This window comes from Mobula birostris, chromosome 4 (assembly GCF_030028105.1).
Source record: "Mobula birostris isolate sMobBir1 chromosome 4, sMobBir1.hap1, whole genome shotgun sequence".
Lineage (NCBI taxonomy): Eukaryota > Metazoa > Chordata > Chondrichthyes > Myliobatiformes > Myliobatidae > Mobula > Mobula birostris.
In genome coordinates, this window is record NC_092373.1 from 86911767 (window position 1) to 86983855 (window position 72089).

General features: G+C 43.6%; 1 pseudogene; it reads left to right on the plus strand.

The window, feature by feature from the left end:
- The first annotated feature begins 19655 nt into the window (after nt 1–19655).
- Nucleotides 19656–55371, plus strand: LOC140197053 (alpha-1,4-N-acetylglucosaminyltransferase-like; annotated as a pseudogene).
- The last annotated feature ends 16718 nt before the right edge of the window (nt 55372–72089 follow it).

Here is a 72089-nt window from a genome sequence, read left to right on the forward strand (position 1 = left end):
TCATCTATGTTTATATCATTTCCAAACTTTGCAACAAAGCCGTCCATTATATCATCCAAATTATTGATATGTAATGTAAAAAGAATTGGTCCCGACACAGACCCCTGTGGAACACCACTAGTCACTGGCAGCCAACCTGAAAAGACTCCCTTTATCCCCACTCTTTGCCTCCTGCCAATCAGCTACTGCTTTATCCATGCTGGAATCTTTCCTGTAATACCATGGGCTCGCAGCTTTTTAAGAAGCCTCATGTGTGGTACCATGTCAATGGCCTTCTGAAAATTCAGGTATGCGACATCAACTGATTCTCTTTTGTCTATCCTACTTGTAATTTCTTCAAAGAATTATAACAGATGAGAAAACCACGCTGACTTCAGCCTATTTTATTGTGTACCTCTAAATACCTTGAGATCTCATCCTTAATAATCAACTCCAACATCTTCCCAACCACTGAGGCCAGACTAACTGGCCTATAGTTTCTTTCTTCTGTCTCCCTCCCTTCTTGAAGAGTGGACATTTGCAATTTTCCTGTCTTATGGAACCATTTCAGAATGGAGATGTGTACTTACCCCCTGCTCTACTCACTTTACACCTATGATATTATGACTAAGTACAGTTCTAACACCATATACAAGTTTGCTGTCAACACCACTGTTGTGGGCTGTATCAAGGGGGGTGATGAATCAATATACAGGAGGGAGATTGAAAACTTGTCTGAGTGATGTAATAACAACAACTTCCCACTCAATGTCAATAACTGTCGTAGACCTCAGAAGAAAACCAGAGGTCCATGAGCCAGGAATTATCAGAGGATCAGAGGTGGAGAGGGTCAGTAACTTTAAATTCCTGGGTGTCTCTATTTCAGAGGACTTGTCCTGGACCCATCATATAAATAAATTTGCAAAGAAAGTACGACAGCTCCTCTACTTCCTTGGAAGGTTTGGCATGTCATAAAAAACCTGAGTGATGTGTGCTGGAAAGTGTGCTGACTGGCTGCATTACGGTCTGGTATGGGAACGCCAATGGCCTTTGAGTGGAAAATCCTACAAAAGGTAATGGATTCAGCCCAGTACATCACAGGTAAAACCCTCCCAGCTGCCGAGCACATCGACATGAAACATTGCCGTAGGAAAGCAGCATCCATCATCAAAGATCCTCACCACACAGGCCATGCACTTTTCTCCTTGCTGCAATCAGGTAGAAGGTACAAAAACTGCCGGACTTGCACCACCAGGTTCAAGAGTAGTTACTACCCCTCAACCACCAGTCCCTTGAACTACACTCATTTAGACACTCCGTTATATTGTTATTTCTTGCTCATTATTAATTGCCATTTATTTATATCAGCATTTGCACAGTTTGTCTACAGTTCACAGTTCCTCATGTTTACAGTTACTGTGCTAAGTATACCTGCAGAAAAAGAATCTCAGGGTTTTATGTGGTGATGTGTATGTACTGTGATAATAAATTTTACTTTGAACTTACTTCAGATTTTGAATTCAAGATATTATTAAGTTAATCTGGGCTAGAAAACAGTGAAAACAAAATATTTCATAGCAACAGTTTCACATTCAGTTTGTTGTCACTGAGAAAATCACATTCCTCAAACTTTGGTAGTTGTTGGTACAAATTAAGTATCAGCCTTCACCAGTCCTTCATGCTCTCAACTTTGTGAGATGGACAGAGTTTGTTCTGGAACTTTATTCTACATTCGTGCAGTTATTAAGGGCCATATTTCACAACAGCTCACTACTGCAATCACTTGGGACATCTGAGATCAAAGAATATATAACCTAAAAACAAATTCCTTTCTTCTCACTCCTTGCCTTTGAAAGTGACTATCTGTGGATGAGTGTTCCTAGCAATAGACACACTGTAGTGATAAGGGATTGATTAGTTAGGGGAATGGCCAGGAGGTTCTGTGGGGGAGAACAAGCTTCCCAATAGTATGTTGCCTCCCAGGAGCCAGGGTCTGGGATAGTTCAGATCACATCCTCAGCATTTTTAAGTGGGAGGGTGAACAGCCAGGAGTTGTGGTCCATGTGGGTACCAATGACATGAGTTGGACGAGTGACGAGGTTCTGCATAGGGAGTTCAGGGAGTTAGGAGCTGAGTGAAAGGGCAGGACCTCCAGGGTTGTGATCTCAGGATTGCTTCCTATGCCACCTGCTGGTGAGGCCAGAACTAGTAAGATTATATGGAGGAATTTAAGGTGGAGTGTTATATGGGAGGCAGGGTTTGAGGGTTGGCACAACATTGTGGGCCAAAGGGCCTGTAATGTGCTGTACTGTTCTATGTTCTATATACAGTTTAATATTTGGCTATGGTGTTGGTGTAGAAAGGAGGGCATAATATTTTTGGATTATTGGACTCCTTTCCCACGTAGATGGGACATGTAGAGAAGGGACAGTTTGCACCTGAACTGGAGGGGGACTAATATTCCTGGAGGTGGAATTTTTAGAGTGCCTACAAGATGCTTGTTTAGACCAGCTCATCATTAAACCTACTAGGGGATCAGTTTTCTGATTTGGGTGTTGTGTAAAGAACCAGAATTGATTAGAGAGCATAAGGTACAAGATTCCTTGGGGCAGGTGGTCACAATATGATTGAATTCACCTTGAAATTTGAGAAGGCGAAGATAAAGTTAGATGTAACAGTATTACAGTTCTTCAAAAGGTGGTATGATTGACCTCATTAACCTTTTGTAAATGGCACCATGCATATCGTGTGTCTGTGGAAATGATGAGAAATGCAATGCTCTCTACGTCACATCTACATCTACATCACTGCACTGATTGCAATGTGAGTCTCAGCCGTATTGACAAAGCTTGCTTACCTTTTTGTCGACTTTAAAAAAACTGTGAATTTTCTAGGGGCTTTTCTTATACTGTAGGGCTTAATAAGATGTAACTTTCGATTTCTGCAGTTTGAACTTTAATCAATTTTTTAATGTTATTATAGAATTCAGTTGGCTTTCATGCAAGATCAAAATCTCTTTTGATCTCTGGTGGATCCTCGATGAATGTCCGCCTTTCTCATTCACCTCCATTTTCTCTCAAGGCTTAGTTGGCCTAATTAGAAGTTTATTGATTTAATCAGCCCATTACATCCTGGTCTGCATTTTCTCATCTTCTGGGATCTTTTACTCATGGACTTATTATTCTATACCTTTTAGACAAACAAAAATTAACATGAAGTTCAGGGTTACCATCAGAACAAACTTTCCCTTTATTAAAAGCTGGCATCATCAGGGGAGTCACCTGTTCTGGAACCAATGGTCCCCAATCTGAAGTTTTCACTTTACATAGACTATTTCTTGTCTGCACTCCCCCCAATATCAACCCTGCATGTGCTGTGTATACACAGTGTGAGGTATTCCTTTTGCAGTGTAATTCTTCAGTGAATATGTGATATATGAGTCATGAGAAGCTCCGATTATAACTTGCATGCACAAAGGCAAACATTTGCCCAGAAGTGTATGGATTTTTTTTCAGCTGATTCAGAGCATGTTTATGAAAGGTTACTTTCGGCAACAGTTTATGGTTGGGCCAGTTTGAACCTGTTATAGACTTCTTCAGCTAGAGGCAACCCTGAATATCTCTCTGCTACATGATCATCCAAGATAGAGCCAAGAATACTCTGTTCCTTACTGTGCATTTGCTGTCTCCTCCTATATTCCCTGTTTCAGCTGTGACTTAACCAATATAATGACTACGGCTGCTTATTTACATTCAGCTTTCTGTTAGATCAGGACACTGGGAGGCTCTTGGTTCAGATCCAATTCTCCCTTACAGTAGGCACCATCAGGATGGTTTGCTTCTCACAGAACACTCACATCTTCCTCTTTACTCAGCCAAGCCCATGTCTATTTCAACTAGCATTTTAACTATTACTTAATTGATAATAAGGACTCTAACCTATTATTCCTATTCCTTTAAAAACAAAACCTAACTAACAAAGCTGGCACTAATTGTGCTACCATTAAGATAAGGGTAATAATTCCAACCCAAGGGCAGATGTAGACATTTAATCTACATCACCTTTTTCCTATTTAATATTCCAAAAGCACTCAGTCATATTTTATCTTCTTAAAACTTATGTATACTTCATTTTCCCTCTCTGGCTAAATTTAGATCATCCAAAGGTTCCCTTATATTATCAACCTTGTCTTTACTCTTCAATGGAAAATGCCAATCCTAAACTTTATTTAAATGGTCTTTGAACAACTCACACATATCAAACATGAATATATGACTACAGCAACGCCCAAAAATTGCTGCTATTTTATTCTGGGGTAAATTACCTTCCTCTTAGCTTCCTACCAGATCCAAAATTTATTGGTAATCATAACTAATGAGCTGTGGTTGTTATTCTCACAATGTTCATCTGTCACCTGGCCCAACTCATTTATGAAATCCAGGTCTAGTATGTTCTCTCCTCTGGATGGATTCTCTACATATTGTTTCAAGAAACCCATTTGGATGCATTGTAGAAATCCCACCCTATCTAAGCTTCTTGTATTAAGGAGGTTCCGAACAACACTGGGAAAGTTAAAGCCCCTCATTATGACAATTCTCTTATTTCTGCACCTCTCTATAATGTGTCTACACAGCTGGGCTTGGACAGATGAGAAGAACGGGCAAAGAAATAGCGGATGGAATACAGTGCAGGGAGGTTTATGGACATGCACTTTGCCCATAATATTTAGGAGTAGAATAAGGCATTTAATTGTTGGTTTTCCCATTACATTTGAACCACACCGCCGCCCCCCCCCCCACCAAGTAAGGACTCACCAGTGTTTTTTAAAGCCTCAATATTACATCCTTGCTTTTACAAAGTATATTCTAGTCTGCATGAAATGAATGCTCGCATTGCACTTGCCTTCCTCACTACAGACTCGACCTGAAAATTAACCTTTAGGCAATCCTGCACAAGGACTCCCAAGTCCCTTTGCACCTCCTTTTTTTATATTTCTCTCCATTTAGAAAATAGTCAATCCTTTAATTTCTTCTGCCAACATGCATGGACATACACTTTTTAAAACTGTATTCTATGTGCCATTTCTTTGCCCATTTTCCTAATCTGTCCTTCTAGAGCCTCTCTACTTCCTCAAAACTACCTGCCCATCTAACTACCTTCATATTGTCTGCAAGCTTTGCAACAAAGCCATCAGTTCCATCATCCAAATTGCTGACATATAACGTAAAAAGAATTGGTCCCAACACAGACCCTAGTGGAACTCTACTGGTCACCTGCAGCCAATCAGAAAAGGCTCCCTTTATTCCCGCCCTTTGCCTACTGCCAGTCATCCACTGCTTTGTCCATGCTCGAATCCTTCCTGGAATACCATGAGTTCATAGCTTGCTAAGCAGCCTCATGTGTAGCATCTTGTCAAACCCTTCTGAAAACCCAAGTACACAACTTCAACCAATTCTCCTTTGTCTATCCTGCTTGTTGTGAGCAGAACAGGAGAAAAGGCCACGGATGTGTGTTCCTGAGGGAAGTAAGGATCCTGGAACCTTATGAGGACATGATAAATATTGTTATAGAGAGGATGGGATCACACCAAAGAAGAACACGAGGAAAGTATCTGCTCCGATTGCTACTTTCCCAAGTGAGCGGTGGTCTGCTGCAATGACCTGGACATTAATTCCCTAGCAACACACATCAAAGTTGCTGGTGAATGCAGCAGGCCAGGCAGCATCTCTAGGAAGAGGTACAGTCGATGTTTCAGGCAGAGACCCTTCGTCAGGACACATTGACCCAACAGCTTAGACAATGGAGTAATGTCACAGTGCCTGACTGCCTCCTTAGAGCCTTAAGCAAAGCAAGCCATTTACATCAGGTTTGTCAGGATTCCCAAGGTAAATACATCATCAGTACTTAGCAAATGCCCCACAGCTCTGTTCCATACCAAGCTCACAAATTTAACCTGAACAGGGCGTAACATAATTATCCGAACACTGACACATCCAATATCAATCTATGTGAGAACATTGACGCTTCCGAGGTCAGAAACATCTACGATGATCAACTTCCTCAATGTAAGATGTGACAACGATGAGATTCGGAGACAGTTTGTGGCTACAGCCTGTGGCCATCCCCTCAATAGAAAATATTCCTTTTTGAGTTCTGTTGTGGGGACGATGGAAGCAACTGTGGCTGTGCCTCTGGCCATACGTCTGGCCTTGTGGCTCAGAAGGGTGGGGAACTGAAGAGGATAGCAGCAATAATAGAGGACTCCATAGATAGACAATTCTGTGGCCACAAAAGAGAAACACAGATAGTAGTTTCCCTCCCAGGTGTAAGTTCCAGTATCTTTCTGAATGCACCCACCATCTCCTGAAAAGGGAGGGTGAGCAACCAGAAGTCATTGTACATATTGGTACCAACGACATGTGCAGAAAAATGGAGGAGATCCTGAAAACAAATACAGGGAGTTAGGAAGGAAGCTGAGAAGCAGGACCTCAAGTGTAGTCATCTCAGGATTGCTGCCTGTACCGTGCAAAAATGAGGATAGGAATACAATGAGGTGGCAGATAAATGTGTGGCTGAAGAATTAGATCTGGGGGCAGGGATTCAGATTTCTGGATAATTGGGACCTCTTCTGGGGCAGGTAGGACCTGTACAAAAGGAACGAGTTGCACTTGAATCCAAGGGGGGCCAATATTCTTGCGGGCAGTTTTCCTAGAGCTGTTGAGAGTGTTTAAATTAATATGACAGGGGATTGGAAACAGTATGATTGAGTTGAGGATGATCCATAAGACCATAAGACCATAAGACAAAGGAGCAGAAGTCAGCCATTCAGCCCATCGAGTCTGCTCCGCCATTTTATCATGAGCTGATCCATTTTCCCATTGAGTCCCACTCCCCCGCCTTCTCACCATTACCTTTGATACCTTGGCTACTCAGATACCCATCAATCTCTGCCTTAAATACACCCAATGACTTGGCCTCCACTGCCGACCGTGGCAACAAATTCCATAGATTCACCACCCTCTGGCTAAAAAAATTTCTTTGCATTTCTGTTCTGAATGGGCGCGCTTTAGTCCTTAAGTCATGCCCTCTCATACTAGATTCCCCCATCATGGGAAACAACTTTGCCACATCCACTCTGTCCATGCCTTTCAACATTTGAAATGTTTCTATGAGGTCACCCTCATTGTTATAAACCCCAAGGAATACAGTCCAAGAGCGGACAAACGTTCCTCATATGTTAACCCTCTCATTCCTGGAATCATTCTAGTGAATCTTCTCTGTACCCTCTGCAACGTCAGCACATCCTTTCTTAAATAAGGAGACCAAAACTGCCCACAGTACTCCAAGTGAGGTCTCACCAGCGCCTTATACAGCCTCAACATCACATCCCTTCTCCTATACTCTATTCCTCTAGAAATGAATGCCAACATTGCATTCGCCTTCTTCACCACGGCCTCAACCTGGAGTATAACCGTAAGGGTATTCTGTACGAGTACTCCCAAGTCCCGTTGCATCTCAGAACTTTGAATTCTCTCCCCATTTAAATAATAGTCTGCCCGTTTATTTCTTCTGCCAAAGTTGCAAATCCATACACTTTCCAACATTGTATTTCATTTGCCACTTCTTTGCCCATTCTTCCAATCTATCTAAGTCTCTCTGCAGACTCTCTGTTTCCTCAGCACTACCAGCCCCTCCACCTATCTTCGTATCATCAGCAAACTTAGCCACAAAGCCATCTATTCCATAATCCAAATCGTTGATGTACAATGTAAAAAGAAGCGGCCCCAACCAGATCATCCTCAACTCAATCATACTGTAACCGGCAACCAACCAGAATAGGATCCCTTTATTCCCACTCTCTGTTTCCTGCCAATCAGCCAACGCTTTATCCACGTATGCAATTTTCCCGTAATTCCATGGGCTCTTATCCTGTTAAGTAGCCTCATGTGTGGCACCTTGTCAAAGGCCTTCTGAAAATCCAAATATACAACATCCACTGCATCTCCCTTGTCTAGCCTACTGGTAATTTCCTCAAAAAATTGTAATGGGTTTGTCAGGCAGGATTTTCCTTTAAGGAATCCATGCTAGTTCTGCCTATCTTGTCATATGCCTCCAGGTAGTCAGTAACCTCATCCTTGACAATCGACTCCAACAACTTCCCAACCACCGATGACAGGTCTATAATTTACTTTTTGCTTCCTTGCCCCCTTCTTAAATAACAGAGTAACATTTGCAATCTTCCAGTCCTCCGGAACCATGCCAGAATCTATTGACTTTTGAAAGATCATCGTTAATGCTTCCGCAATCTCCACAGCTACTTCCTTCAGAACACAGGGGTGCATTCCATCTGATCCGGGAGATTTATCGACCTTTAGACTATTCAGCTTCCTGACTACTTTCTCTGTCGTAATTGTGACTGCACACACTTCTCTTCCCTGCCACCCTTGAGTGTCCGGTATACTGCTGATGTCTTCCTCAGTGAATACTGATGCAAAATATTCGCTCAGTTCCTCCGCCATCTCCTTATCTCCCATTACAATTTCTCCAGCATCATTTTCTATCAGTCCTATATCTACTTTCCCCTGTCTTTTACTCTTTATATTCTTGAAAAAGCTTTTAGTATCCCCTTTGATATTATTTGCTAGCTTCCTTTCATGGTTCATCTTTTCTCTCTTAATGACCTTCTTAGTTTCCTTTTGTAAGATTTTAAAAACTTCCCAATCCTCTGTCTTCCCACTAATTTTTGCTTCCTTGTATGCCCTCTCATTTGCTTTAACTTTGGCTTTGACTGCTCTTGTCAGCCACAGTTGCATCCTTTTTCCATTCGAAAATTTCTTCTTTTTTGGAATATACCTCAATTCTCACATAAACTCCAGCTACTGCTGCTCTGCTGTCTTTCCCGCCAGTGTCCCTTTCCAGTCAACTTTGGCCAGTTTCTCTCTCATGCCACAATAGTTTTTTTACTCCACTGAAATACCGACACATCAGATTTCAGCTTCTCTTTTTCAAATTTCACAGTGAACTCAATCATGTTATGATCACTGTCTCCGAAGGGTTCCTTCACCTCAATCTCTCTAATCACCTCCGGTTCATTCCACAATACCCAATCCAGTACAGCCGATCCCCTAGTGGGCTCAACAACAAGCTGTTCTAAAAAGCGATCTCGCAGACATTCTACAAATTCTCTCTCTTCAGATCCAGTGCCGACCTGATTTTCCCAATCCACTCACATGTTAAAATCCCCCACAATTATCATAACACTGCCCTTCTGACAAGCCTTTTCTATTTCCTGTTGTAATTTGTAGTCCACATCACTGCAGCTGTTTGGAAGCCTATAAATAACTGCCATCAGGGTCCTTTTACCCCTGCTATTCCTTAGCTCAACCCATAAAGATTCTGCACCTTCCGATCCTATATCACCTCTTTCTAATGATTTAATATTATTTCTTACCAATAAAGCCACGCCTCCCCCTCTGCCTACCTTCCTATTCTTCCGATACACCGTGTATTTTGCATCAGTCTTCACTGAGGAAGATATCAGCAGTATACTGGACACTCAAGGGTGGCAGGGAAGAGAAGTGTGCGCAGTCACAATTACGACAGAGAGAGTACTCAGGAAGCTGAATAGGCTAAAGGTAGATAAATGTCCTGGACAAGATGGAATGCACCCTCATGTTCTGCAGGAAGTAACTGTGGAGATTGCGGAGGCATTAGCGATGATCTTTCAAAAGTCGATAGATTCTGGCATGGTTCCGGAAGACTGGAAGATTGCAAATGTCACTCGGCTATTTAAGAAGGGGGCAAGGAAGCAAAAAGGAAATTATAGACCTGTTAGCTTGACATCGGTGGTTGAGAAGTTGTTGGATTCGATTGTCAAGGATGAGGTTACAGAGTACCTGGAGACATATGACAAGATAGGCAGAACTAGCATGGATTCCTTAAAGGAAAATCCTGCCTGACAAACCCATTACAATTTTTTGAGGAAATTACCAGTAGGCTGGGCAAGGAAGATGCAGTGGATGTTGTATATTTGGATTTTCAGAAGGCCTTTGACAAGGTGCCACACATGAGGCTACTTAACAAGATAGGAGCCCATGGAATTACAGGAAAGTTACATACGTGGATAGAGCATTGGCTGATTGGCAGGAAACAGAGAGTGGGAATAAAGGGATCCTATTCTGGTTGGTTGCCGGTTACCAGTGGTATTCCACAGGGATCAGTATTGGGGCCGCTTCTTTTTACATTGTGCATCAATGATTTCGATTATGGAATAGATGGCTTTGTGGCTAAGTTTGCTGACGATACGAAGATAGGTGGAGGGGCCGGTAGTGCTGAGGAAACGGAGAGTCTGCAGAGAGACTTGGATAGATTGGAAGAATGGGCAGAGAAGTGGCAAATGAAGTACAATGTTGGAAAGTGTATGGTTATGCACTTTGGCAAAAAAAATAAACGGGCAGACTATTATTTAAATGGGGAAAGAATTCAAAGTTCTGAGATGCAACGGGACTTGGGAGTCCTCGTACAGGATACCCTTAAGGTTAACCTCCAGGTTGAGTCAGTCGTGAAGAAGGCGAATGCAATGTTGGCATTCATTTCTGGAGGAATAGAGTATAGGAGCAGGGATGTGATGTTGAGGCTCTATAAGGCACTGGTGAGACCTCACTTGGACTACAGTGGGCAGTTTTGGTCTCCTTATTTAAGAAAGGATGTGCTGACGTTGGACAGGGTACAGAGAAGATTCACTAGAATGATTCCGGGAATGAGAGGGTTAACATATGAGGAACGTTTGCCCGCTCTTGGACTGTATTCCTTGGAATTTAGAAGAATGAGGGGAGACCTCATAGAAACATTTCGAATGTTAAAAGACATGGACAGAGTGGATGTGGCAAAGTTGTTTCCCATGATGGGGCAGTCTAGTACGAGAGGGCATGACTTAAGGATTGAAGGGCGCCCATTCAGAACAGAAATGCAAAGAAATCTTTTTAGTCAGAGGGTGGTGAATCTATGGAATTTGTTGCCACGGGCAGCAGTGGAGGCCAAGTCATTGCGTGTATGTAAGGCAGAGATTGATAGGTATTTGTGTAGCCAGAGCATCAAAGGTTATGGTGAGAAGGCGGGGGAGTGGGACTAAATAGGAGAAAATGGATCAGCTCATGATAAAATGGCAGAGCAGACACAATGGGCCGAATGGCCTACTTCTGCTCCTTTTTCTTATGGTCTTATGGTCTTATCCTTGGACGTTCAGCTCCCAGAAACATGTATCCTTTAGCCACGTTTCAGTGATGGCCACAATATCACACCTGCCAATCTGTAGCTATACGACAAGATCATCGACCTTATTCCTTATGCTGCGTGCATTTAAGTATAACACCTTAAGACCAGTATTTGGTTCTTTTCACTTTGATTTCACTGCAACTGTATTGCACTTCAACTCATCCCAATGGCTACAAATTTGCCCCATCACCTGCCTGTCTTTCCTGACATCTTTACTGCTCACTTTCTTAGATTTATTTCAGTTTTCCCCCTCCTCCGCTCTATCATTCCGTTTCCCATTTCCCTGCCAAATTAGTTTAAACCCTCCCTAACAGCTCTATTGAACCTTCCCGCCAGGATATTGGTCCGCTTCAGGTTCAGGTGTAACCTGTCCTTTTTGAACAGGTCATACTTCCCCCAGAAGAGATCTCAATTATCCAAGAATCTGAAGCCCTGCCCCCTGCACCAGTCTCTCAGCCAGGCATTCATCTGCCTGATCCTACTATTCTTGCCCTTGCTAGCACATGGCACAGGTAGCAATCCCGAGATTACTACCCTGGAGGTCCTGCTTCTCAGCTTTCTTCCTAACTCCCAGAAATCTCTCTTCAGGACCTCCTCCCTTGTCCTACCTATGTCATTGGTACCAACATGTACCAAGACAACTGGCTGCTTGCCCTCCCCCTTCAGAATATTCAGGACCCGATCCAAGACATCTCGTACCCTGACACCTGGGAGGCAACACACCATACGGGTATCTCTATCAGGGTCACAGAATCTCCTGTCCATTCCCCTGACTATGGAATCCCCTACAACTACCGCATTTCTCTTCTCCCTCCTTCCCTCTTGCACAACAGCACCAGGCTCAGTGCCAGAGATCAGGTCACTGTGGGCATCCCCTGTCAGGTCATCCCCCTCAACAGCATCCAGAACAAGATACTTGTTGCTGGGGGTGACAGCCACAAGTGTGCTCTCCACTATCTGGGCATTTTCCTTCCCTCTCCTGACAGTCACACAGTTTTCTGACTCCTGTAGCCTAGGGATGACTACCTCCCTGTAGCTCCTGTCTATCACCTCTTCACTTTCCATGAAATCCAGCAGGATTGCAAGTTGATCATGGGTGTAACCTGAATGTAAGGAAGGACAAGTCAATGACGGGGTACAAATGCAGACAGAGCAAAGAGTTGACTTGTCCCACAGAGTCAAAATTCAAACACGTGAAGAACGCAGAACTGAAGGTGCTGTATTTAAATGAGTGTAGCATTTGGAAAAAGGTGGACAAACTTGTGGCGCAGTTTGTAATTAGTCAGTATGATATCTGAAAGAAGGTCATAGTTGGGAGTTTAACATCAAAGGATATACTTTGTGACAAAAGGAGAGGTAGGAAGGCATGGTGTCGCTCTGTTGGTAAGACATGGAATCACATCTTTAGAAAGAGGTGACATAGGGTCAGAGAATGTTGACTCTTTGTGCGTGGAGTTAAGAACGTGCAAGTGTAAAAAATCATTATGGGAATCGTATATAGGTGTCCAAATAGTAGCCAAGATGTGGGGTTGAGATTGCAAAGCGAGCTGGAAAAGGCACGTAATAAGCGTAATGACGCACTTGTAAAGAGGGACTTCAATATACAAGGGGAATTGGGAATATCAGGTTGGTGCCGGACAGCAAGAGGGGGAATTTATTAAATGCCTATGAGATGGCTTTTTACAGCAACTTGTGCTTGAGCCTACAAGGAGAAAGGCTATCTTAGATTGGGTGTTGTGTAATAACCCAGATCTTATGAGGGAGCTTAACATAAAGGAACCCTTAGAAAGCAGTGACCATAATATGATTGAATCCGTACTGCAATTTGAGAGAGAGAAGAATAACTCACACGTATCAGTATCACAATAAAATAAAGGGAATTTCAGAGGCATGAGAGAAGAGTTTGCTCAGGTGGATTGGAGGACGATACTGTGTGGAGGGAGGGATGACGACAGAGCAGAAGCAGCTACAGTTTCTGGGATAATTCACAATGTGCAGGATAGATATGTCCCACAGAAGAAGTTGTTCTCAAGTGGCAGGTGTAGGCAACAAGGGAAGTTAAGGACTGCATAAAAGCCAAGGAAAGGACATATAAGGTAACAAAAAGTAGTGGGAAATTGAATGATTGGGAAGCTTTTCAAATCCAACAAAAGGCAACTGAAAAGCTATAAGAATGGAAAAGAATGAAATATGAGGGAAAACTAGCCAATAATATAAAGCAGGATACTAAACTTTTTTCAGTTATATGACGAGTAAAAGGGAGGTGAGAGTTGATATTAGACTACTGGAAAATGATGCTGGTGAGGGAGTAATGGGGGACAAAGAACCATCTGATAAACTTAATGGGTATTTTGTATTAGTCTTCACTGGGAAGACACTGGCAGTGTGCAAGAGGTCGATGAGTGTCAGGGGGCAGGAGTGAGTGTCATTGTTACTACAAAGGAAAAGGTGCTTGCTCAAAGGTCTGAAGGAGGATCAGTCACCGGGACCAGATGGACTACATCCTAGAGTCCTGAGAGAAGTTGCTGAAGAGATAATGGATGCATTGGTCATGATCTTTCAAGAATCACTTAATTCTGGCATGGTCCCCGAGGACTGGAAAATTGCAAATGTCACTCCATTCTTCAAGAAGGGAGGAAGGCAAAGGAAAAGAAATTATAGGCCAATTAGCCTATCCTCAGTGGTTAGATTATGAAGAAACATAGTCCTCTTTTATTGTCATTTAGTAATGCATGCATTAGGAAATGGTTGGGAAAGTATTGGATTCGATTACTAAGGTTGAGGTTTCGGGGTACTTGAAGACTAACGGTAAACTAATTCCAAGTCAGCATGGTTTCTGTAAAGGGAAATCTTGCCTGACAAATCTGTTAGATATCTTCACAAATATAACCAGCAGGGTGGACAAAAGAGAGGCAGCGGATGTCATTTACTTGCAATTTCTTATGGTGGGGATACCCAGAACCAGAGGTGACCCTTTAGAACAGAGGTAAGGAGGGATTTTTTTAGCCAGAAAGTAGTGAATCTGTGGAATGTTCTGCCACAAATTGCAGTGGAGGCCAAGCCCATGTGTATATTTAAAGCGGAAGCTGACAGTTTCCTGATTGGTCAGAGCATCAAAGGATATGGCAAGAAGGCAGATGTATGGGTTTGAGGGGGACTTTAGATCAGCCACAACGGAATGGCGGAGCAGACTCAATGGGCTGAATGGCATAACTATGCCCCTGTGTCTTATGGTTTTATGGAGTTACTCCCCATTCCAACCCTCCATGCTGACTACCAAATGACGGTAGAGGAAGGCAAAGAGTTAATAAACAAGAGAACAAACACATATGTAACCAGGCGAGGGAAGCGAGGTGACATTACAAGCATAGACGGCACTTGAAGAGATATGAAATATCCTTGGAGAGCAAAGAACATACAACAGTGTAGTTTAGTAAAAGTCAATCAACCCACAATATTGTGTTGACATTTAACCTACCTTAAGAGCTATAGTTCCTTACTTACCACCCCAGAAGCCTTAACATTCCAGAAGATCATTCTCCACAACTTCCACAATCTTCAATGGGATCCTACTACCATGTATCATACCCTACCCCTTATTCCCCATGTTCCAAAGGGATTACTCTCTCCATGATTCCCTTGTCCATTCATTCAAAATGGCATTTATCTCTGCAAGTGCCCATTCATTCCTTCCTCACCACAATTCTAGGCCCCAAACAGTCCTTACAGAAGTGGTAATACTTCACTCATGAGTTTATTGGGGTCATCGACTTCATCCGGTGTCTCCAGTGCCTCCTCCTCCACTTCAGGGAGACTTGACAAAGATTGAGGGATCACTTTACCAAGCACCTTTGCAATGTCTATCGTCAAATCTCATCCTCCTTTTCTCCAAAGAGAAAAGCCCTAACTTTCTCAACCTCTCTTGAGGGAGATCAGTGGGAAGGGAGTCACGTAGGGAAAGCAGATAGTTGCGGGGAGGGAAAGATATGCTTGGTGGTGGGATCCCATTGGAGGTGGCGGAAGTTTGGAAGAATTATGTGTTGGATATGGAGACTGTTGGAATGGTAGGTGATGACAAGAGGAACACAGAGTGGCAGGAGGATGGGGTAAGATCAGACTATGTGAAATAGAAGAGATGCGGTTGAAGGCACCGTTGGTGGGGGAAGGGAATCAGATCATATTGTGGAACTGTGTGGGAAGAAAATTTACAACGATTTCACGGAGCGAGTTAGCCTAGTGGTTTAAACCATTAAAAAAAAACATGTCCAGAAGGCAAAATCTCAAAAGAAACAAGAGACAGACAAAAAAGACATGAATATGGCAAAATGATGAAGTTCCTGGATGCTGATTTACCGCTGGTAGTCTACACATAGCATTAGTCTCGTAGCATCAGCATTCATGATAAAGGTGCTCAATGAGTTTAAAGCAGTGGAGGTTATCTACGTGAACATTGGTACGGCTTTTGACAAGGTCCCTTACGGTAGGTTGATTCAGAAGATAAGATACCTGGTATCCAGAGTAAATTGCACCTTTGCGTTCAGAGCTGGTTTGACCACAGTGGACAGTGCGTAGGGGTGGAAGTTTGCTTTTCTGGCTGGAAGTCAGCAACCAGTGGTGTTCTACAAGGATTCTGTTACTTGTGATAATTATCGGCGATTTGGATGAAAATGTAAATGGATGGATTTGGAAATTTGGGACTGTATCAAGGTGACATTATGGTCATGTAAAGGACTATCAGATAATATATCAGGATATATATCAGTTATAGTTATGGGCAGAGAAGTGGTAGATGAGTTTAATTCCAATCAGTATGAAGTGTTGTACTTTGGAAGATCAAATGAAAGGAGAAAGCATACACTTACTGGTAGACCCCTTAATAGCACTGAAGCACAGAAGGATCTTGGGGGTTCATTGAACGTGAGTACAAAAGTGGATAAAGCAGTAAAGAAGACGTAAGGCATGCTTATCTTCATTGTCAGGGTGTTGCATATAAAAGTAAAGAAGTCACGCTGCAGCTTTATAAATTGTAGTCATACCCCACTTGGAGTATTGTGTACAGATCTGGTTACTCCATTATAGGAAGGATGTGGAGATTGTGGAAATGGCTCCGAAGAGGTTGACAGGATAGTGCCTGGATGAGAGGGAATCGGATGGCATTATACTGTATATGGAGAAATTGGACAATTTGTGTTATTTTCCTGGAAATGTTAAGGCTAAGTGGAAATGTGAATGAGGTTTTTAAACTTATAAGAGATAGAGCTAGGGTAGAAGTCCGAAACTCTTCCTGAGTGGTAGAAATTTCAAACATCAGAGGACGTACTTTTAAGGTCAAATGGAAGAAATTTTAGGAGATGTGTGGGCAAGTTGTTTACATGGAGAGTGGGAGGTGTCTGGAAGGGGTTGCCAGGGTTAGTAATGAAATCAGCAATTCAATAGAGTTGAAGAAGATTTTGGATAAGTAGAGAACATGAAAGGAATGGAAGGATATGGATGATAAACAGGATGAGAAATTTCATTTACCTGAATCTTCCTATTCGTGTCTGTTTATTTCACAACACCAAATCCAGAAATGCTTGTTCCCTACTGGGCTCTACCACAAGCTGCTCTGAAAAGCCATCCCATCCCACAAGTTTGTTTTCCTGTGTTCTGCTCCAGACCGGATAGCACAGCTTTGTGTGCCGAAGGGCCAGTATTGTGCTGCAGGATTTCTGTTACTGATCTACCTGTGTATTGAAGTTCCCCAAGATCACTGTGACATTGCTTTCCTATATGCCTTTTCTGTCTCCTGGGGTATAACGTCTGCTACATCCAATATACAACTAGGAAGCCTGTGCATAATTGCCAATCAGGGGATTTCAGTCGAGATGCCAGAATGGTGTGTTGCCTCCCTGGTGTCAGGTCACACAGCGGCTAGTGAACATTCTGAGAAAAGAGGGAGAGCACCTGGGAGCTGAGGTCCCTTTAGGTGTTAATGACATAGACAGGAGTATGGATGGGTTCTGCAAAATGATTTTTGAGAGCTAGGTAAAAAGATAAATAGCAGGGTTGTAAGCTCAGGGTTCCTACCATGCAATGTGCTAGTGAAGTGATAAATAGATACATAGAGCCATTAAATATGTCGTAAAGGTGCAAGAAGAAAGACTTTACATTTATGACTCATTCGGCTCGCTTCCTGAGTAGGTGGGTAAGATAAGGGAACATAAACCAATTCTCATAGAGAGATCAGAAGTGGAGAGAGTGAACAATTTCAAGTTCCTGGTGTCATTACCTCTGAGCATCTAACCTGGTTCCAATGTACTGATGCAGCTATAAAGAAAGCAAGACAGCGGCTGTATTTCATTAGGAGTTTGAGGAGATTTGGTTTGTCCCCTAAAACACTCAAAAACTCCTACGTGGAGAGCTTGCTGACAGGCTGTATCACTGTCTGGTACGGGGGGGATGGGGGTGGCCAGTGCACAAGATTGAAAGAAGCTACAGAAAGTTGTAAAATTAGTCAGCTCCACCACGAGTGCCAGCCTCCGTATTATCCAGGACATCTTCAAGGAGTGGTACCTCAGAAAGGCAGTGTCCATTATTAAGGGCCATCATCACTCAGGGCATGCCCTCTTCTCATTGTTACCATCAGGAAAGAGGCACACTCAGCAATTCAGGAACAGCTTTGTCCCCTCTGTTATCCAATTCCTAAATGGACATTGAACCCATGAACACTACTTCACTTTTTAAAAATTATTTCTGTTTTTAGTACTGTTTTTAATTTAACTATTTAGTATACATATATATACTTACTGTAATTGACTTATTTATTTTTTCTATTTTATCATGCATTGCATTATACTACTACTGCTAAGTTAACAAATTTTATGATGTATGCTGGTGATATTAAACCATCTGAGATTTTGCCATCAACAGCTGTATCATCATTGGAAAATTTATAGATAGTGTTTGACCTGTGCCTAGCCTCACAGTCATGGGTGTAGACAGAGTACAGCAGCAGGCTAAACACACATCTTTGAGGTGCACTGATGATGATCGACAGTGAAGAGAAGGTGTTACTTCCAATCCACTCCAACTACGGTCTCCCAATGAGGAGGCAAGGATTCATTTGCAGACAGAAGTAAACGGGCCCAGGTTTTGAAGTTTGTTGGTTAGTGCTGAGGGGATGATGCTGTTGAAAGCTGAGGGGTAATCAATAAACAGCAGCCTGATGCAGGTATTGCTGTTGTCTCGGTACTCCAAAGTCGAATAAAGAGCCAATGAGATTGTACCTGCTGTAGAACTATTGTGGCAGTAGTCAAATTTTAGTGGGTCCAGGTCCTTGCTTAGACAGGAGTTAATTCTAGCCATGATCACCCTCTCAAGTCACTTCATCACATTGGATGTGAGGTCAAGTAGGTGATAGTCACTGGGTTACCTCACCCTGCTCTTCTTGGGCACTGGCATGACTAGCACCCTTTCGAAGCAGGTAGGAAACTCCAACTGTCGCAGAGAGAGGTTGAGAACGCCCTTGAACGCTCCCGCCAGATGGTTGGCACAAGCTTTCAGTGCCACACCAAATAGACTATAGGGGTTGACACAAGGTCGCCAGATGTTCCAGGGATTCTCACAGGAGCTGTTTTATTCTCGCTTTTTAGCATGTAAAGAAGGCACTGCTCCATCTGGAAGTGAAGCAACACATCATTTATGATGTTATGTTTTGTCTTGTACGAAGTAATGGCCTGCAAACCCAATTAGAGCTGACGTGCTTCCAGTTCTGTTTAACTTAACTTGGAATTTCTTTTTCACTATTTAGATTACCTTCTATATACTGTATCTGGATTTCTGGTAGATTTCTACTGGCTTCACTTAACATGTACCCTTTAAGAGAGTAATTAAAAAGACAAATGATCATAACAAATTGCAGGAATACACCATTCAGCCCCTCATTCTCAATGGGATTGTGACTGACTTTAACTAATCTTACTCTCCTGTACAATCCCCTTGCTAAGGATGTGTCAATCTAACAAATGGTCTAGAACATGTTCAGAACAGAGCTTCCGCAGCTCTCTTGAATAGGTAATTCCAAAGATCTACCATTATCCAGCTAAACAATTCTCATTTCTTTCCTTTTCAAGGTGGCTGGGATTCTATTGGAGTCTGTAATCTACAGATGTGTTCAAACTGTGGTTCTTCATGGCGGTATGTTCCTGGTCTTGGAGCTCACCATGCCGCTGCATTTTTGATATCTCCAGGAGCTGCCTGGAAGATGTTTACCTGTGGAGTGCGGTTCTACGGCCCTGTGGATGAATCAATCCAATGCCAGAGTCACTGACGGAAGTGTCACGGGAGATCGGAACATTGAGGCGGCAGATGTGGCTGTCGGAGGCCTCTGCACTTGAGTGAACGCTCTCTGTCTCTCTTTTGCGATGGGGGGTGGAGTTCTGCTGGCACTTGAGTTGGTGAGTTCAAATAAATGATGCTGCGGACAGTAACAGTGAAACAGTGAGCTGCTGGTCTCCCCTCTGTGACAAAAGACCAAGTTATCAGAAGATTGATGTCGATGAGAGAGATAAGAGAGACAATGGGGAAACATTCAGAAATGTTAATGGGAGATGAGAGAGGTTAACAAAAAGAGACACAGTTCCGAGTATTGTCAGACCGGTTGCTTTGAACCTGAACAGTTTGAAGTTTGATGGACAGGCGATACCCCAGCAGAGGGATAAAAGGAACAGGTTAGCTAAGGCAAGGGACACACCATGACCCCACGAGATAACGAGACCCTGGAAGTGCGGTGTGCCCCCCCACAAAGTTGGTGGGAGTTTTGGAGGTCTGGTCGTGGGACCGACCATAGACGCACAGGGTGAAAAGGTACGATCGGCGGCAACCTGATGTGTGTGTCCGCCCTTGCCTGGGTGCCGGGTTCACTGCGGAAGAACGGTCGTATCCGGAATGGAGGGGTCACAGTCAGTGACCTCGGAAGACAATAAAGGGTTCGCCTGAAAGCTAACTGCAACGAACAACAAGGTCTGCTGAATCTGATTTGCATATCTTTTTCTCTCTCTCTCTCTCAAACGGCACAACAGCGATTACTGCGAGCTGAACTCAGCTGAACTGAACTCTGCGTCTCTTGAGACTGATCATTTTACCCCTAGACTGCGATAGAGCTTGTTTGATCCTATTATCCTAGTTCTGTGTACATGTGTGTTTTATCATTGCTAACCTGTTGCATTTATATCCTTACTATTAGAGTACTGTGTTACTTATTTCTTTAATAAAAACTTTCTTAGTTCCAGTAATCCAGACTCTAACTAAGTGGTCCATTTCTGCTGGTTTGGCAACCCAGTTACGGGGTGCGTAACACCTCTCACTGTGGAAGGGTGATATCCTTCTCTCCCTTGTTAGGAAGAGAGAGAAAGCCAGTGGCATGTCGAAGTGCTGAGTTATGAACTGTGGTTTTTGATTGACTCTCAATCCTGGTCTTTCTGGGGACTTTGCTATTGGCTGCATGGTGGATTTTGGGGCTGAGACTGCCTGCTGGAGCAAGTGGGGGAAGGGGTAGTGAGGAGGGTTTATGCTTTGCTTCTGCTTGCGCATGGGGAGGGGTAGACTTTGGGGTTCTTATATTCTTCCCTCATTCATTGTTTGGGGTTTCCTTCTATTTCATGGATGTCTGTGAAGTGTAAGAATTCCAGGTTGTACAGTGTATACGTTCTCTGATATGAAATGGAACCATTGAACCGTTGAAATTTCCTGCCCTCCTGAATGACCAAATCATTATTTATTGACTTTGACCCTTGGTTCAATTTGACCTGCAGAGGAATCATCAATAATGTAGCAGACTTGCTAAGCAACTTGAGAACAAGATCTGCAACAAAGACGTCATCTTCAATTCTTCTGACTTCTTGAGAACATAATCTGGTTAGTTACTGTGCTCATTCTCAACCTCTCACGTGTGGAACACATCCAATTAAGTGAAAAGTTTCGCACTGAGCAGAAGGCCAGTGAGATGTCGGTGAGAAATCACCTGTCAGTGAGGCAGAACCATATTTACAGGGGGCAACAAATATTTCAGTAGATTTTAGTGTTTTGGATAATCTGCCGATGGACAATGGTAGTAATAATGATTATTTCAATAGTTTTAGTGGGGAAAGGATCTCAAACTCACAACTTTTAGGTGAGGTTGAGATCCTTCTTTCCACGGGTGTTGCAGCCACCAAGATCAGAAGTTTTGAGATTTTAGAATTAGTTGCTGGTATTTTAATTAAGGATAGAGGAAAATCCCCAAAAGGTTCTGAACAAAAGGAAATAATTAAGAAGAAGAATCTGAACTCAAACACTAAGAGATGCGAAGCTGAGGGGAAAGGTATTTTCAATATTGTGCCAGAGAAATGTGAGAAATGAAAGGCTAGAGAACTGATCAGAGTTCTGACAGAGATTGCCTGTCCCGTCAGGACTGAAGATTTAGAAAGTTATTTTATCTCTATTTTTGCAAAACCAAACAATAAGGCAGACTTGAGGGGCTTTAATCCTTGTGTTGATCAGGCTTCGGATCTTAACCTGTTAGATGCCATTACTTCCATACAGGTTGTTGAGCATTTTAACGGTTTTCAACGGGATGCTGCGGCTAGCCTCATTGCCTTATATTGGCTGAGGTTCAGAAGGTGGATGGCTAAGATGATTTCCTCTTGGACTAAAATGGATAGAGTAGCCACCTGAATAAAATAGAGCAAGATATTTCAAAGTCTGACTCAGTAAAAAATTAAAACCTGTTGTAAACTAGCATCCTGTAATGATTGGTCTGATTTTTTTGAGATTATCGTTAAAGATTCTGGCCAAGTGTTTGACAGATACGGTTGTTCTTCACTGTCATCAGAAGGGATTCATTCCAGCAACACCCAACTTTGATGAAAATATTGTTATTTTAAGCAATTTAATGAAGATACCAAGGGGAAGCCTTGGAGTCCAGCTGCAGTTTTTATTGACTTTCTGAAGTCTTTTGACTCCATCAGCCATTACCATATTGTTAAAGCTTTGGACCGGATGTAGGCTGGTGCCATTTTGTGGGCCTCATCACGGATCTAAACAGTTTCCAGTTTTTTTGTTGAGAATGACAAAGCTGGGACTGACCCATCCTTATTCTAAGGTGAGTAGATCAAGGAGACCCACTTTCCCCTGTGTTATTTAATATAATTATGGACATTCTTTTATGTTCATCAGATAGGGATGGGTCTGCTTCCATCTACTGACAATATGTCATGTAAATCCCTAACCTTTGCTGATGATGCTGTGATTCAGAGTGATTCTCACAAGGGCTTGGTCAGGAACCTCAATGTCTTGGAAAATTTCTGTACGAAGACTGTCTTTGAGGTTAATCTCAACAAGACTGATGGCTTTTATATTGTGATGTGCCTGAAGCGGGGGTGGGGGTGGGTGGTGTCAGGGGAGGGTGGGGTTAGAATCGACAGCCCACCCTTGCTAGTTGCTAATGACCAACACTGCTTATTGTCCTTGTGTTAGAATTCTTTTGCGCAATTATGGTAGGAAGTTCAAGTTCATTTATTGTTACATTTCAGCATGGGTTATACAGTTACTTACTTGTACATTTGTGGGTCATGCGTGTGTGATGGTCACATCCCTATCTGTATGAGACTGAGGGAATTCTCTCTCTGGGTCATGGTGGCCCATTTGTTTTTGTGTTTATCACAATAAAACTGTGGTGGAGTTCAACAAACTCTCTCATCTGTCGTTATGGACCAAATTATCAGCACAATATGGAATGCAAGGCAAAAATATTCCTACTTAATTCTGTCAATAATTGTTTTTTAGTGAAGATGATGTATTGTACATTTATTTCAGTTAACATTGAAAAGCATCTTGGTACCAGGATCGACCCCTAGATTGGGTGTTCCAGACAAGACTAGATAAATAAACTCATGGGACGGGGTATGAACATCTCAAGGGCTTGGCTCTATCCTACCAAAAAAGGGGACATTTTTAAAATATACTCCATCCCTTGATTTCATTATTCATTAATACTTCATGAGGCTTTCCAGAATGTTCTATCCAAGCTGGATGGAACAGTCCAGAGCCTCGTGAAGAAGGTTTTACAACTCCCTTCCAGTTGTAATGATAGTGTTTTGTATTCTAGATATAGAGATGGTAGCTTGAAAATCCAAGTTTTGGAATTTCTCAGAATCACTAGGAATAAGGATTACCTGTTCTGTACTCAGAGAGACTACTAACATTCTAGGGATTTTTATGGATTCTTAGATTCTTGCGGTTCCAGATTGCATGGGTTGCTGCGTTATGGATTGCAGTGCTTGCATGTGCTCTCTGTTATCACTAATACTCTCTCCGTCTTATCTATTGTTTAATATACTGTGGGGCCTCGGGGCCTCTTAGGCAGTGACCAATTAGAGCTGAATGCATTCACTATCGGGCCTTTAGTGATTATCATCGGCTTAGTGGAGTAGCCATCTGGTTTGTGCCACAATGTTAACCAACAGCTTGTGGTGTCATAAGGGCGGTGGCTGGGAACGGACCCAAGTGCAAGACACAGACACTGAAGTACCAGGGACAGGACTTGGATACAGAGTGATGGCAAGGACATGGACAGGAAAACCAGGAACCTGGAACAGGACTGAACAAGAGAGCTAGGAGCCCAGGCTTGGACTCCGAGCTAGAGACTGGACAAGGACCCAGTACCTGGGTCTTGCCCCTGGCTCGGACCCCAGAACAAGGCAAGGACAAGGCTTGGCAGGCAGGCAGGATGAGGCTGGAGTCTTCAGGCTAGAAGCTAGAGGCTAGAGACTTGGCTTGGCTTGGCAAGAGGCTAGAGACTTGCTTGGCTTGGCAAGAGGCTGGAGTCTACAGGCTTGAGGCTAGGCATGAGACAAGGCGAGGCTTGGCAGGAGGCTGGAGACTTGAGGCGAGGTGAAGCGAGGCTGGAGACTTAAGGCGAGGTGAGGCGAGGCTGGAGACTTGAGGTGAGGCGAGGCGAGGCTGGAGACTTGAGGTGAGGCGAGGCGAGGCTGGAGACTTGAGGCGAGGCGAGGCGAGGCTGGAGACTTGAGGCGAGGCGAGGCGAAGCTGGAGACTTGAGGCGAGGCGAGGCTGGAGATTTGAGGTGAGACGAGGCTGGAGACTTGAGGTGAGGTGAGCCAGGAGACTTGAGGCGAGGCGAGGCTGGAGGCTGGAGGCTGGAGGCAGGGGAAGAGATACAAGGAGTAAGAACAAGAACAATCCAGCAACCACGCCCTGGTCTCTGGAGGTATTTATGCAGCCAGCCCCAACGAGCATCAGCTGACTCAATTAGCACAACAAGGACAGAAACAGGATAGATAGGAAAACCTGGAGCAAGGGTCGATGGACCGGACCGTGAACCCGAATACGGACTTCATGGACCAGACCATGACATGTGGAAATGATCAATATTTCAAACACATCATGACTTTGTGGCCTTGTTTATCAATACTCACCAACCAGATGATGTTTTTAACAAAATAATTTCTCCATCCTGGCAATTCAAAACCAACCGGTTATCTCTAATTTGCAGTTGTACAAAAGGTTCTTCCACTTGAAATGCTTAAATCTCTTTTCCCATGTATGTTGCCTGACCTGTGGTTTCCAGCATTTCCCTTTTTTATTTCAGACTTACAGCACCTGTTTTTGGTTTTAATGTTTTGTTACTTCACATCTGATTAATAATTCCTTTGACACAGAATCCTTCTCACTTTACATTGTTACATTGCTCCTGTTTCTGCCAGCTGACATTGTTTTGTTTTCTGACCTGAACCATTATTCCCCAAATCTTTGACCTTGTGATATCTGTGATTATCAAAAAGTGAAAAACTTGAAAACTGAAATAAAAGACATAATGCTGGAAATATTCAGCAGGTTTGGCAGCTTCTGTGCAGAGAGACACAGAGTTAGTGTTTCTGATCAATAACCTTTCATGACTATGGCAACACACACAAAATACTGCAGGAACCCAGCATTTCAGGCAGCAGCTATAGAGGGGAATAAGTGGTCTTACATCACCATTTTCTGCTTTCACATTCCCCATTCACATTGAGTTCTGTTGACTGGAAATGTGGTTGTCTGAGCTCTAACAACACCTTACATTCCATCTGGGTAGCCTCCAACCTGATGGCATGAATATCAATCTTTTTCTTCCAGGTAAAAATTTCCCTCCCCTGCTCTCCATTTCTATTCCCCACTCTGGCCTCTTGCCTCTCTCATCTACCTATCATCTTCTTCTTATTCCCCTCCTTCCATTTCTCTTATGGTCCACTCTCCTATCATATCAGATTTCTTCCTCTCCAACCCTTTACTTTTCCTGCCTACCTGGCCTCACCTATCATCTTCTTACTAGCCTCATTCCCCTCCCCCGCTTTTTATTCTAACATCTTCCCCCACCCTGCCCACCTCCCTTCCTGGCCTGAAGAAGGGACTCAGCCTGCAACGTCGAAAGTTTATTCATTTCTATACATGATGTCTGACCTGCTGACTTCCTCCAGCATTTTGTGTGTTTTGCTTTGTTCACGATTATTATTTTCCACTAGTACCTGGTTTCACCTCATCGGATTTATAGGCGTGTCACCCACAGATTACAATAATGCTCCATAAGCAAGATGAAATCTTCGCATAAAAATTCAAACAACTCCTGGAACATCCCTTCAGATATTTAAGACAGGTCAGTGCCAATGAATTTTAATATATTTTCTTTTGAATTATGATGGGGTTTGTTTCAATTTTGGGAAAATGTGTTTCATTTTTCATCAGCGATCTCTTTTGATCCCATCAGCTAGAGAGCAATCTGTGGATAGATTCAAATTTGAATGATTATCTGATTTGTTTTCACAATATTTAGCAAAGAAAGACATTTTGGCAATCAGGAATACTGAAATATTTATTTTGAGTGTTGAAGCTCAGATACAGCAAAAAAACACAAAAAATCACTTTATTCAGAAAAAACAAGCTCAGTATATTATTATTTAAAAATAGTTCAGGAAGCAGATCTGAACTATAGGTTGAACTGCAAGCAACTGGAAGGCAAATGAGAAGGGAGGGGTATCACTGGAGAACTGGCTTGTAATTTCTGTTAGAGAAAATAAGCAAATGCCAAATCTGTTCCATATTGCTCTGAAAGTGTGGTCACCGATGGATGGAGGTAAACAGAATGAGGTTCCTGAAGCAAATTTTGTTCTTCCTACATATGAGAGGAGTGCATGTCGGCTGTCCTTACTCACACACTTGATTCAACATCAGCAGTGTCAAAGAATGAGAAGTCCCATTTCCTCACTGCCAGCAAACTGAATGTGAAATTGTTGATGTGAAATACTTCATGTTTTCACAATTTTTTTGTCCGCATTGAGCTGATGAGTTTTACTTTGCTGAATTTCCAAAGTTCTCGATTTTATGATCATTCTTGATAACAAGTAGACCATGGATAATATCAGTGCATTTTCAGATTAAAACCGGTTTTGACTAATTTGTTGCAGTGAAAAGTGTGCAAAGCAGAGAGTGGATGAGGGATACAACCTGTTCAAACCTGCACACTCCAAACTTTCATGGGAATGGTTCAAAGGCCAAACAATATTTCCTTGAGGCATTGATGCATTTCACTCTCAGGTACGAGAACATCATTGTTCTTTCTTTCTTTTTAAATCTTTTTATTAATTTTTCAAAATTATAAACTCAATAACAAAGTTGGTACAGAGAGATTGGAAAAATGTTCATCAGCATATATAAAATGAATTTTAAGTAACATAGGTATAAAAGACTTCCAAACTCATAATGAGATTAAACATTAAAAAAGAAATAAAAAGAAAAAAATATATAAACAAAAAAAAACCCCAAGAAAAAAAACAAAACAGGGCTAGACCAACAGCTTGTATCGGACACGTTCAATAATGTTGTTAACTCCGCTCCTCTCATCATATAATTTAAGTTTAGCAAAAAGATTCCGAAAGGTCAGATTACATCATATGAAAATGTTGCATAAAAGGTTTCCAAGTTTCTTCAAATTTAACCGAAGAGTCAAAAATATCACTTCTAATTTTTTCTAAATTTAAACTTAATATGGTTTGAGAAAACCATTGGAATGTAGTTGGAGGATTAGTTTCCTTCCAGTTCAACAAAATAGATCTTCTTGCCATTAAAGTAACAAAAGCTATCATTCGAGAGGCTGAAGAAGATAAAGATCTACGTTCTACCATTGGCAATCCAAAGATTGCCGTAATAGGATGGGGTTATAAATCAAAGCATAGAACTGTTGAAATAATATCAAAAATGTCTTTCCAATATTTTTCCAAAAGAGGACAGGACCAAAACATATGAGTTAAAGAAGCCACTTCAGAGTGACATCTTTCACAAGTAGGGTTTATATGGGACTAAAAATGAGCTAGTTTATCTTTGGACATATGAGCTCTGTGTACTACTTTAAATTGTATTAAAGTATGTTTAGCACATATAGAAGAAGTACTAACTAATTGAAAAATTTTATCCCATTTCTCTGTAGGTAGGGAAAGTTGAAGTTCCCTTTCCCATTCATTTTTAATTTTATCAGATATATCTGGCTGTAATTTCATAATTATATCATAAATTATTGCTATTAATCCCTTCTGCAAAGGATTAAAACCTAGAATTTTATCAAGAATGCCAGAAGGATTTGAAGTCGGAAAGGCAGGCAACGTAATATTTAAAAATTTCTTATTTGTATGTATCTAAAAAAATGGGATCTAGGCAAATCAAATTTCTCAGATAACTGCTCAAAAGACATAAAGCAGTTATCCAAAAATAAATCACGAAAACATATTATGCCTTTCGTTTTCCATATTAAAAAGGCTTAGTCCATTACCGAGGGTTGGAAAAAAAATTAGATATAATAGGACTTGATAACATAAATTCATTCAGGCCAAAAAATTTACAAAATTGAAACTATATTCACAATGTATGTTTAACTATAGGGTTGAAAATTTGTTTATTCAATTTAGATAGTGCAAAAGGCAATGAAGTTCCTAAAATGGAGGCTAAAAAAAACCCTTGTACAGAATGGCCTTCAAGGTTTATCCAATGTGGGTTTGGAGGAATATTATTGTTGTCTGTGACAAAGCAGGTAATTATCTGAAATTGTTGTGTTCACTTCAGAGTCGCAAAGGCTGAAATGTGTCTCATCTGACAGTAAGTCCATGTGTTCTTTGGACATCTTGATTTCTCTACTGTGTTTCCTTTGTAATTATGTGCTGGTTTTCTTGTCATTTTAGGAAAATATTCTGTAGCATCTGTTCCTTTTTTCGCAGTGGAGAGGGATCTAAAGAAATAATATAACTTAGGTATAAATTCAAACAACTCGCGGAACACCCTTTCATTCACACAAAACAGCGTGGGTGAATCCCATTTAAGACAGGTAGGTACCAACGAATTTTAATGTATTTTCTTTGTAATTATGTTGGGATTTGTTTCAATTTTGGGAAAATGTGTTTCATTTCTCATCAATGATCCCTTTGGATACCATCAACCAATGAGCAATCTGTGGATAGACTTAAATTTAAATAATTATCTGATCTGTTTTCACAACGATTGGCAAACAAAAACATTTTGACAATCAGGAACAGTGAAAGCAACACACATCAAAATTGCTGGTGAATGCAGCAGGCCAGGCAGCATCTGTAGGAAGAGGTGCAGTCGACGTTTCAGGCCGAGACCCTTCGTCAGGACTAACTGAAGGAAGGGTGAGTAAGGGATTTGAAAGTTGGAGGGGGAGGGGGAAATCCAAAATGATAGGAGAAGACAGGAGGGGGAGGGATAGAGCCAAGAGCTGGACAGGTGATAGGCAAAAGGGGATACGAGAGGATCATGGGACAGGAGGTCCGGGAAGAAAGAAAAGGGAGGGGGGACCCAGAGGATGGGCAAGAGGTATATTCAGAGGGACAGAGGGAGAAAAAGGAAAGTGAGAGAAAGAATGTGTGCATAAAAATGAGTAACAGATGGGGTACGAGGGGGAGGTGGGGCCTTAGCGGAAGTTAGAGAAGTCGATGTTCATGCCATTAGGTTGGAGGGTACCCAGACGGAATATAAGGTGTTGTTCCTCCAACCTGAGTGTGGCTTCATCTTTACAGTAGAGGAGGCCGTGGATGGACATGTCAGAATGGAAATGGGATGTGGAATTAAAATGTGTGGCCACTGGGAGATCCTGCTTTCTCTGGCGGACAGAGCGTAGATGTTCAGCAAAGCGGTCTCCCAGTCTGCGTCGGGTCTCGCCAATATATAAAAGGCCACATCGGGAGCACCGGACGCAGTATATCACCCCAGTCGACTCACAGGTGAAGTGTTGCCTCACCTGGAAGGACTGTTTGGGGTCCTGAATGGTGGTAAGTGAGGAAGTGTAAGCGCATGTGTAGCACTTGTTCCGCTTACACGGATAAGTGCCAGGAGGGAGATCAGTGGGGAGGGATGGGGGGGACGAATGGACAAGGGAGTTGTGTAGGGAGCGATCCCTGTGGAATGCAGAGAGAGGGGGGGAGGGAAAGATGTGCTTAGTGGTGGGATCCCGTTGGAGGTGGCGGAAGTTACGGAGAATAATATGTTGGACCCGGAGGCTGGTGGGGTGGTAGGTGAGGACTAGGGGAACCCTATTCCTAGTTGGGTGGCGGGAGGATGGAGTGAGAGCAGATGTATGTGAAATGGGGGTGATGCGTTTAAGAGCAGAGTTGATAGTGGAGGAAGGGAAGCCCCTTTCTTTAAAAAAGGAAGACATCTCCCTCGTCCTAGAATGAAAAGCCTCATCCTGAGAGCAGATGCGGCGGAGACGGAGGAATTACGAGAAGGGGATGGCGTTTTTGCAAGAGACAGGGTGAGAAGAGGAATAGTCCAGATAGCTGTGAGAGTCAGTAGGTTTATAGTAGACATCAGTGGATAAGCTGTCTCCAGAGACAGAGACAGAAAGATCTAGAAAGGGGAGGGAGGTGTCGGAAATGGACCAGGTAAACTTGAGGGCAGGGTGAAAGTTGGAGGCAAAGTTAATAAAGTCAACGAGTTCTGCATGCGTGCAGGAAGCAGCGCCAATGCAGTCATCGATGTAGTGAAGGAAAAGTGGGGGACAGATACCAGAATAGGCACGGAACATAGATTGTTCCACAAACCCAACAAAAAGGCAGGCATAGCTAGGACCTATACAGGTGCCCATAGCTACACCTTTAGTTTGGAGGAAGTGGGAGGAGCCAAAGGAGAAATTATTAAGAGTAAGGACTAATTCCGCTAGACGGAGCAGAGTGGTGGTAGAGGGGAACTGATTAGGTCTGGAATCCAAAAAGAAGCATAGAGCTTTAAGACCTTCCTGATGGGAGATGGGGGATGGAACAGTGAAATATCAATTTTGAGTGTTGATGCACAGACATCACAAAAACAAAAAGCACAAGAAAACATGTCATTAAGGGGAAAAAAATTAGTATGCTAATATAACTCAGACATAGCTTTGGTTTTTTGGCTTTGCTTTCACGATGTTTCTCATTAGAAGTATTAAAGAAATTAGAATGATCAGGAGTATTGAAGTAATATTGATCCAACATTTAATTAAAATTTCAGTGGAACAGTTTTATGTTTTGTGGCAGAGCTGGGCATTTCTGATGAAAGGTCATCTGCCCATAACATTAACTCAGATCCTCTCTCTACACTGCTGCCGTACACACAGTGAATTTGCAACATTCTCTTTCATATCAGGGTTTTCAAAGGTTTCAAAGGTATATTTAATGTCAGATGAATGTATACAATATACGTCATGAAACTCTTTTTCTTTTTCTTTAAATAAAACTGAAAACTCCGATTTTCTCACTCATACCAAACTGTGCCTGAAACTGTTGGAGTGGAATATTTTGATTTCATGGTTTTGTTTCCCGGTTTGAGGCACTTAAAAGCCTGTGGCAAATTCCTTGAGAATCAATTTTACCTCCACAATCCGTCACACCTACAGTGGATCACAATAAAGCCAGCACCAATACGTCAATCAAATCAGGTGCCTGGTTTAGTTGTATTTCATCTGTGGAGGTGTAACAGACTTGATTTTCATGACAGGTAATTTTTATTGGAAGAAAAATTGTTGAAACATATTATTGAAATCGTATAGAAAGTTGAGGAGTGTAGGAATGTGGGCAGGTGGGGACTGAGAGTGAACAACACAGATGGTGCCAGTGATGAGGGCTCGTTATTTGCAACTGATCCCTTTAGAGGAGGACAAATATAATGAACCGAGTGTCAACTCGGAGGGCTGAAGGTCGAGTTTCCGTCTGTACGATTCTACAACTCTGTAATGGCCATAACTGGTACCAGTGTGAAAAGTTGTTCACCTGAAATCACTGTTGAGTCCCAAGTCTCAAACGTGACCATGCCTTGTCCAGGCCTCTCTCTGCAGCAGCCTCTTCACTCTCTGTCAAAGTTACTCTGGTCCACAGTTCTACTCTCCATCTCACCATAGTCATAACTTCCTTTATTTTAAACTTCACAGCTCATGACTGTGTACAATTCTTAATAACCTTCTGAGAGTTGGTTACCTTGTGTTAACACTGACTCCCATCCCTATCACTGCTCTAAAGGCCAATTTATACTTCTGCGTCAAATCTACGCTGTAGGTGTAGTATAGCCGTGTACTCTACACCGTACCCTACACCGTAGCCTGACGCGCGTCTCCTCAAAAATGTAACCATGTGTCGCGGCGACACAGACCACAACAACTGTGATTGGTCCGCTTGGTAGCATCACTTGGAGACGATGAAACAAATTGTCAAATCTACCTGCCGACAGCCGAAAATATTTGAAATACATTTCCTCATTCATGTCACTCAGTGGCCGGACAAGCACAGAAAATTCACCCTCCTTCTGTCTCAATCCGTTCAATGGTTGTACACACCATCTCCTCCCACGTCTTCTCTCTTTTCTGCGTTGCTGTAATTTCAATAAAAGTAACTCTTGTTCCACATTTATTAGCTCCAACATGATGCGCTCAGTTTCAGTTGCCATTGTTTGAAGTACACAAAGAAACTCAACACAGTGGCATAGGAACCTCACCACCAACTGACGTTTGGCGGTGAATTGCAGAGCAATGCAGACACACCAATGCACAAGTATAAATGCTCACAACGGCGTAGGCCACTTGCATAGGCCATGGCGTAGAGCCTACGCATAGGTATAAATCATCCTTTAGTCTCCCTGCTTGCTCTGACTTCACTATCCTCTGATCAGTCACTTTCTCTAATGTTTACCAGAGTTTACCAACATTTACCAGAGTTTTCAGCTTCATATTCCAAAGCTCCTCATCTCAATAAACTCTAAGACTTACATGGTGTTGAGTTCTTCTCCCACTGCACCCCACTCCACACCTATTTCTTTTGCCACCAGTGTTTACTATATTCTGTATACAATTTTTCCTTCCTCCAGAACCTTCATTCCATTCCTTCTGGCTTCTTTCTCTTAAAAGATCCATTTAATACAGACCACCAATGTGAAATAGTTACTCTTTCTGACTAAACTCTCTCTGAATTCAATGTTAACCTCTGAGCGGAGTAACATTCCTACTCAGAGGATGAGGGTTGAGCTGATGGTGGGCTTTGATGGATGAAAGTGAGATGCAGTAAACCAATCCGACATCATCATCGAACCTGCTCTTTTTGTTGTTTGGTGAGATTACATCGACCTCTCAGAAGCTGTATGGTGGCTCTGAGACATCACCACACTTTCCCTCTGGGCCATTACCCCACCAGTAGGCATTTGGCCATTGTCACTGATCTCATTTCTTGAGATCTTTCCTCCACAGCATCATGACTCTGCAATTGTGCATAGTTCAACACATTGTATTTTGCAGTGAAGCCGAAAAATTAGCTCAAAAAGCAGAAGCATCATACAATCTTCTGATTAGTCATATTATAGGCTACAAGGTGCAACACCAAATTGAAATTACAACTAAACAGTTTTCCAATTGTAGCAGAGCTGGGCATTTCTGATGGAAGGTCATCAGTCGACAACATTAGCCCAATTGCCTCACTCTACACTGCTGCCATTCCCACAGGGTATTTCTAACATTCACTTTCATAGAAACATAGGAAACCTACAGCAGAAATATAGGCCCTTCAGCCCACAATGCTGTGCTGAACATGTCCTTACTTTAGAAATTACCTAGGGTTTCCCACAGCCTTCTAGTTTTCTAAGCTCCACGCACCTATCCAGGAGTCTCTTAAAAGACTGTATCATATCTGCCTCCACCACCATCGCTGGCAGCCCATTCCACGAACTCACCACTCTCTGTGTAAAAAAAATTACACCTGACATCTCCGCTGTACCTACTTCCAAGCACCTTAAAACTGTGCCCTCTCGTGCTAGCTATTTCAGCCCTGGGAAAAAGCTTCTGACTATCCACACAATCTTTTCTTTTTCAATCTTTTTATTGATTTCAAAATATAGAAACAAAACATAGCAATAATACAAATAATATGAGATGTATTGTTACATTTAAAAAAAGAGTAATTGCAAAACCAAATAGTGGAAATTACCAAAACTCCCATACATGTAGAACTGATCACGGATAATATAAAGCAAAAAAAAAAGGAAAAAGACAAAAAAAAGAAAAAAAAACCCATCCCAAAAGAAAAAAAAACTAAACTAAACTAAAAGACTTGGGCAAAACTAACAACTTAAAAATGGAAAAGAAGAAAACCTCAGCGTCGACGCCTCCACTCCCCTCCAACAACAGTACAGAGAAATAAAACCAGTTTGGAAATGATCAAATTACATCAAATGAAAATGCTGAATAAATGGCCTCCAAATTTTTTCAAACTTAATAGAAGGGTCATAAACTGCACTTCTAATTTTCTCCAAATTCAGACACACCATAGTTTGTGAAAACCAATGAAATACTGTAGGAGGGTTGATCTCTTTCCAATTCAACAAGATGGACCTTCTAGCTATTAAAGTAAGAAATGCAATCATCCTTCGTGATGAAGAGGTTAAATTATTTGAGTCTATCATTGGTAATCCAAAGATAGCAGTAATTGGATGAGGTTGTAAGTCTAGATTTAGGACCGTTGAAATAATATCAAAAATATCTTTCCAATATTTCTCCAACAAGGGACATGACCAAAACATGTGAGTTAAAGAAGTAATCTCAGACTGGCATCTGTCACATATTGGATTAATATAAGAGTAATAACGAGATAGTTTATCTTTGGACATATGAGCCCTGTGAACTACTTTAAACTGTATCAACCTATGCTTAGCACATACGGAGGATGAATTCACCAACTGAAGAATTTTTTCCCATTTTTCAGTTGGTATATTAATCTCAAGTTCTCTTTCCCAGTCAGCTTTAATTTTATTAGAGGCATCAGGACATAAATTCATAATTATATTATATACAATTGCTATTACACCTTTCTGAGAAAGATTTAAGTCTAAGATTTTTTCCAAAGTGTCCATTGGATATGGGTGTGGAAAATTAGGAGAGACAGTAATTAAAAAGTTTCTAATCTGTAAATATCTAAAAAAGTGAGATCTGGGTAAGTTATATTTATTAGAAAGTTGATCAAAAGACATAAAACAGTTATCCAAAAATAAATCGCGAAAAGATATTATACCTTTGGTTTTCCAATCAAAGTAAGCTTGATCTATCATGGAAGGTTGAAAAAGAAAATTTGATATAATGGGACTTGCTAGAATGAATTGATTAAACCCAAAAAATCTTCGGAATTGAAACCATTTCCATAAAGTATGTTTAACTATTGGGTTATTCATTTGTTTATATGATTTAAAAGAAGTAAAAGGAAGTAAAGTTCCTAAAACCGAACCCAAGGAAAACCCTTGTAATGAATTAGATTCAGGATTTACCCAATGAGGGTTTAAAGATGCGTCCAAATCTTGTAGCCAAAATTTTAAATATCGAATATTAATTGCCCAATAATAGAATCTAAAATTTGGGAGGGCAAGTCCCCCCTCCTTCTTGGATTTCTGTAAATATCTTTTACCTTACCTAGGATTTTTATTCTGCCAAATATATGAGGAAATTTTTGAATCCGCGTTATCAAAAAAAGATTTTGGGATAAAAATTGGAACCGATTGAAATATATACAAAAATTTAGGCAAAATGATCATCTTAATAGCGTTAATCCGACCAATCAAATGTACGGGGTCTTTCTTTTGTTACATTTAAAATGGCGATTTTTGTTATGTTAATCTGTGGAATGCGGCTTTGTTGTGTTTTAACGCTGCAGAGAGTTTGCGCTAGCAGTTTATTGTGGTTTAGAGGGTGATAAGAGGGTGCTACTAGCCAATGGGTGGTTATGTATCGTTTTGTTTTCGGATGCCATGCTGTATGATATGACTGTGGACTGAGTTTTGGCGGGGAGTCGGGAGGAGAGACGAGGAGGACGGCGGACGTGCGGAGAGGCTCCGGTCGATCACTTCGGGTGGTCCCGAGCCGTGGGTCGACGGAATTCGGGTGGTCGTCTGACGTCGAACTTGAGCTCCAACGGTAGCGCGCGAAGAGCTTGGACTTTGAATAAGTGTTGGCGCCTTTTTTTTCATTACTTTCCTCTCTGTATCACATGTATATTAATGCCCTAGAATTAGTAATATCTATAAAGTGTATGTGTTAAAATTTACTGGGTGTGCTGGCTGATGATTGATGTTTGCGATTGATTCGGGCGACGATTGACCCTGAGGGGACTGCTGAAGCAGGTGCTGGGCGGGATTTCCCCTAGACATACACGAGCCAAAATAACGGAACGTTACAAGTGGGGGCTACCGTCAGGGATTTGGATTTTTTTTTCGGGAAAGTTGTACTTGTGGTTGCGGTAAGTGGTGTGAAGATGGAGCGAGATAAGATTGTAAGTTGGTGTGAAATGGAGGAGGTACCGGTGAATCATGCGTGTGTGGTAAGCGGGGTCGATTATCGCGTTCCGGCAGAGGTACTGGTGCGAGGGTTGAGTTTGATTAAAGGTATCGGGCAGGTAGAACTTGTAGCTAGAAGGGGTGGGAAAGAACTGGAGGCTTGCTGGATGTTGGTGCGGGCGAGTGCCGACGTCATGGCTTTAGAATTACCAGCGACAGTCCATGTCCAGGGGGAGGCGGGGCCGTGGGGTCTCCATACCCTCCCCGAGGACGCAAGTGAGGAGGTGCCGGAGGAGGAGGAGCTAGTTGAGGCCCCCGGCCGGGTGCCCGTAGCAAGAGGTAGAGGTGCGGAGTGGGAAGGTTTGGCCAGGCCTCGCCCCCATGGGCTTGAGGAGACTGCCGAGTTAACGGCTGCCATTACCTCCCTGGCGAGAAGGGTTGAGGTGCACCGCCCGAAGCTGAGAATTTTCTCGGGAGCCAAGCCCACCCCGGAAGGGGAGGATGACTATGAGACCTGGGTTGAAGATACATCCCAATTGTTAGAGGTGTGGCCAGTTTCGGATGAGGAAAAGAGACAGCGATTGGTGGAAAGCTTAAGGGGCGGGGCAGCCCGGGTGGTCCGCGATCTGAGAGCGGCACGCCCCTTGGCTTCCCTATCGGAGTGTTTAGACGCTTTGGAGGAAGTGTTTGGACTGTCAGGGGATCCCTGGCGGCATTTAGCAGAGTTTCAACGGATGGGGCAGAGAAGAGGGGAAAAGCTCTCCGACTATGCTTTCAGGCTGGAAGGAAAGCTTACGGGGTTGCTGCGACGAGGTATAGTGAGGGAGGACGATGTGGCGGAGTTAAGGATGAGCCAGATATGTAGCGGTTCCCGGGAGGATGACAGGGTGGCTTGGAGTGTACGGCAGTCATTTAAGCAGAGCTCCCCTCCATCATTCGGACGGCTGATCCGAGAGGTACGGGCCGAGGAGTGTGCTTTGGGCCGACCAGGGGGCTCGGACCCTCAGGGACGGTCTTCAGCGGTTCAGGAGGTGGTAGCCGGGATGAGACCAGAGAAATCCAAGGGGTCCTCGGGGGCCCGTATCGGGAGGAGAGAGGCGGCGAGTAGTGGGTGCTATAACTGTGGGAGAGAGGGGCATTTCCGCCGGGAATGTGAGTGGCCGGGGGCGTGCTACCACTGTGGGGAAGCTGGCCACTTACGGAAGGATTGTGAGAGACGAAATGCGCCGAGGGGGGAGGGCCCCCAGGCCACCAAGAAGGGAGAGGTGTCGGGAAACTTAAGAGAGACTCAGTGAGGGAACGGACTGGAGTCTCGGGAGGAACACGTTCCCAGAAAACCCCTATGGAACCCCGGAACAAACAAGCCCAAATTCCTGATGGGCTGGTGGGACCCCGTTCCAGCGTGTCCCTACGGATAGAGGGGATCTTTGCGAAAGCCATCCTTGACACCGGGTCGCAGGTTACCTTACTGTACCGGTCGTTCTACAACCAATATCTGAAGCATTTGGCAGTAACTCCGTTTAACGCATTGGAGATTTGGGGCATAAGTGATGGTGATTACCCGTACGATGGATACTTGTCAGTGAGAGTGGAATTTTCAGAGGGAGATGTGGGAGTATCGGAAGCCTTTGAGACGCTGGTGTTGGTTTGTCCGGATCCGGTGGAGACCGGTGGTGCTGCCCTGTTGGTGGGGACTAACTCCCCTCTGGTGCGACGGCTCTTGGGAGCCTGTAAGAAGAAGGGGGGGGAGAACTTTTTGGAGACCCTCTTGGTACACCCCGTGTTCCGAGGAGTGTACGAAGGAGTGAGTGACCCCCAGGGGCTGGACCCGGAGTGCAAACGAGGGACGGTGTGGTGCACTCAGGCGAGGCCTAAGGTGATACAGCCAGGGGAGGCGGCATTAGTGATGGGAACCCCCAGATTCCCCGGATTGCCGCCGGGAGAGGCCCTGCTAGTAGACGCCCCCGACGACCTGGAAAGGGAGTTCTGGTTCCCGGCTGGGGCGCTGGTGAGACCTGAATTGCAGAGGCCCTCAGCTGTACAGGCACGGCGGATGGGGGTGATGATACGGAACATAACGGAGAGGGAGATCACCTTTAAGCGCGGGATGCCCCTCGCGCACTTGTTCCCGGTGACGGTGATGTCCAGCGCCCCCGTGAAGCCCACTGGAAGAGAACTATTGGGAGACGGGGGGCGGCTGACCGAGGAGGCCTTTAATTTTGAAAACTCCCCTGTACCGCCGGCGTATAAGAGCAGGCTGGTGGAGAAGATGCTGAAGTTAGGGGATGTCTTTTCTCAGGGCGAGTTTGATGTAGGGTTTTCCAAGAGCACTCGGCACACCATTCGGGTAACAAATGACACCCCGTTTAGGGAGAGGTCGCGGCGGTTGGCCCCAGCAGATGTGGAGGATGTGCGGCAGCACTTGCGGCAGTTGAAAGATGCAGGGATTATTGCGGAGTCCCGAAGCCCATATGCGTCCCCCATAGTGGTGGCAAGGAAGAAAAATGGGAAGGTACGCATGTGCGTGGACTATAGGACCCTGAACCGCCGCACTGTTCCCGACCAATATACGGTCCCGAGGGTGGAAGATGCATTGGCCTGTCTAAGTGGTGCACAGTGGTTCAGTGTATTGGATTTGCGGAGTGGGTATTACCAGATTCCGATGAGCGAGACTGATAAGGAGAAGACAGCCTTTATCTGTCCCCTGGGGTTTTTCCAGTTCGAACGAATGCCCCAAGGTATCTCGGGGGCCCCAGCCACCTTTCAGCGGCTCATGGAGCGGACAGTGGGGGACATGAACCTGCTGGAGGTATTGGTGTACCTGGACGACCTGATAGTGTTCGGATCTACGTTGGAGGAACATGAGGAGCGGCTGCTGAAGGTGCTGAGTCGGCTGAAAGAGGAAGGGTTAAAACTTTCCCTGGATAAATGCCAGTTCTGTAAGACGTCAGTCAGTTATGTTGGGCACATAATCTCGCGAAATGGAGTGGCCACCGATCCGGATAAGATAGCCGCAGTCACCACCTGGCCGAGACCTCAGAAGGTGAGCGCCTTACGCTCGTTTTTGGGGTTTTGCGGATATTACCGGCGATTCGTGAAAGGATATGCGAAAATGAGTCATCCATTGAACCAGCTGTTGTGTGGCTATCCACCTATGGGGGGGAGGAGGAGGAAGGGAGACCGAGGGTCGGAGGTAGGAGGATACTTGAACCCGGGGGAGCCTTTTGGAGTGAGGTGGGATGCTCAATGTGAGGAGGCGTTCCAATCTCTAAAAAGGGCGCTGACACAGGCCCCAGTGTTGGCTTTTGCTGATCCCCGGAAGCCGTATGTTCTACACACTGATGCCAGTCACGAGGGTCTTGGGGCTGTTCTGTACCAGGAACAGGGAAACGGATTGAGGCCAGTGGCGTTTGTCAGTCGGAGCTTGTCGCCATCTGAGAGAAACTATCCCACTCACAAGCTGGAGTTCTTGGCATTGAAATGGGCGGTGGTAGACAAGTTGAGTGACTACCTATACGGGGCCCAGTTTGAAGTGAGAACTGATAACAACCCCCTCACTTATATCCTGACTTCGGCGAAGCTGGACGCTACTGGGCACCGGTGGGTAGCAGCCTTGTCTGCCTATGAGTTCAGCCTGAAGTACCGCCCGGGGAGTCGGAACATCGATGCAGATGCCCTGTCTCGTCGGGCGCACGACGAGTCGGGCACGGCCGAGGAGTGGAAGAGTGTCCCTGCCCAGGGAGTAAAGGCCATGTGTCAAGTTGGGAGCGACGGGGAAGTAGGAGCACAGATGGGAACGGATCGGGCAGTAGATCAACTGGGGGCTGACGGTGACGCGCTGCCCACTGGTTACTGTAATGTGACTGCTCTGAGGAACCGGCAGCTGCCGGAGTTGAGTCACCAGGAAGTACAGGCGGCTCAGCGTGATGACCCAAGCCTTGGCACTATCTGGTACGCGGTTAGCCAGGGTGATATGGGGCAGGTGGAGAAGGCGAAACATGCCTCCGTTCCTCTACTACTGAAGGAGTGGCCCCGGTTGAAGCTGAAGAACCACGTCCTGTACCGAGTCACTTCGCCTCCGGACCACCCCCGGCGCTGGCAGCTGGTCATGCCCGAGAAGTATCGAAAGACTGTGCTTCAGGCTCTACATGATGATTCCGGGCACTTAGGGGTAGAGAAGACCTATGGATTAGTCAAGGACCGGTTTTACTGGCCCCGGATGAGGGGGGAGGTGGAAGAATACTGTAAGACCTGTAGCCGTTGCGTCAGGAGGAAGACCTTGCCTGCGCAGGCGGCTCCGTTATCCCACTTGCAGAGTGCAGGACCCATGGACCTGGTGTGTATGGATTTCCTGTCTATTGAGCCGGACACCAGCAATACCGCGAATGTTTTGGTCCTCACGGATCACTACACTAGATATGCGCAGGCTTTTCCTACTAAGGATCAGAAAGCGACTACAGTGGCGAAGGTGTTATGGGAGAAGTACTTTGTTCATTATGGCCTTCCCCGGCGGATCCACAGTGATCAGGGACGGGACTTCGAGAGCAGGCTTATCCATGAATTGCTGGATATGCTTGGGGTTGAAAAGTCCAGAACCACCCCCTATCACCCTCAGGGTGATCCTCAGCCCGAGAGGTTTAACCGGACCCTGCTGGACATGCTCGGCACCTTGGAGATTGGACGGAAGAGTAAGTGGAGTCAGCACATCGCCCATTTGGTTCATTGTTACAATTGTACTCGCAATGATGCTACGGGGTACTCGCCCTACTATCTGATGTTCGGACGGGAAGCGAGGTTGCCCATTGATCTGTGTTTTGGGACTGAAGCGGGGGAAATACCTTCGAAGCCATGTCTGAAGTACGTGTCCGATATGAGGAGAGAGTTGAAAAGGGCGTACGAGTTGGCTGAGGCGGCAGCCACCAAGCAGAACCAGCGGAATAAAAGGAGGTATGATCAGAAGGTAAAGTTCGTCCAGCTATTGCCGGGAGACCGAGTCCTCATCCGGAATTTAGGACTACAGGGTAAGCACAAGTTGGCGGACCGTTGGGCAGCCACCCCATATGTGGTGGAGAGTCAGGGGGACCGAGGGAGGGTGTTGCAGAGCCGCCTGTATTACAGCCGGCATTGGGGGAGGAGAGGGTGGAGGCAGAACCCGAGCCAGAGGGCTCACCGGGGCAGAGGGATCCCGGTGAAGGGGAAGGTCCGACAGATAGGCTCGAGGGGTCACCTGGGGTGTCTGAACAGGGAGAGTCCACAGAGGAAGTCCTGAGGCCTCAGAGGAGTAGGCATCCCCCGGAAAGACTCACTTATATAGCGCCGGGAGAGCAGGATGTGATCTCTACTGCCCTGCAAAGTTATGTCACTGCTTTATGCACCTGGGTTGGGTTTTGTGTTTTACAAGGAGTACTAGTGAATTCTGTTAACGTCATGAGGGCATGACTTTTTTAGGTGGGGGGAGAGTGTACGGGGTCTTTCTTTTGTTACATTTAAAATGGCGATTTTTGTTATGTTAATCTGTGGAATGCGGCTTTGTTGTGTTTTAACGCTGCAGAGAGTTTGCGCTAGCAGTTTATTGTGGTTTAGAGGGTGATAAGAGGGTGCTATTAGCCAATGGGTGGTTATGTATCGTTTTGTTTTCGGATGCCATGCTGTATGATATGACTGTGGACTGAGTTTTGGCGGGGAGTCGGGAGGAGAGACGAGGAGGACGGCGGACGTGCGGAGAGGCTCCGGTCGATCACTTCGGGTGGTCCCGAGCCGTGGGTCGACGGAATTCGGGTGGTCGTCTGACGTCGAACTTGAGCTCCAACGGTAGCGCGCGAAGAACTTGGACTTTGAATAAGTGTTGGCGCCTTTTTTTTCATTACTTTCCTCTCTGTATCACATGTATATTAATGCCCTAGAATTAGTAATATCTATAAAGTGTATGTGTTAAAATTTACTGGGTGTGCTGGCTGATGATTGATGTTTGTGATTGATTCGGGCGACGATTGACCCTGAGGGGACTGCTGAAGCAGGTGCTGGGCGGGATTTCCCCTAGACATACACGAGCCAAAATAACGGAACGTTACACAAAGACAAAGAGATTGGGGACCATTTGGTAAATAAAAGTTTAATCTGATCAATTAAAGGTAAAAAATTAGCTTTAAATAAATCTTTATATTTTTTGGTAATTGTTATCCCTAAGTATATAAATGAATCAGTAACCAATTTAAATGGTAAACGTCCATAAATAGGTACATGCTTATTTAAAGGGAATAATTCACTCTTACTAAGATTCAATTTGTAACCAGAAAAGTTACTAAATTGAGCTAACAGATCTAAGATAGCAGAAATTGACTTCTCCGGGTTAGAGATATATAACAACAAATCATCTGCATATAATGATAGTTTATGTATTTCATTTCCACGGGTAATACCAACAATATTTGGCGAGTCACGGATAGCAATTGCTAAAGGTTCAAGAGCAATATTAAATAGTAAAGGACTAAGAGGGCAACCTTGCCTAGTACCACGAAAAAGATGAAAAAAAGGAGATCTATAATTATTTGTACAGACCGAGGCTATCGGGGAGTAGTAATATAACAATTTAATCCAAGATATAAATGTCAAATTAAAACTAAATTTCTCAAGAACATTAAATAAATAAGGCCATTCAACTCTGTCAAAGGCTTTCTCAGCATCTAATGAGATAATACATTCCGGGGTAGTAAGTGAGGGGGTATAAACAATATTCATTAACCTCCTAATATTAAAAGATGAATAGCGATTTTTGATGAATCCGGTTTGATCCATGGAAATAATTTGAGGTAACACCTTCTTCAGTCTAGTAGCTAGAATTTTTGAAAAAATATTTGAATCTACATTCAGAAGAGAAATCGGTCTATAGGATGCACAATCCGTAGGATAAAACGATTGTGGTAATTTACCTGAACTAATTGCTTCCTTAAATATTCTAGACAACTTAGAAGAAAGAATGGAGGAAAAAAATTTTAAAAATTCCACTGTAAACCCATCGGGACCGGGTGCTTTACCGGAATTTAATGATGAGATTGCAGTTATTATTTCTTCCTCTGAAACGGAAGTTTCTAATGATAGGCAATCTTCGGGAGATAGTTTCGGAAAACTCAAATTACTTAAAAAATCATGCATGAAATTAGAATCATGAGGAAAATCAGAATGATATAAAGAGGTATAAAATTCTTGAAAGGTTTGGTTTATCCCAACATGATCAACTGTGAAAGTATCATCCTGTTTGCGGATCTCAGTAATTTGATGTTTAACCGAATCAAATTTCAATTGGTTAGCCAGTAATTTACCCGATTTATCACTATGAATATAAAAATCACTTCTACTTCTCATTAATTGATTTTCGATCAAGGATGTTAATAATAAGCTATGTTCCAATTGGAGTTCAACTCTGTGTTTGTACAGCTCCTTGCTAGGAGAAATAGCATATTTTTTATCAACTTCTTTAATTTTATCAACCAGTAGAAGTATTTCATTGTTAATACGTCTTTTCAAACCGGCCGAATAGGAAATAATCTGACCACGGATATAAGCTTTAAAGGCGTCCCAAACAGTTCTGTTGGAAACTTCATCCGTAGTATTAGTTGAAAAGAAGAAATCAATCTGCTCCTTTATAAATTTGACAAAGTCCTGATCTTGAAGCAAAATAGGGTTAAATCGCCATTGCCTGGTAGTACAAAAGGTATCCATTAACTTGATGGAAAGTTTCAATGGAGCATGATCTGAAATAGCAATAATGTCATAATTACAATCAACTACATATGGAATCAAACGAGAGTCAATCAGGAAATAATCAATTCGAGAAAAAGAACGGTGAACATGTGAAAAAAAGGAGAATTCTTTATCATTTGGATGTAGAAATCTCCAAATTTCTGAAATCCCAGCATCCAACATAAAAGAGTTGATAATAGTAGCCGACTTATTCGGTAAAGCCAGACTACTTGTGGATCTACCCAACATGGGATTCAAACATAAATTAAAATCACCGCCCATTATCAACATATACTCGTTTAAATTAGGAAGGGAAGTAAGTAAATGTTTAAAGAATTCAGGATAATCCACATTCGGAGCGTAAACATTAACCATAGTGACCTTTTTATTAAAAAGTACCCCCGTAATTAACAGAAATCTGCCATTAGGATCTGAAATGATGTCTTGATGAATGAATGTAATTGAGGGATCAATAAAAATTGAAACGCCTTTAATTTTGGCTTGAGCATTTGAATGGTATTGTTGTCTTTTCCAAAACTTAAAGAAGCGTTGACTGTCCTCTTTCCTTACATGAGTCTCTTGAGCAAAGATAATATGAGCATTCAGTCTTTGGAATATTTTGAAAATCTTTTTCCATTTTATTGGATGGTTTAAACCATTTGTATTCCAAGAGACAAAATTAATAGAATGAGCCATAACTAAAAATTAACCCTTTGGTGAGTAAGGGGTTAACCATAATGTGAGCTCATGAAATCAGAAGAGGAATACATGATTAGAGAGGAACCGGAAATCTCGACACTGGGGACATCTTTGTAGTTCTGAATCAGCCCAATAGAAAAAATTAAAAAAGAAAAAGACCACCCCCTCTCCCAACCCCAAATAGAAACCCGAACTGAGCCAGAGAAGGCTGAAAAAAGCGCTAATTAATATTAACTTTAACCCCATTTCTGCAGGGGGCAACTCCAAAAATATATGTTAGATAAGTGACCTCCCAAAGACTAATATGTGAAAAATAAACAGTATTGTAAATTAGTCTCCATAGTAAAAATTACTAAAATATATAAAATAAAAGAAACCAGTATCAGTGCATATAATTAGTTAATTATAAACGAGTAAATAAAAAAACGTTTCCAAAATAAGAAAACTGGATTATGGGAAGAAGAAGCATAAGAACATGGCGTCCCGAAAAAAAAATAAAAATTATAGAAAAAGAAAGACAAGTCGCCATTTTAATTATGCGAAAATCAACAATAGGAAGCATATAACTACAAATGACCGTCGGATCGGATCATTAGTAATAACAAAAAAGGATAAATTAAAACAAAAGGTTAACTAAGGGAAAGTGATGTTATTCACAGAAGATAAATATTCTATATAAGTTATAGAATAATCACAATAGTAAAGAACAAAGAACAAAAATCTTAAACTTATAAAAAACCTTCATCGCACAGTAGTAGAAGGTTTATTTTGAAGGAAAACACCAGAGAGAAAAGAAAATTGGTGCTGGAAGCACCCAACACAGATTAAGAGAGGGTATCTGTATCAGATGGGAAATTATCATCCAAAAAGCTCCGAGCGGCAGTTGTAGAATGGCAGACGCAACGATTTCCATCGGGAAGAGAGATTCTGAGACGTGCAGGATACAGTAGTGCCGGTTTGAGATTTTTTTGATTGCATTCCGACATTAAAGGTTTAAAAGTCAGTCGTTCCTTCATCACTTCAGGACTGTAGTCTTGAACTATCCCGAAGGAATGCTGGTGATACTTGATCATCCCTTGTCAACGAGCGATCTGGAGAAGTTGTTCTTTAACATTAACATAATGGAAACGAAGAATAACTGGTCTGGGTTTGGAAACAGCCGCTGCCGGCTTTACCCACGGTATACGATGGGCGCGATCGAGTAATGGAGGACCGTTGGGAAAAACTGAACCGGACGAATCCTTTAAAAGTTTAGCAAAGAATATTACAGGATCTCCAACCTCAACATCCTCGGGTAGGCCAATTAAACGTAAATTTTGTCTTCTCGATCGATTCTCAAGATCAATAACTTTGGATTTAAGTTGTTGGAGCTGTTTAGTAGTCGAAGCTAGATTCTTCTCTAAGATCTCAACTTTTGTATCCGTCTTCTGAGATTTAGTATCCAGCTCAGAAATTTTTGCATCGTGTTTTTGAACATCAGCATTCAGGAATTTCAAAGATTCCGTGATTGATTTTAAATCTTCATTAAGGCTTTGACGATGTTGTTCAAATTGAGCAGTTAAACTTTCAGATAATTTTATCCGATGCTGCTCAAACATTTCCTCCAAACACTTCACCATAACTTCGTAAGTTAATTCCGTTGGTTTAGAGTCACCTTTCTTCTTTCCTCCGTTCCCATCAGCGTCTTTCCCATCTTTGGTTTTAGATCTCGTACTCATTTCTTTAAGCTCAAAAGTTGCGATTGACAAAAGGAAGTCAATTAATCGATAATTCAGAGAGATAAAGTAAGTCTTCTGGTGTACTTAAAGTTGATTAGATCAAGGAGATCATAGGTTAAAAAGGATAACGGGAATGGAGCGAAGCCAGAGAGACGACCTCAGTCCATGAGCGCTCCCTGCAGACTCCTGACTATCCACACAATCAATGCCTCTCATCATCCTATACACCTCTATCAGGTCACCTCTCATCCTCTGTCACTCCAAGGAGAAAAGGCCGAGTTCACTCAACCTATTCTCAGAAGGCATGCTCCCCAATCCTGGCAACATCCTTGTAAATCTCCTCTGCACCCTTTCTATGGTTTCCACGTCCTTCCTGCAGTAAACATAGTACTCCAAGTGGGGTTTGACAAGGGTCCGATATACAGTAGCTGCAAATTTACCTCTCGACTCCTAAACTCAGTCCCACGTGTAACTCTCGCTTCAGCTAGCAGCTTAATATAGGGGGTGAAGGCCCCTGGCCCAGCCAAACTTAAGAAATCTCATTTGGGTGGATGCTGCACGATGTTACAAATCAGTACCCTGAAATAACAAACAGTACACAATATGTGATTATACGGTTAAGCTTCATAATTCTTACGTTGACTATATGGTTAGTAAAGAAATGAAATAAAGTTATAAAAGGGCCCAATCTTATTAAACAGTTGGTTGCGCAAAGTTGGAGCTCACTGGTAAGCTGATTGTCCACCATCAACTTCCTCCGATCGTCGCTGCCCTTCGGACCCTCGCTCCAAGATCACCCCATCCAGTGGTCTGCCAACTCTCTCCATTTGTGTCTTCTCTCCTCATTTCTCCCGGGCAAAAGACCGCGAAAATCTCTCTTCCAGACTCACAAGAAAGAACAGCATTCCTAACCCCGTTATCTCTAGTCATAACCCAAACATTGCTGCTGCAGAGAAACCATTACATTATCAGTGAAACTTTACAGCATGTTACACAGCAGTGAAACCCTACAGCATGTTACACTCTTTCCCCGCCAAATTTAATCATGTCTTCATGACGTTGAGATAATTCGCCAACCGTTCCTGCAAAACACAAAGCCCAATCCAGGAGTAAAAGTCAGTGACATAGCTCCCCAACACAGTAGGGGTCACACTCTGTTCCCCTGGTGATACGTAGGCCAACCTATCCAGTGGTCTCCTAATTCTCTGAGACCTCCACACCCCCTCACCTAACTCTTCAGCTTCTGACACAACTGGGGATACTTCTGGTCTACCTGGCAAGGCCTCCCCCGATCTATCACTCGTGCCCACCTTCAACTCAGTGCCCTCTGTTCCATGACCAAACCCCGTCTCCTCTCCTGCAGAGTCCCGCTGCAACCCAGGCTGCCTACAGATAGCCCCTCCACACCCCCACTTCACCTGTCTCAATGGGAGAAGGGCCGAAACTCCCTTCTTCAATCACTGCAGAGTTAGTGAAAGGCGGCATATACCACAAACCCAGGTCCTCATCCTCTGAATCAGTGTCCCTCTCAGGGGTTGGGGCCAGCCTAACCTCGCCTGCTCAGGTCCCGGTAGTCCCACTGTGTTTCCGAAGAGTCCTTTTACTAGGTGTAGTCTCCAAGTCGAGGTCTAGGTGTACCTGCACCTCTTGACCCAGAGGCCACAGGTGGTTCTGATGGACCATCTTGATAGGCCCATTCCCCTCCTCTGGTTTCACCCAGAAAACCGGTAGGTTTGGCATCTGACTCTCCACTACATCAGGGGTAGCCACCCAGTGGTCAGCTAACTGATGCTTCCCAGGTACTGCCCCAAATTCCTTATGAGAACTCTGTCGCCCAGCAGGAGTTGGGAGAACCTCACTATTTGATCATACCTTCTCTTATTTCCTTGATTTTGCTGGGCAGCCACGATCCCAGCTAATTCATAAGCACTTTTCAACTCTCTTCTCAAGTCAGACACATACTTCAGATAAGTCTTCGGTGGCAAGTCACCCTTGTCAGTCCCAAAACAAAGGTCAATGGGCAACCTTGCCTCGCACCCAGAAATCAGATAATATGGGGAGTACACAGTAGCTTCATTTCGCGTGCAATTCTAACTGTGAACCCCACGCCCAATATGTTGACTCCACTTGATCTTCTTCTGGAGCATGTCCAGCAAGGTTTGGTTAAACCTTTCGGGCTGAGGATCACCCTGTGGGCAATAGGGCGTGTCCTCGACTTCTCGACTGCAAGCATGCCCAGTAACTCACAGTTGACTCTGCTCCCTTATCACTATGTATTCGTCTGGGAAGACCATAATAAATGAAATTCTTCTACCATAACACCTTTGCCACTGTAGACACCCTCTGACTGATCCACTGCTCACTCCTGCCCTTCCTTTTCCTCTGCCTTCACGGTGATGGCAAACTGACACAGCGCCTTCACCCCTGGGGCAGGAACGCTCTCCCACTCCTCATCCCTGTCCAGTCCCTCATGCACCTGTCGGGACAAAGCATCAACATCAATGTTTCTGCTTCCAGGCCGGTACTTCAGGCTGAAATCATAGGCAGACAACGCCACCAACCACCAATGGCCTGTGGCATCCAGCTTCGCTGAGGTAAGAATATATGTTAGGGGGTTGTTGTCCGTCCTCACCTCAAACTTGGCCTCATAGAGACAGTCACTCAGCAAATCCACCACCGCCCATTTCAACACCAGAAATTCCAACTTGTGCGTTGGATAGTTTTTCTCGGAGGATGATAGACTCCGGCTGACAAACGCAACGGGCCTCAACCTGGAGCCCTGATCCTGATACAAGATGCCGTCTAAACCCTCTCGGCTGGCATCTGTGTGTAGGGTATACAAGAATCGGGGGTCGGCAAAAGCCAGCACCAGAGCCTGGGTCAGCAGCTCCTTCAGCGACTGAAAGGTCTCCTTGAATTTTGCATCCCACCTCGGTCCAAAGGGCTCCAATGGGCTACGATACTCTCCACCCTCCTGTCCTTTTACCCCCTCCTTTTCTTCCCCAAGGGAGGGTAACCGCACAGAAGCTGATTCAAAGGGTGACTCACTTTCATGTAGCCTTTCACAAACCTCCGATAGTAACCACAGAACCTGAGGAACGAGCACAGAGCGCTCACAGTCTGGGGTCTTGGCCAAGTGGTAACCGCCTCAATCTTAGCTGGGTGTGTAGCTACCCCATTCCATGAGACTATGTGCCCAACATAGCTATAAGAGGTTTGGTAGAACTGGCACTTGTCCAGGGAGAGTTTTAACCCTTCAGCTTTCAGGCGGCCCAGAACCTTCAGCAGCCTCTCTTCATGTTCTTCCAAGGTGGATCCAAATACTATGAGGTCATCCAGATATACCAATATCTCAAGCAAGTTCATATTCTCCACCGTCTTCGCCATGACCTGCTAGAAGGTTGCAGGAGCTCTCGAGGTGCCCTGGGGCATCCTATTGAACTGGAAAAATCCCAGGGGACATATAAATGCCATTTCCTTTTTGTCGGCCTCACTCATGGGGTTCTGGTAATATCCACTCCTGAAGTCCAGCACACTGAACCACTTCACACCACTCAGGCAGGTCAGCACATCTTCAATCCTCTGGACAGTATACTGGTCAGGGATGGTGCGTCTGTTCAGAGTCCTATAGCCCACACACATCTGTACCTTCTCATTCTTCTTTTGGGCCACAACTATTGGGGACACATGGGGGCTTTGGGACTTGGTGATGATCTCAGCTTTCTTCAACTTAAACAAATGCTGCCAAATGTCCTCTACCTCTCAGGGGCTAATCGCCGTGACCCTTCCCTGAATGGGGTGTCCTCAGTCACCCGGATGGTGTGACGCATGCTCTTGGAACAACCAATATCAAACTCGTCAGTGGAAAAGACACCTTCCAGCTTCAACATCTTCTCTACCAGCCACCTCTTCCAACCCACATGAACCAGGGAGTCCCCGAAGTTGAATGACCCAGCAGTCAACTTTCCCCCCTTTTCCAATAGTTTCTCCCCAGCATGCCTTGCAGGGCACTAGGCATTACTGTCACCGGGAATGAATGCGCCAGGGGCATCCGCTGCTTGAAGGTGACCTCCCTCTTCATAGTGTTCCTGACAATCACTGCCATCCTGCGTTCCTGTACAACCGAGGGCTTCTGCAAATCGGGCCTCACCAGTACCCCAGCAGGAAATCTCAACTCCCCAACCTTGTCTTCCAGAGTGTCCACTAAGAGGTCTTCGCCCTCAAGCACTCCAGGAAATTTGGGGGTCCCCATCACTCTCGCTACTTCCCCAGGCCGTACCACCATTGGATACCACTGGATGATCCACACAGTCCCTCATTTAACTTCAGTATCCGGCCCAATACTTCCACACGTTTCCTCAAAAGCAGCTCAAGAGGGCTGTTGGTCCCCACCAGAATTGAAAAGCTGCCCTTCTCAACAGGGTCCGGACAAACCAGCACTAATGTATCAAGGACCTCAGACACTCCCACATCAGACTCCAAGAACTCCAACTTCACTGACAAGTAGCCGTTGTATGGATAATTGCTAGCACTAAGCCCCCAGATCTCCAGTACCCTGGATGGTGTCAATGGTAAATGTTTCAGATACCGGTTGTAAAACGAACAGTACAACAATGTGACCTGTGACCCGGTGTCAGCATAAATACCGTCTATTCATAGCGACACAATGGAGCATGGACCCACTAAGCCTTCAGGAATTGGGCCTTTCACTTTCGGGTGTTCCTTGGTGCATTGCTGGGAATGTGTTCCCCCAGAGACACCAGGCCGTTCCTCCACTGGGTCTCCTCTAGATTTTCCCAATGACTCTCCCTGCTGAGGTACCCAGGGGCTCACTCTCCTTCTGGCGTGACACCTGCCACCAGCAAACCTCCGCATTGTTCGTCCTCTTGGGGAATCTGCCACCCCCATCAGATCCATCATATGGGGGGGGGGGTCACACCCACTGATAACAGCCAACATATTTCCTTTCTCAATTCTGCCACACTCTCCTCTGCTGCTCCCCGGGGTAGGCTAACTTGGTCACTTCACCACAGGGGACTACTACTGAGGACTGTACCCTGCTGACAGAGTCCTCTCGCGCCTCTGCCGCATTCTCCTCTGATCAGCTCAACAAAAGATGGAGGGGGTGCATCATACGAGACTGTTGGAGACCCCATGCAATCGGGTCATGGGACTGGGCGCCCCTGGCTATCTGGCCAATTCTTAACTGATCCACCTCAGTCACCTGAATGACCCCTCTGCACTGCAAGCAATTTAGCCGTCTCTCTAGCTGAAGAATAAAAGCAGAAAGCTTCTTCCCCTTCTCCTGATGCATGTTCTGAAACCCCACCATGAGCTCCACTGGGCTTCCAGTCAGACCAAAAGCATTGTCCAGTGCTTGCAGATAATTGACAGCTGTCGCTATGGGAGATTTCATCCTGGCAGCTCTCACAATGTCAGCGGCCCGCCCATTCAAACTTTCAACCAATCTCTGTCACTTTTCATCATCAGAGCACTGCCACTCATCAAACAACTGAGAGGTCCTCTCCATCCAAGTCTCATATTCCTCCTCCGTTTTAGGGGTGGTTGCTATTCCAGAGAATAGACGGAACCTGCCATAGCTGGGACTTACAATCTGATTTTTCCATTTATTCTCCAGAGAGCTAAGGGCAGATACTAACTCAGAATTCTCACTCTTCACCAGGGGACGTGGACTAATTAGACATTCCAAATCTGACCACTCTTTCCCCTCACTCCTCAGAAACGAGAGAACCCTGTCTTTGAAATCTCCATCCCTAGCTACCGTTACCTCAGCGCTGGTCTGCATTAAAGCAAGAGCTGCGCCAGCCATTTTATCAAACCTCCGCCCAAAATCGCAACTTCAACAGTACTTAACAGTGGATTTAACAATTCATCCGGATTACAAATATCATTGGTTCATTGCTTAGGGTAATCACACAGCATCCAGGGAATCAATCCCGGACGAGCCCCCACAATTGTAACTCTCGCTTCGGTTAGCAGCATAACATAGGGGGTGATAACCCCCGGCCCGGCCAAATTTAAGAAATCTCATTTGGGTGGATGCTGCGCGATGTGTCCCCATTACAAATCAGTACCCCGAAATAACAAACAGTACACAATATGAGATTAAACGATTAAGATTTATAATTCTTACATTCACTATATGGTTAGTAAAGAAATGAAAAAAAGAAAAAAAAGGGTCCAATCTTATTAAATAGTCTGTTATGCAAAGTTGGAGCTCACTGATAAGTCGATCGTCCACCATCGACCTCCTCTGATTGTCGCTGCCCTTCGGCCCCTCGCTCCAAGTCCACCCCGTCCGGCGGCCCACCAATTCTCTCCATTCGTGTCTTCATTCCTCATCTCTTCCTGGCCAAATGACGGTGAAAATTTCTCTTCCAGCTCACAAGAAAGAACAACAGCATTCCTAACCCCATTTCCTCTGCTCAAAATCCAAACATTGCTGCTACAGAGAAACCATTACATTATCAGTGAAACCTTACAGCATGTTACACAGCAGTGAAACCCAACAGCATGTTACACACGGTTGATGAAGGCCAGTGCACCATATACTTTCTTAACCACAGAGTCAACCTGCAGAGCGGCTTTGAGTGTCCTATGGACTCGGACCCCAAGATCCCTCTGATCCTCTATGCTGCCAAGAGTCTTACCATTAATACTATTTCCTGTCAGATTCCAGTAACTGTGGTGTTCTATGTCTCCTCGTTCCTGTACTGTCTTTCCCCTCTCTCCATCCTCTCTCCTCTCCTTCCATTCACACGTCCTCACAGAGGTCAGCTATGATTAACCAGCCATCAATACCCTCTCAGCTCACACCACCACAGCTCATGTAGCTCTGTCTCTGTTGGTCTCCACCCTATCACTGTCACTCACTTTGTCTTCTCCACTCCTCACTCGGCTCTGCAACTTGAAACATCTCTGTTTTTGATCTCCTCTGAGTTCAGTGAAGCTTCACTGAATTGGATCATTAATTTTTGGTTTCCTCTCTACTTGTACTGCCTGACCCATGTTCCCCTGGTACATTATGATTTATTTCAGATTTTCATCATCTGCACTCTTTTGCCTTTCAAGCGCCAAACACACTCCTCACAGTTAACAAGCCATTTCTTGCCAGTGCAGGTTAGGAGTGGTACTCGAGTTCTCACCAGCATAATGTCATGTTTCGCCTTGGTAATCTCATGGGATGATGGATGGAAACCCAATGCCAGCCATTTGTGGCATCTTGACAGCAAATTTTCAGCAGAATTGTCCCTTATGCCATGGCTCAGCTGGAATTTTGTGTGTTATTTTCAGTGTAGTGCTAACTGTGAGAAAGGATTGTCTTTAAGACACAGGCTTTCATGTCATATTGGAAAAGTTAAATTAAGAAAATATTTCCTCTGCTTGTGGCCAGCACATTCAACAGATTAGAGATCAAGACACGATGGCAATTAACAACTGTTGAAATCTCTGCCTCTGCGAGCAGTTCAAGGAAATATTCACAATGTTATTGCAATTGTTATGGTTAATGCATTGACAGAATCTGAGATCACATTTACAATCTTAGAATGGACATGGCTACGCATACGCAACACACACAGAACCACGGACGTGCACAGACGAGGGTACACACACACAGGGAGAGTGAGGGAAAGAGACACAGAATTGGGGAGAGACAGAAAAACAGAGATAGAGAGAGAGAGAGAGAGAGAGACAGAGAGAGGGAGAGAAGTGTTGATTGCAACTGTGAACAATGGATTGATGATTTGTTTGTGACATGATCCAATGGATCTGTTAGGGCATGTCTGCGAGCTGACACTTGGCCTCTGCAAATTAGCAGACAGTTCACTGACCTGGAACTGTGGCACCTTATCAGCAAAAGGATGGTGCTATCTTTCTTGCCGGAGGGTCTCGGCCCAAAACATCGACTGTACCTACCTAGCGAAGGCTTGGACACAGAGACAGTTCAAAACAACGATAGACAGTTCCTTATCTAGAGATAGCAAGGCTCCGGTCTTGCTCCGGTGGCAGAACTTGACAGCGATACAGGAGAGGTTGCAGGCAAGTGTTCAGGCAAAGGCTTCCGGAAGAAGGTGAAGGGAAGGGAAGGGAAGGGAACAGTCCAGCCTCAGGGTAATGGCAAAGACAGCCTGACTTACCCAACGGAGGCAAGGACAGAAAGAGACAGATCCGACCGTGGGGTAATGCAAAGACGGCCTGACTTACCCCATGGAGGAAAGGACGGGATACTGAGGAGACAAACGAGCACCCACACTCAAACCCAGGGAACAATTATATTCCCAGCCCCAAGACGCTCATAAGGAGCCTATGGTTAAGCCCAACTGAAACAAGGGACAGCCAGAAGACCTGGAGTCTGGAGTCCATGGACCGGACTGCAAACTGGAAAGCGGACCTTACAAACCAGATTATGACAAATGGAGAAATGATGGTTAGAAAGAAAGGGAATTAAGATAATGAACAAAACTTTTCCTTGACATTTATTCTACAGGTAAATCCAAAAAAGGAGAAATATTGGACTCATATACTTGCTGATGGCTACAGGTTAGCGTTGATCTGGAAATTTGGAGGCATTTACCTGGATACTGACATTATATCACTGAGGTTTATGCCATTTGATAACTTTACCTGACCACAAAGTCCAGATCTTTTCAGTAATGAAGCAATCGGTTTCCACCACAAGCACCATAGCTTTTTGTGGAATTGGTTGGAAGATTTTGCTGCCCATTACAGTGTAGGTATTTGGGGTCACCAAGGTCCTCAAATGATTTTATGTGTGCTGAAGAGATGGTGCAATACTAGTAAACTAGCCACCTTCATTGGCAATCAATGCAATGGCATCTCTATACGGATCACAAACCGTTTCTATCCAGTCCCATATCCAGCATGGGAGAGGTACTATGCCCCCTGGAATAAAGAGCATATAGAACAGGCCTTTTCAGATACATATGGAGCACTTGTCTGTAACTTTATGAATAAAAACAAGAAAAGAAAAGTTGTTGCTGGAAGTGGATTATTAATGGAACATCTTTTCCAGTTGCATTGTCCAACTACATACAAAAATTTAATTCAATCCAGCAATAGTACAGCATGATTTCAGACATTGTACAATGAGTGACATAATTAAATCGACAGATTTTCCAAACATACTGACTCAAAATACATAAACTCATATGCTGAAAATTGCAATCCAGATTGAACTTGGCATTCTGACCAGTGTTCCAATCTGTTTCAATACCCCTCTCTTAAATGTAATTGCTAACAGAATTGAAGTCCAATTTCCATCCTCAAGTTTACATGTTGTAACTTGGCAGTGAAGGTATTTGCCAGTGACCATGAACTAGCTGATCCACTGTCAGCTCACCGTAGAACAACAAAGCATCAACATTTGACAAGCTTTTCAGGTGAAAAATAGTGAATGAGAAAAAAATTTCAGGTAATCGGGGACTTTGCATTGTTGCATTTGGATTTATCAAAGTGTTTAATATTTTTGTATTTGGAAGAATGATGCTTCTGCATTATCAGAGAATGGCCAATTGCATGAATAATTTACATAATTCAAGGTAGGATATTTTTTAAAAGTGTTAACAAGGAAAATGATATTATTTCTGTGCAAAGGAAAATATCAATGCTGAGGAAATTGCTGGGAAAACTGAATTGACTCTCAGATGCAGGGAAATGATTGAAAAGCATGAGTACAATAAAGTCAGAGAACACACAGGCTTACAGTTCACTTTGTACTGCACAAGAAGCTCCAGATATGAGTGTATAACAGTGACTATTTCACAGATGCTCTTGAGATCTTCATCTGACAATAGCAGAGCACAAGGCTCTGATTTCTAGTCCATTAGATCTCAGTTTATGGACAAATGAAGGTAAGAGTTAAGATCAATAATCATGCTTGGTAACTCCTTTCTTACAGACAGAGATACATTTCATTGAACTACTGCAAATTTGAAATGTCCAAAATCAAGTTAAATTCACAAGGGGTAATATAGCATTTAGAAACTTAGAATGGACAATAGCGAAACTACAAGTTGTTAAATGTCATTTTCAAAATTGTGTATTCAGACATCAATCTGTTGTCTTCAGCAGATTATGTATCTTGTACATTTGACAATAAAAATCAATGGAAATTTTCCTGCCATACGTCAAATTATCTTTCATGTCACATCCCGTTTCTGCCAGTCATGGTTGAGTATGATTTGCGATAACATCCAACACTCAGTACAGCTCAAATCATTTTTCCTACTCAAAAGCTCTTCCCAATACATTTTGCTGAAATATTTCCCATTTGCAAAGTGAATCAGGCAGACATCTTGTCAAATCAAACTCCTTTTGTACCATTTACTGAAGAGCCAGATTTGCAGTTGAAGTGATCCCAATGAAAGTGAAGTTTGTGGTTTGATGCTGAGATTTAAAGGTAGAACATGGAACAAAGATCAGTACAGTGCAGGAACAGGCCATTCAGCCAGCTGTTTCTCGGTTTATGTGTCTGTTTAAATGCTTCTTAACCATTGCTTTCACATCTGTTCCCACCGGTTCTGTTGGTAGCACATTTGAGAGACTGAACAACCTCTGCGCTTGGAACTTGCCTTTTCACTTTCCTCTTCTCACCTCAAAGATATTCCCACTTGTATTTGCCATTTCTAACCTAAGAAAAAAGTCTTTGACCACCTAACCTATCTATGACTCCCAGAATTCTCTTCTTTAATTTTAATCAAAATGATAGGCTAATTTCCAACCCCAGGTTTAAGGATGCAAAGTTGACCATGTCATAAGGGCACGGCTGGGAACGGACCCAAGTGCAAGACACAGACCCTGAAGTACCAGGGACAGGACTAGGATACAGGGCGATGGCAAGGACATGGACAGGAAAACCAGGAACCTGGAACTGGACTGGACAAAAGAGCTAGGAGCCCGGGCTTGCGCTCCGAGCCAGAAACTGGACAAGGACCCAGTACTTGGGTCTTGCCTCTGGCTCGGACCCCAGAACTAGGCAAGGACGAGGCTTGGCAGGCAGGCAGGACGAGGCAGAAATCTACAGGCTAGAGGCTAGAGACAAGGTGAGGCTGGAGGCTGGAGACGATGCGAGGCGAGGCTGCAGGCTGGAGGCAATAGACTTGAGGCAAGGTGAGGCTGGAGGCAGGAGGCAGGAGTCTTGAGACGAGGCGAGGCAGGAGTCTTGAGACGAGGCGAGGCTGGAGGCAGGAGGCAGGAGACTTGAGACTTGAGGTGAGGCTTGGCTCCTCCTGGGCAGGGCGCGGATCACCACCCGACAGAGGTAAGAGACAGGAAGGGACAGAACCAACCCCAGGTAATGGCAAGACGGCCTGGCTTACCTGGGCGGAGGCAAGGGACAGGAAAGGACAGAACCAACCCTAGGTAATGGCAAGACAGCCTGGCTTACCTGGGCGGAGGCAAGGGACAGGAAGGGAGCTAGGTACAGGGTGGCTCCAGGACCAGACAGCAAGACAAGGCAAGGCTACAGGCAAAGCAAGGCAAGACAAGAATTTCAGGCGAGGCGAGAGTTACCGGCAAAACAAGGCAGGGCTTTAGGTGAGGAAACAGAAGGCAGAGGAAGGGATCCAAGGAGTAAGGACAAGAACAATCCAGCAACCACGCCCTGGTCTCTGGAGGTATTTATGCAGCCGGCCCCAACGAGCATCAGCTGCCTCAATTAGCACAACAAGGACAGAAACAGGGTAGATGGGAAAACCTGGAGCAAGGGTCTATGGACCGGACCGTGAACCCGAATATGGACTTCACGGACCAGACTATGACAGACCAGTATAATGAAATTATTTCATTTACTCTATTAACTGTCTGATTCAAATTAACTTTGTCCAAACAGCACCATGCATGCAATGTGTGAAAATAATGGGGAATGCAATGTTATCTACACCATCTGATCAGAGGTACTGAGCACAGGGAAAGTTTGAGCTACATTGGTAAAAACTGCTTACGTTTTGTTGACCTACTTGAAAACCAATGTGAAATTTCCTAGTACATCTTATTTTAATTGTAGGTTGTAACTTTCCATTAATGTAACTTCTAACTTTAATTTTTAGCATTATTGTAGAATTTAGTTGCCATTCAAGCATTCATCTTCTCCTGTCACCTCTGAAGGATCTTCCGGTAATAGCTATCTTTATACTTTATTGTTGCCAAACAATTGATACTGGAGCATACAATCATCACATCAATATCTGATTGTAAAGCTATCTTCCTTGTTCACCTCCATGTTTCCTCAAGGCTTATTTGGGTCAGGATGTCACATTGTATCTAATCATGCTGATTTAGAACATAGGACATAGAACAAAAAACAATACAGCACAATATATGCCATTTGGTCACAATGTTGTCCAAATTCTCTAACCTATTTGAATAACAATCTAACCCCTCCCTCCCACATTGCCTTTCATTTTTCTTTCCTCCATGTGCCTAGCTAACAACCTCTTAAATGTCCTTCATGTATCTGCCTCTACCCCTACACCTGGCAGTGTGTTCAATGCATCTGCCACTTTCTGTGTAGAAAACCTGCCTCTGACTTTCCCCCAAATCCTTTCCTCCCAATATCTTAAAGCTATGCCCCGTTGTATTTGCCATGTCCCCCTGAGCGGAAGTCTCTGTCTACTTGGTCAATGCCTCTTATCACCTCGTGCAGTTCTACTTTTACCTTTTATTATAAAGGCAATCTTCTGCCCTCGAGTTCACAGATTTTTTTTTGTTCAGCTGTTTTCAAGCATCATTTATTATAGTTCATTTTAGACCACAGTTTGTGGTTGTGCCAGTTTGAATCTATTACCAAATTCCACTGCCTAGTAACAACCTTGTAGAGTCCCCCATAATCCCTCTAAAATATTATCAACTGTGTTTATCTTTCTGCTGCGATAGAGCCAAAAATACTGTGTTCCCTCCTATGCATTTACTACCTCCTCCTATATTCCCCGTTTGGAGGAGCGACTTCACCAATAAAGTCACAATGGCTGCTTATTTACACTCCTCCTTCTGGCTGATCACAACATTGGGAGGCTCTTGGTTTAACTCTAATTTTCCCTGAATTTATCTCATCTCCAGAGTGTTTTACATAACGGAGAACACTCACATCTTCCTCGTCACTATCCCAATCTCTTGTTTATTTCAACTAGCAATTTTACTGATTAATAGCAATCTCTCAAACCTAATCCTGTAACAACAAAACATAACCAAGAAAGATAACAATACCACCTATTCCCCTTACTGCTTTATTCGAAAATAAAAACTTAACACTTAGGGGAAATAAAACAGATTACAACTAATTAAATGAAGTAGATTTGCAGGGTCAGGTGGTGTGTTGCAGTTGCATGATGTGAGAACAGGTGGACCCCACCATGGATTGGGGTGACCACTCCTACCAATGCCACCTCTTATAGTCGTTAACTTGATTATCTTACATGTTCCTGACCTTAGAAGTGTCAGTGTCCTTGCATTGATTGAGATCGGGTGTGCAAGTGCTCACATGATTAAGTTATGCCCTGTGCAGGTATAATTTGTGAACTCGGTATTGAACAAAGCTCTTAATTGACAACTGGATTTGCTGAGTTCTGATGAAGTAGTTACCTTTGGAATCATGACAAGCCTGATCTACCTGGCTTGCTCGGGTTAAGACAATCAGGAAGCAGTCAGGTAGTGTGACATTACTCCATTGTCTAAACTGTTAGGTCAATATCCAGTTAGGGACTTAATGTCCAGCTCATTGCAGCAGACCACATTTCACTTGGGAAAGCAGCCATGCAGAATGCATGGAATGCATACATAGAGAAACATAGAAAACATAGAAAACAGGTGCAGGAGTAGGCCATTCGGCCATTCGAGCCTGTACCGCCATTCAGTATGATCATGGCTGATCATCCAACTCAGAACCCTGTACCAGCCTTCCCTCCATACCCCCTGATCCCTTTAGCCACAAGGGCCATATCTAACTCCCTCTTAAATATAGCCAATGAACTGGCCTCAACTGTTTTCTGTGGCAGAGAATTCCACAGATTCACCACTCTCTGTGTGAAGAAGTTTTTCCTCATCTCGGTCCTTAAAGGATTCCCCTTTATCCTCAAACTGTGACCCCTCGTTCTGGACTTCCCTAACATCAGGAACAATCTTCCTGCATGTAGCCTGTCCAATCCCTTTAGGATTTTATACATTTCAATAAGATCCCCCCTCAATCTTCCAAATTCCAGAGAGTATAAGCCTAGTCGATCCAATCTTTCATCATATGAAAGCCCTGCCATCCCAGGAATCCATATGGTGTACCTTCTTTGTACTCCCTCTATGGCAAGAATGTCTTTCCTCAGATTAGGGGACCAAAACTGCACACAATACTCCAGGAGTGGTCTCACCAAGGCCTTGTACAACTGTAGTAGTACCTCCCTGCTCCTGTACTTGAATCCTCTTGCTATGAATGCCAGTATACCATTCGCCTTTTTCACCGCCTGCTGTACCTGCATGCCCACTTTCAATGACTGGTGTATAATGACACCTAAGTCTCATTGGCACCTCCCCTTTTCCTAATCGACCACCATTCAGATAATAATCTGTTTTCCTGTTTTTGCCACCAAAGTGGATAACCTCACATTTATCCACATTAAATTGCATCTGCCATGAATTTGCCCACTCACCTAACCTATCCAAGTCACTCTGCATCCTCCTCACAGCTAACACTGCCACCCAACTTCGTGTCATCCGCAAACTTGGAGATGCTGCATTTAATTCCCTCATCCAAGTCATTAATATATATTGCAAACAACTGGGGTCCCAGCACTGAGCCTTGTGGTACCCCACTAGTCACTGCCTGCCCATTCTGAAAAGGTCCCGTTTATTCCCACACTTTGCTTCCTGACTGCCAACCAATTCTCTACCCACATCAATACCTTACCCCCAATTCTGTGTGCTTTAATTTTGCACACTAATCTCCTGTGTGGGAAAATCCAAATATACCACATCCACTGGTTCTCCCCTATCCACTCTACTAGTTACATCCTCAAAAAATTCTATGAGATTCGTCAGACATGATTTTCCTTTCACAAATCCATGCTGACTTTGTCTGATGATTTCACCACTTTCCAAATGTGCTGTTATCACATCTTTGATAACTGACTCTAGCAGTTTCTCCACCACCGATGTTAGGCTAACCGGTCTATAATTCCCTGGTTTCTCTCTTCCTCTTTTTTTAAAAAGTGGGGTTACATTAGCCACCCTCCAATCCACAGGAACTAGTCCAGAATCTAAAGAGTTTTGAAAAATTATCACTAATGCATCCACTATTTCTTGGGCAACTTCCTTAAGCACTCTGGGATGCAGACCATCTGGCCATGGGGATTTACCTGCCTTTAATCCCTTCAATTTACCTAACACCACTTCCCTACTAACATGTATTTCCCTCAGTTCCTCCATCTCACTGGACCCTCTGTCCCATACTATTTCCGGAAGATTATTTATGTCCCCCTTAGTGAAGACAGAACCAAAGTAGTTATTCAATTGGTCTGCCATGTCCTTGTTCCCCATAATCAATTCACCTGTTTCTGTCTGTAGGGGACCTACATTTGGCTTAACCAATCTTTTTCTTTTCACATATCTATAAAAGCTTTTACAGTCAGTTTTCATGTTTCCTGCCAATTTTCTCTCATAATCTTTTTTCCCTTTCTTAATTAAGCCTTTTGTCCTCCTCTGCTGGACTCTAAATTTCTCCCAGTCCTCAGGTGAGCCGCTTTTTCTGGCTAATTTGTATGCTTCTTCTTTGGAATTGATATTATCCTTAATTTCCCTTGTCAGCCACGGGTTCACTACCTTCCCTGATTTATTCCTTTGCCAAACTGGGATGAACAATTGTGGTAGTTCATCCATGCGATCTTTAAATGCTTGTCATTGCATATCCACCGTCAATCCTTTAAGTATCATTTATCAGTCTATCTTAGCTAATTCACGTCTCATACCTTCAAAGTTACCCTTCTTTAAGTTCAGAACCTTTGTTTCTGAATTAACTATGTCACTCTCCATCTTAATGAAGAATTCCACCATATTATGGTCACTCTTACCCAAGGGGCCTCTCACGACAAGATTGCTAATTAACCCTTCCTCATTGCTCAATACCCAGTCTAGAATAGCCTGCTATCTAGTTGGTTCCTCAACATGTTGGTTCAAAAAACCATCCCGCATACATTCCAAGAAATCCTCTTCCTCAGCACCTTTACCAATTTGGTTCACCCAATCTACATGTAGATTGAAGTCACCCATTATAACTGCTGTTCCTTTATTGCACGCATTTCTAATTTCCTTTTTAATACCACCCCCAACCTCACTACTACTGTTAGGTGGCCTGTACACAACTCCCACCAGTGTTTTCTGCCCCTTAGTGTTATGTAGCTCTACCCATATCGATTCCACATCCTCCCGGCTAATGTCCTTCCTTTCTATTGCATTAATCTCCTCTCTAACCAGCAATGCTACCCCATCTCCTTTTCTTTCATGTCTATCCCTCCTGAATATTGAATATCCCTGAATGTTGAGCTCCCACCCTTGGTCACCCTGGAGCCATGTCTCTGTGATCCCAACTATATCATATTCATTAATAACAATCTGCACTTTTAATTCATCCTTGTTACGAATGCTCCTTGCATTGACACACAAAGCCTTCAGGCTTGCTTTTACAACACTCCTAGCCCTTATACAATTATGTTGAAAAGTGGCCCTTTTTGATTTTTGCCCTGGATTTGCCGGCCTGCCACTTTTACTTTTCATCTTACTACTTTTTGCTTCTACCCTCATTTTACACCCCTCTGTCTCTCTGCACTTGTTCCCATCCCCTTGTTGTGAACTAACCTCTCTCCTAGTCTCTTTAATTTGATTCCCACCCCCCAACCATTCTAGTTTAATGTCACCTCAGTAGCCCTCGCAAATCTCCCCGCCAGGATATTGGTCCCCCTAGGATTCAAGTGTAACGTTCCTCATGGGATGTGTCTATAACAATATTTATCATTTCCTGTTAAGGCTTCAGGATCCTTACTTCCCTCAGGGATACAGACGCATTGCCTTTTCTCATGTTCTTCCCATGTCAATCACATGCTGGCAACCCTGTGCTGTCACACCCGACATTACCCTTTGGCTGCTCAAACTGCTTGCAGTTCTGCTGATTGCAGATCTTCCTGCTATACACACAGCCCCCAGGAGTTCCTCCAGCCTTCTACAGGTTCTATGGCTTTAAGCGCCTTCTCTGTTAATTGTTCCTTCAACAAATGTTGAGGTAATTGTTGTGTGAGAGTAAGACACTGAGTGGGGATAGCAAGACCAATTAATTTTAAGATCACCTGTACATGTGGATTATGAGGTACCATTGTTGCTTTCTCTCCAGGCAACACATTCAAGATGCTGGAGAAGCTCGTCAGACCAGGCAGCACATAGGGAAAAGAGTAAACAGTCGATATTTCAGGCTGAGACCCTTTATCAGGACTGGAAAAAAAATGAGAAATCAGAGTAAGAAGGTGGGGGGAGGGGAGGAAGAAGTAAAAGGAGAAAAATGAAACTGGGGAGGGGTGGTGGTGAATAAAGAGCTGGAAAGCTAATTGGTGATAGATATAAAGGTTTAAGGGAAGGGGAAATCTGATAGGATAGGGTAGAAGACAATGGTATAAAGGGACGGGCAAGAGGCTCCAGGGGAAGGTGATAGCTACCATTTCTCTAGTAGGTGTCATCACAAGTTTTTGACCAGCAGTGCAGGTGTGGTGGATACTGCTCCCTGTGGAGTTGCCATAGCCATAAAGAACATGAGACCATAAATTGTAATCATATTCATAAAATTCATACACATTATCCAACAACTTTTTCCATCACAGTGTCACTAACTTGGACCCTATCTTGGCTGAATCTTCTTCAGCTTTTAATGTCCCATGTAGCTCATTCCATTTTCTCCATTCCACTTTAGTACTGGATGGGAGTTCACACCAATGTGTGTACAGGGTCATAGAGTCAAAGAAAAGTACAACACAGAAACAGGCTCTTTTGCCCATCTAGTCCATGCTGAGCCATTTAAACTGCTTACTCCCGTTAACCTGCGAATGAACCATAGCAGTCCAAACTCGTAAGTGTTGATGTACCAATCCAAGATTTTCTTCAACGCTGAATTCAAGCTCGCATGCACCACTTGCACTGGCAGCTCATTCCATACTCTCACAACGCTCTCAGTGAAAAAGTTTCCCCTCATGTTCCCTTTAAACTTTTTTCCTTTCACCCTTAACCCATGACGTCCAGTTGTAGTCCCATTCAACTTCAATGGAAAATGCCTGCTTGCATTTACCCCATCTATACCCCTCATAAATTTGTCTACCTCTATCAAATCTCCCTTCAATCTTCTGTGTTCCAAGGAGTAAAGTCCCAAACTATTCAATCTTTCCTACTAACTGAGGTCCACCAGCCCTGTGTTCATCCTTAAAAAACTTCTTTGTGCTCTTTCAATCTTATTTACATCATTCCTATAATTAGGTGACCAAAGCTGCACACAATAGTCCAAGTTAGGCCTCACCAACATCTTATACAAGTTCAACATAACATCCCATCTCCTGACTCAATATATTGATTTATGAAGGATAATATGCCAAAAGCTTTATTTACAGCCCCATCTAATTGTGACACCACTTTCAATGAATTATGGATCTGAATTCCCAGATCCCTTTGTTCTATAGCACTCCTCAGTGCCCATCAGTTCATGTGTAAGATCTACCCTGGTTGATCCTACTGAAGTACAGCACCTTGCACTTGTCTGCATTATGGTCCCAATCCTGCAGAAAGCACTGTATATTACACCTCTAATTCTGGTGTCATCTGCAAATTTGCTGATCGAGTTAACTACATTGTCATCCAGATTACTGGTATAGATTAAAAATGACAACAGAGCCACCACTGATCTCTGCAGCACTCCACTAGTCACTGGCCTCCAGTCCAAGAGGGTACCATCTACTACCACTCTCTGGTTTCTCCTACAAAACTAATATCCAATTGAATTTACTACCTCACCTTATATGCCGAGCGACTGAACCTTCTTGACCAACTTCCAAAGCGGGACTTCATCAAATGCCTTGCTGAAATCCATGTAAGCAATATCTACTGTCCTGCTTTCATCCATTTCCTGGTAACTTCCTTTAAAAACTATATAGGATTGGTTAGATATGATCAACCGTACATGGTCATGCTGACTATCTTTAATCAATCCATGTCTATCCTAATATTTATATACCTAATCCCTTAGAATACCTTCCAATAGCCTTCCTAATTCTGATGTCAGGCTCACCGGCATATAATTTCCTGGTTTATTGTTTGAGCCTTTCTTAAACAGTGTAACAACTTTAGCTATCTGCCAGTCCTCTGGTACCTCACCTGTTGCTAAGGATGATTTAAATATTTCTGCTAGGACCCCTGCAGTTTCTGCACTTACCTCCCACAGTGTCCGAGGGAACTCTTTGTCAGGCCCTGGGGATTTATCTACCCTAATTTGTCCTAAGACAGCAAACATCTCCTCCTCTAATCTGTACGGGGTCCATGAAATCAATGCTGCTTTGCCTCACTACGATAGACTCTGTGTCCATCTTCTGACTAAATACAGATGCAAAACATCCATTTAAGATCTCCCCCATTTCTTTTGGCTCCACACCTGTATTACCATTCTGATCTTCCACAGCACCAATTTTGTCCTATGTAATCTCTTTGTTCTTAAGATACAGTATCTTTAGAATCCATTGGGATTCTCCTTCACCTTGTCTGTGAGCACAACCTTATTTTGTCTGTTACATCTCCTAATTTCTTTCTTAAGTGTTCTCTTGCATTTCCTATACTGCAGAAGACCATTTGTGCCTACCTGTTATACAACTCCTTTTTTTCTTAAACAGGTCCTCAGTATCTCTTGACAAACAAAGTTCCTTAAACCTGTTACCTTTACCTTTTATTCTGACAGGCACATGTAAGCTTTGTACTCTCAACATTTCACTTTTGAAGGCCTCCATTTACCAAGTACACCTTTGCCAGAAAACAGCCACACCCAATCCACATTTGACAGATCCATTTTGATATCATCAAAATTGGCCTTTCTCCTTTAATCCCTCCTGCTCTGTCATATCTAAAAACAATGGAACCCTGCAACATTGAGTTGCCAGTCCTACCCCTCCTGTAACCAAATCTCACTAATGACTACAATATCATAATTCCATGAGCTCATCACTCATCTACCTTTCATATGATCCTTCTTGCATTGAAATATACCCAGCTGAGAACATTAATTGCAACATGTTCAAGCTTTTGACTCCTGACTCCCGACTTTGTCTGAGGTCATAACAACATCCGTCTCCATAAACTCTTGACTATCTGTTCTAGCCCTCTGCTTCCCTTCCGCCTGCAACACTAGTTTAAACTACCCCCATGCAGCATGACCAAACCTTCCACTAGGATATTAGTCCTGCTCCAGTGCAGGTGCAAACCATCTCTTCTGTACAGGTCCAAACTTCCCTAGAAGAGAGGTCAATGATCTCTCTCCTAAACAATCTCCATCCCATGTGTTAAATTGTCCGATCTTCCTGTTTCTAATCTCACTTGCATGTGGCATGGGTAACAATCCCGAGATTACAACACTGGAGGTCCTGCCCTTTAATTTAGCATCTAACTCCCTGAACTCACTTTGCAGAACCTCATCGTTCTTCCTTCCTATGACATTGGTAGCTACATGGACCATGACCCCTGTCTGTTCAACCTGCCCCTGAAGAATGCTGAGGACTCGATCCAAGATGTCCACAAAATCTCCTTCACCTCCCCTAACTAATGAATATGCTATCACCTCACTCGCCTCTTCTCCCCCCTTCCCTTTTGAGTCACAGTGCCAGAGACCTGACTGCTGTCACTTTTTTCTGCTAGTTCATCCTCCGCAACAGTATCTAAAGTAGTAGATCTATTTTCAAGGGGGATGGCCGCAGGGTTACTCTGGACTGGCTCTTTAAACCCTTTCCCCTTCCTAACACTTAACCTGTTACTTGTGTCCTGCAACTTGGGTATAATTACCTCTCTGTATGTCCCATCTATCACCGTTCAGCCTCCCGAAAGAACTGCAGTTCATCCAGTTCCAGCTCTAACTCCTTAATTCAGTTTATTAGAAGCTGCATCTGGATGCATTTCTTGCAGGAGAAGTTGTCAGGGACAGTGTTAGTCACCCTGTCTTCTCACATCCAGTAAGAGAAGTACTCAACTATCCTGCCTGGCATCCTTATTGTTCTGACTGTCTCCACAACAGGAAATGTTGGCACATTTTCATTCAGAAATCAGTGTTTGCTCTCTATAATCTGTTGTTCCTTCTCATTTTTCAACAGTTCTCTTAACTTAACTTTCACTTAAATAAGTACTCTTTCACTTGGTGTTGTAAAACACCTGCTTTAGTGAACAGTTCTTTCTCTCCACAGATGGTGAACTCTGTTGGTGATATGGTCCTTCCGTTTCTCTCCTAACGGTTAAGAGGTTTCTTTCATTATCTTACTGGTAAATGGTGTTCCATTGTCAGAGTCAATCTACACCACCATACCCCTTCTGGGGATAATCTCACTCACTCATATTTTTGCAATTCTGTTTGAGGGAATGCCTATGAGATGGCTCTTTAGAGCAGCTCGTGGTTGAGCCCATGAGTCGATCAGCTAATCTGGATTGGATGTTGCGCTATGAATGTTATTGATTAGAAAGCTCAAGGTAAAGTAACACTTAGAGGCCAGTTGTCATAATATCATAGAATTCACCCTGCAATTTGAGAAGAAGCTAATGTCAGATATATCAGAATTACAATGGAGTAATGGAAATTACAGAGGCATGAGAGAGGAGCTGGACAAATTTGATTGGAAGGGAACACCAGCAGGGATGACGGCAAGTTTCTGGGAGCAGTTTGGAAGGTACAAGATAGAAAATCCCAAAGGTGAAGAAGTATTCCAAAGGCAACATGAAGCAATCGTGACTGACAAGAAAAGTCAAAGCCAACACAAAAGGCAAAGGGAGCGCATACAATAGAACAAAAATTAGTGTGAATTTAAGGGTTGGGGAGCTTTTAAAAGCCAATAGAAGCCAACTAAAAAGGTAATAAAAATGGAAAAGATGAAATATGATGGTTAGCTAATATTAAATAGTATACCAGAAATTTCTTCATCTATGTAAAGTGTAAAAGAGAGGCAAGTGTAGATACTGGACTGCTGGAAAATGATGTTGCAGAGGTAGTAATGGGAGACAAGGAAGTGGCAGAAGAACTGAATAAGGATCTGCCATGGGTCACCGCCTACTCTGTACGGTAAATGCCATCATAATATCTCCTGACCTATTCACATGCTTTTCTGTGACCAGATGTGCTGTAGACTCTCCTTGGACACAGTCCTGGTTTGCAATTCAGTGCATTTCTGTGTTTTTCCAGTGCAGTTGAGTGACAAAGATGAGGATGTTAATTCATCCTGAGAGATGGAGCTGAAGGACCAAATCATACTCATAGTCATAGTCATACTTTATTGATCCCGGGGGGGAAATTGGTTTTCATTACAGTTGCACCATAAATAATAAATAGTAATAAAACCATAAATAGTTAAATAGTAATATGTAAATAATGCCTGTAAATTATGAAATAAGTCCAGGACCAGCCTATTGGCTCAGGGTATCTGACCCTCCAAGGGAGGAGTTGTAAAGTTTGATAGCCACAGGCAGGAATGACTTCCTATGATGCTCTGTGTTGCATCTCAGTCTCTGGCTGAATGTACTCCTGTGCCCACCCAGTATATTATGTAGTGGATGGGAGACATTGTCCAAGATGGCATGCAACTTGGGCAGCATCCTCTTTTCAGACACCACCGTGAGAGAGTCTAGTTTCATCCCCACAACATCACTGGCCTTACGAATGAGTTTGTTGATTCTGTTGGTGTCTACTACCCTCAGCCTGTTGCCCCAGCACACAACAGCAAACATGATCACACTGGCCACCACAGACTCGTAGAACATCCTCAGCATCGTCCGGCAGATGTTAAAGGACCTCAGTCTCCTCAGAAATAGAGATGGCTCTGACCCTTCTTGTAGACAGCCTCAGTGTTCTTTGCAGTCCAGTTTATTGTCAATTGGTACCCCCAGGTATTTGTAATCCTCCACCATGTCCACACTGACCCCCTGGATGGAAACAGGGGTCACCAGTACCTTAACTCTCTTCAGGTCTACCACCAGCTCCTCAGTCCTTTTCACATTAAGCTGCAGGTAATTCTGCTCACACCATGTGACAAAGTTTCCTACCATAGCCCTGTACTCAGCCTCATCTCCCTTGCTGATGCATCCAACTATGGCAGAGTCATCAGAAAACTTCTGAAGATGACAAGACTCTGTGCAGTAGTTGAAGTCCGAGGTGTAAATGGTGAAGAGAAATGGAGACAAGACAGTCCCCTGTGGAGCCCCAGTGCTGCTGATCACTCTGTCGGACACACAGTGTTGCAAGTACACGTACTGTGGTCTGCCAGTCAGGTAATCAGAAATCCATAACACCAGGGAATCATTTTCATTCAACCATCCAAAAGCAACTGCATAGGTGTTTGCTCTGTTGAGATGGTGAGGGGATTGGGCTGATGATATAAGTAAAAATACCAACGGTTTAACCCATGTTATAAACTGAAGTCTTCATGAGACACACTGATTACATTTGGGAAAAAAACTCAAATCCTTCAAAGGAAATCTGAAACTCAAATCTAGTATGTGAAAAGTCTTGAATGACTTCTTTTAAACTTCTGGTAAAATATTCTTGTTATGAAAAATAATATTTAACATTCAACCTTTAAAATTATTCTCAAATGTTCCAATCTACCTGTTAGAGTGATTTTCTGGTTTGGCAAATTTAAATATAGCAAATGACTTCTCAGCCATCAATCTTCAAATCTGAATGCAAATTGTAGATTTAATTTAAATGAAAAATGGGTTTCTAAAAGCCACTAACACAGACCACACAATGCTGATTAAAATTAACTTAGATGTCTGTGGTTTCGGTGGGAGTCAGGTGGTGTGTATTTGTGTGTAATTTCAAAGAAAGTATTGTAAATATGGAATTGTCCTTTGATGTTTAGCACATAAAATGTGAGCAGTGCTGGTTACAGGCAGACGGCTCAACCTAAAGTATCTCTGTATGATCCTTGCTGTACATTTTGATCAATAAGGAAACTGCTTCACACTACCACTACCTTTCTGCAGTGACTTCATTCACCCAACATTTGGTGTCAGGAGTGGGATACCTCCGAGTGACCCATGGTGAGGCCAGCGATAGTTGCAGTCTAAACGGGTGAGCATTTTTAAAATGAGCACCCACACTTGGAACTGTTCAGGTCGGTAGTACTCAGGAACACTGAGAGCAGGACTGGTAGATCTGAAAGAAGCATGTGCGCATGCATATGTGTTTCTGTAAGAGACGAAACTTTGGTGTTAATTTGGCAAGACGGAGCCCAGCAGTTGCGAAGGGCTGTTATTGAAGGTTCGAGACGCCTGTGGGGAGTAGTTACTATTGAAGATTAGAGATGCCTGTGGGGTGTGGTTATTATTGAAGGTTCGAGATGCCTGTGAGGTGTGGTTGCTACTGAAGGTTTGAGACACCAGTGGGTTGTGGTTGTTATTGAAGGTTCGAGATGCCCGTGGGGGTCTGTGTACTCATTCCGGGAGCTGCATTTTTTGTATACATGTTTTGTGAGCGTGTTGCAAAGGAATAGAGCAAGCATCTTGAGTTCAGGCGTCCAAAAGTAGCAGACTGCAGAGTACATGCTCTGTGGTTTTAATTATGTGCTGTTTAATTGGTACCGTCACTTATATTTTGCCTACTGTGGGAATTAGTGTGGAGATATTTCAGGGAGAGGTTTTACCCAGATATATCTTTCAAGATTAAGGTTAGGCAATGACAGGTTGAAAAACATGATGGTCTGAGCCAGCCCTTAGCTCCAATTACAACCATTCTTAAGCCCTTCACCCCTGGGGAGAAACAGAACATTTTGTCAGGGTTGCCCTCACTGAAAGTCGCAAATTGGAATTCGAACCTCTGGCGCAATCTCGAGGAAATGTTTGAAATTCACCAGACACACCTTGAAAATATCCATGCATTGGTAAAAACGAAGTGCCCAGGGAATATTTGGGACAGTATGCTCAGGAGGTGCGGGATGGTAGATGAGTAAAAACCGTGAACGCCAGCAATGAAGAAAGAGATTGTTCTTTTAAAAGGGGAAGTGAGTCAGCGAATGGGGAGAGGTGAGAACAATGGCAGTGATTCAAAACACTGATGAGACAGCCGTGGATTATGCAGAACGTAAATATCCAGTGTATGAGGAGTTGGATAACAGGGTTGGATTATCTAGGTAGGGACGACCCAGTCTTCCTTAAAATGATGAAGGAAGGCCTGAGCTCAGCCCACCAGGAAGTTTTAGATTAAAGGACAGAGGTGGGTTGACCTACTCCGCGATAGTTTTGTGGACCAGTGAGAAAGACCAAAGAAGGTGAAAGAGAAATCGTGAAATGGTTTTCGTGGATGTAGCTGCTGTGATGATACAGCGGGCGTTTTTTGTGTGCTGACAGCCAGATCGAAGCAAGGAACTGCTGTAATAGATGTGGGAGGGTAAAGAAATGAATGTACTGAGTTCTGGTCTACTGGAATGTGGTTGGTGGCAGTGTACAAAAAAGGAGGGGAGAAAGAAAAACAGGTGCAAGTCACAGCTGACATGCAATCTCTCACCCACTCCCCAGTCTGATAAATCTGGTTGTCAATCAGCTCAA